Source organism: Arachis ipaensis, chromosome B5 (genome assembly GCF_059453495.1).
Source record: "Arachis ipaensis isolate K30076 ecotype BB chromosome B5, ASM5945349v1, whole genome shotgun sequence".
Lineage (NCBI taxonomy): Eukaryota > Viridiplantae > Streptophyta > Magnoliopsida > Fabales > Fabaceae > Arachis > Arachis ipaensis.
This window is the reverse complement of record NC_142440.1, coordinates 111,949,152-112,021,240: the sequence shown is the minus strand read 5'-3', so window position 1 is coordinate 112,021,240 and position 72,089 is coordinate 111,949,152. Positions and strand designations below refer to the sequence as shown.

The 72,089-nt window shown below is 35.5% G+C and overlaps 1 protein-coding gene across 9 annotated transcripts; it reads left to right on the top strand.

The window, feature by feature from the left end:
* The first annotated feature begins 30,126 nt into the window (after window positions 1-30,126).
* Window positions 30,127-44,409, top strand: LOC107643759 (choline/ethanolaminephosphotransferase 1). Of its 9 annotated transcripts, none has more exons than XM_088487769.1 (19): window positions 30,138-30,346; window positions 31,655-31,850; window positions 32,878-32,928; window positions 33,205-33,282; window positions 34,326-34,401; window positions 34,491-34,513; window positions 34,600-34,700; window positions 36,903-36,997; window positions 37,389-37,457; window positions 38,681-38,750; window positions 38,839-38,902; window positions 38,976-39,016; window positions 39,114-39,198; window positions 40,229-40,291; window positions 41,046-41,104; window positions 41,198-41,250; window positions 43,039-43,111; window positions 43,501-43,543; window positions 44,103-44,409. In XM_088487769.1, exons 3-18 carry the CDS (start codon window positions 32,896-32,898, stop codon window positions 43,520-43,522), a joined length of 1,005 nt encoding a protein of 334 aa, XP_088343895.1. In that variant the 5' UTR covers window positions 30,138-30,346; window positions 31,655-31,850; window positions 32,878-32,895; the 3' UTR covers window positions 43,523-43,543; window positions 44,103-44,409. The 9 variants fall into 9 exon arrangements, with proteins under 9 accessions (XP_088343894.1, XP_088343895.1, XP_088343898.1 ...); XM_088487772.1 differs by lacking the exon at window positions 44,103-44,409 and adding an exon at window positions 43,766-43,827; XM_088487770.1 differs by having other exon boundaries at window positions 30,141-30,346; window positions 31,652-31,850.
* The last annotated feature ends 27,680 nt before the right edge of the window (window positions 44,410-72,089 follow it).

The following is a 72,089-nucleotide window of genomic DNA, read 5'->3' as shown; positions in this document are numbered from 1 at the left end:
CTGAAAAGAAGCTAGCAAAAATAGTAACACAATGGATAATGATAGGATCACAATCCATAAATAAAAACTAATACGAAGGATAAGATCGGACAGTACCTAGCTCAGAATGGAGAAGAGTGGGATCTCCTAAGAATTTTTTGGTGTCCAGATGAGGAGGCTCCACCCAATGCTCCTCTAAAACACTCACAAAAGCCTGCTCGACCTCATCTAAACTCTCCCAGGGATACTTAAGAACTACAGGATCTTTCTGCCACCATAAAGGAAAGGTCGGCTCATCATTTTCATCCAGGAAAAAGGGGTGAGCACCCTTAACCGCTCGGACTTTAAAATAATAATTCTTAAACTCCCAAAAGGAGTCATCAAACATGGAAAAGACTTTTCTACGCTGGATAGCTCGAAAGGAGATCCAAGAAGCTTTCTTCTTGGTCGCCCCAGGTTTAGTCAGCACAAACAAAAAGAGAAAAAGAGATAGGGTAGGTCGGACACCCAGCTCTTGGCATAATAGCTGGAAAATCTTCATAAAAGCCCAAGAGTTCGGATGAAGCTGTGAAGGGGCCACATTGTAGTTCCATAAGAGTTTGGTCTCAAATTCGGTAAAAGAAAGGGTAATACCTAACTAGGTAAAAAAGGAGTCATAAGCATAGAAAAAAGGACGCTCTGCCTGAACTAAAGGAGGGAAACTAACTCTCTCCTCAGGATCAGGCGACACCAGTTCATAGTTCTTCTCATCTTCCCTACGCTCACAAATCCTATGAAATCTCCTAAGCTTCTCACAATATTCTAGGTCGGCTACAGTAACACACATCAAGACTATGGAATCTAACCAATCGGCCATACCAGCAGGGACCTTTGTGGACATCTCAACAATATTCTTACGAGAAGACATATAGCAACTACACCTACAACAAGAAAATATAAATGGTCACTACCAAACAACTCGGACAGCAATAGAAGAGGAAGAAACAATCAACAAAGCAACAAGCATGGCATCAAAAGGGTACCCCAGGATTCACACAAAGCAAAAGAAATCAGCACCAAAAGCTCAGGGGCACCCTTTGGAGGCAACAGTACAGAACACAGAAAAGGGACGTCGCAAAAAACCAAAACCCTAGACTTCTCAAACAAAGTAAACATCGGGAGGTAGTGACAGAAACCTAAACACCTACATTTCAGAAAAGCAAACAGAAAGAAGAAGATTGCTACTTTGAAGAAACAAAGGGATACAATAATCACCAAGAAAGCTTCGACCTTTTCAAAATAAGGCTCGGCAAGATCAAAACTTTGTGCAAAAAGGAAGCATGCAGTAGTAATGCGCGAAGAATGACAACAATTAAAACATATAAAAACGAGAAAAGGATGTAAAGCAAAGCACCAACCTGCAAAGGGAGAACGAGAAACAGCGACAGATGCGTAGCGAAAGCACGAACGGTCCAAACGAAAGCTTCAAAACTTCAAAGAAAGAAGAAAGCTTGGGGCAAAGTTTGGGCAAGAGGATGTTCTTTTCAGAAGAATGAAAACAAAACAGACAAAGGTTGAAGAAAGAACTGAAAAACATAAGTTTCTTTAGTTTCAAAGCAAAGGAAAAGAGGGAAAGGAAACGGAAAGATGAATAAAAGCCCAATCAATAGGCTTTAAAGATGCTCACACGTTCTCAAGAAACTAACGCCCTCGAGAGCAGTGCCGCAGTAAAGAGCAAAGGTAAAAAATGCTCTGCATTTTTAAATGGCACTTAAGAGACACTAAACTCACATAAAAAGAAACAAACCGGACGTCGCCAAAGCAAGATACTTGAGCACGACCTCCTAAAAGGGCTGAAGCTTAAAAGCACGTCCTCATGGGAAGGTCGAATCTCAAGTAGGGGCACTGTTCATACATCGGTTTGAGCTACGAGATCCGAGTTAGTCCAAGATAAATAAACCGGCCTCTTGAAAGGTTGGTCCATTACCGACCTCTTTACAAAGAGCTCGGAAGACCGCAATAGAGGCCCAAGAAGGCCCAAGAACAAAAGGACACCGCCCACCCGAAGGCGGTTGACTAAAAGATAAAGATATCCTCCCTAAAAGATAAGATAAGATAACTAGCTTATCTCAAAGGAAGATCATCAATTATTACTATAAATACACTGGAGCACCCAAGTATAACTCATACTCCAATTCTAAAAAAAACCTGCCTAAAGCCCGTACTGACTTAAGCATCGGAGTCTCTTGCAGGTACCACCTCCCTCCGGTGACAAGGACCAGTAGCGCCTCCCATCCCAACAAGTCGGACACGGCAGTTCTAGTCAAGCCAGAAGATCTCGTCCGAGATTGACCTCCCAGTTTCAGGTAACCCTCGGAACAATACCGTCTTCAAAAATTTTTTTAACTACTCCACACACTTCTTTACTCAATATATCCAAATGTTGCTGAAAAAACAACCCATTTAATCCATCTAGACCCGGAGCTTTTAAGCCACCCATACTAAAAGCTGCCTCCTTAATTTTCTCGTCACTAATCTTTGCCATTAGCTCCTCATTCATCTCTCTAGTGACTCTCCTAGGTATTTCTCTTACACACTCCTCCAATTTCTTATCCCCTACAGAGGTAAACAACTTAGAGAAGTGTCTTTCTACTAACCTCATCATATTTTCCTCTCTTTGTATCCACTGTCCTGTCTCATCTCTCAATTTCTCAATTCTATTCCTATTTCTTCTCTAAATTGTTGTTGCATGAAAGAAAGTTGTATTTTTATCACCCCATTTTAACCATTTCAGCCTTGATCTTTGTCTTCAATACTTCTCCTCTTGCTTCCAAAGCTCTAAGATTTGACTTTTTAGTTCACTCTCTCCTCTAATCTCTTTCCAACATATCAGCTTCCTGGATATGTTGTAACTCTCTTTTCTTTCATTCAATTTCTTTATCTACTCTCTTAAACTTCCTTATACTCTATTGTGTCAACTCCCTCTTGCATCTATTTCTCTTTCTTATAAATTGATTCCAATAATTTCTATTCCCGTCATCCAATTGCCAACTTCGCTTGATCACCTCTTTGCCTTCCTTATGCTCTGCCCAAAATGCCTCAAACCTGAAATCTTTTTTTATCCGACCTAGCGCCTGTGTTTCTAAAATTAATGCATAGTGATCCAAATTTATTGTCGGAGAAGCTTTTCAAATAACATTCTAATATATTTGCAGCCACTTCCAATTTACTAACACCCTACCTAGTCTTTTCCTAGTGATAAAGTTATTTCTTGGATTACTAAACCATATAAACTTACTACCTTTAAGATCAACATCCATTAATCCATTATCATCTACAAATCTTCTGAAAGTTTCTAAATAAATTCTTGGCTGTGGATGAATGCCTACCTTTTCATCTTGACTTAAAATATCGTTGAGGCCTCCCAAATAAGCTTGAGGTTCTTTCTTGTTCATATTACTTACCGTGAGCTCCTTTCATTGTTTTCTTTTCTTTCGGAAAACTGAATTTTCATACACAAAAACACCCTGCCATTTCAAACCATTATTAATAATAATACTAGATTTAATATAGTTATAATACCACTCATAAACATTAATATTAGCATTAGATTTTTATAATAAACTTAGCCCATCGGACATGCCGCGGAGTTCTACACAAAACATTAATATTCATTTTTTCTTGTCTAGCCCTAGTTTCCATTAAAAACATTATGAGTGGCTTTACTTTTTTACATAAATCATACAACTCAGAAATTATTGGGGCAGCCACTATTCCCCGACAATTCCAGCTAATGATACTCATGACTGAGGTCGGGGCATGTTAAGGCCCACCTCCTCAGCCATTTGTATTCCCTTAATATGACCAGAACCATACATAGATAATTCATACTCCACTGTGTCTAATGTAGTGTTGCTATTCTTTATTTTCTTGGGCTCCCTGTCCTCTTGCTTCTCCTTCCATTCCTCGTATGTAAGCATTGGCACCTATTTGTCCTCTCGTTTCCTTTTCAAATTCAGCTTCAATTCCAACTTCTTTGCTAGTTATGTTTCCCAATCAGCATGTTCTTCCCTTCTATCATCTTCATCTTCATCACTTGCTAATTCTGCATAATAGACGTTCTCACCCAAGTTTACGTGCTATCCCACATATTCATTTTCTCTGTCATGTGCTTCCTTTGATGTTTTCTTGAGTTTTTCTCTCCTGTTCCACTCTTCAACATTTCTTGATATTCCTTTCTCTCCTCTCTATCAACATTCACATATTTTTCCTTCTTTTTTGCTGACATAAGACTTTTTAGTTGCTGGCCTATGGTTTCTTTTACTACTTTTTTCCCTGGCCCAACTTCCAATCTTCTTTTTTGTAGTTGTTCACCTCCCCTTCTTCTATTGTATATAGTTTTAGCCGACCTCCTTCAACATTCTAAACTTGTAGATGATTTACCACAATATTGAGCCCAACCTCCTTTCTTGGCTCGTATCCACTAACTTCTTGAACCTCTTTCCCTTTTTCTCCTTTTTGGGCCTGTTTGGTATAAGCCCATTCATTGTTTTTCTCTTTTATCTTCCTAATGAGACTCTTAAATTTGTAGGCTGCTCCTAGGTCAAGCTGCATATGCTCATTTCCCAGAAAATCAGGAATTTTTGGTACTTCTCCTACCTGCTCTTCTGCATCAGCCATCTCTTCCTCTCTCCTTGTTTAGTTTTCCTAGACACTTTTCTCCCAGATTTTCTGCTGTAGAATTTGTTCAGCCATAATCTTGCTCTCCTCAGAGCTTTGTTCTTCACCACTCTCTCTTCCAAGGTTTTGTTGATCACGTGCTTGCCCCTCCCCATCTTTTCTCCATCCATGTTTTTTTAAACTTCCTCCTCCCATGGTTGGAACTGGTCGACCTTGGCTCACTCCCAATCCTGGTGAGTAATTCTTCTTGGTTGGATCCTAGCATGCCATGGTTGTTGGATTCTTACATGTTTTCTTCTCATGTCCTAATATTCTATAGTTGAAACAGTAACTGTCTGGCAGTCTCTCATACTTAAAGAAAACCCACAATGGTGCCATCTCCTCTCTATCTAGCCAGAAACCTATAGGCAAAACCTTGGTCATGTTGATGCTAACCCTGATCTTTAGATATGATCTCCTAAGAACGCCATCCATTTTTGGGTTTTCAACCTCAGCCAATACTCCCAGCATTCCTCCGATAAGAATTCATTTCTCTTTATCATGAGATCATGTGGAATGCCGTGAACTTGAATATAAAACTCCATGAAGTCATGATCAACTTCAAAAATTAATTCGCTCTCTCTCCATAGTCTGAGATTGATCAGATTTTCTCTAACATTCCAAGGACTATTTTGAATAATCTGTAATCCTCTCTTCCTGTCTTTGAAGCTGAATAACGTCTTTTTCAGACCAATATCAGTAACTGCAACTCCTTGTGGGTTTTTCCACATTTCCAGTAATGCATTCTCACATGTTTTAAAACTCGTCTCCTTATCAGTTATTATCCTTTCTGCCACATTTAAACAATCTTTCTTATACCCCAATTCTCTTGGCTTATTGAGCTTGATTGCTTACCTGCTATGCTATTCATGTTGTATGTTGCTAATTTTAATGATCACTGTATATTTTAGGTTTCACAGTGACTTTGATGGCTCAAATAGAAAGAGGATTGTGTGAGGATACTCTTTATGAGGTTTGAACAGGATGAAAATGCACTCTTTTGGAGAAGAACCTGAAGTTCTTAGAGGACTCTCCTATTGAGAGAAGAAAAGCTCCCCATTGGAGAAGAACATGAATTAAAATTTGTTCTTTCATAAAACAAATATAAATCACTTTATTTACCGAAATCAATCTTTTATTTTTTCAAGTGTACCCACATCAGGTGAGCCAAACCCGATCTACAATTAATAGCCTAAGACTGCATCGATCTACATCAAATTGCCAAACCAACCACCCGATCTGCCACCCACATTGGCTAAAGCTCCCCCGATTTTGGCCCTTCTTGCTCTTATTCATGGCACACATTAAATAATTTAATTCCATGTAAATTTCTTATATTACCCTCATTCATTAACATATTAATTCCACATGATCTTCACCTACTACATTCAAACATCATAATTATATATAATCTTTCATTCTTATCTCAATCACCAAATATTAAAACATGTCTCAAACACCATTGTTATTAGTTTACTATAACAGTAAAATGATAAAAAGATCAAAATAGATCTATTATGTTTAGTTCAACTCAACTGATTTTTATTCACATTCTAACTGAAGTGACCAGGGGTCGGGAAGGCTTTGCAACGGGTGGCATTAGAGGCGTCAGCCAGGTACATCTTGCTTTTGAAGTTGCTGAAATGGTGCCTCGGGTCAGTCATACCGTCATAGAGATTCATGTCGGGAGTTTTAAATTTTCTGGGAACTTTGGTCCGCATGATCTCTTCTATGAACAGATCTTTCCCTCCTAGGGGGCTTCCTTCCTGATCTGCTCGGTTATGTCAATTGCGAAGGTCGATTTCTAACTTCAGAAGCTTTTCTTCTAGCTCCCTTCGTCATCTTACCTCTCTCCGCAGCTCTTGTTCAGCTTCCTATTGTCGCTCAGCTTCATGTTCGAGCTGTTCTAGTCGTTCTCGTTGACCAAGGACTATGTCTAATGTAACACCCTAATTTTTAGCACCTCCTGATCGTACAAAAAGCTTAGACGTTATTTACCTCTAAACCTTTTTATTCTATACTATATTTATTTAATATCAAGTCTTCGCGAATACGACCCGAAACTTTAATTAAAAAAACGAAGATTCTTTACTTTAAATCACTTAACCACAAAGGTATATATATTCACATAGCATTAAATACATAGACTTATTTCAAGATTCACAAAAACAAATCCAACCCATCTAAAAACTAAAAACAATAAACAACGAGAAAAAAATAAATTCTAACAACTCAACTCATGAACATGATCTTCTATGCTCATGTAGCTCCACATTAAACCTTCGCACCTGTAGCTGAAAGGGGTGAAATAGGTAGTAAGAATTGGGGAGTTCTTAGTAGGTCGGAGTGTATAGTTATATTCATTTTACTTTATTCCTTAATCAACAGCAGCACACCACCGAACACAGACAAACTTCAATAAAGCATGACAAGTAATTCACTCAGAAGTCAATTAACCAGAAAACACATAGATACGTTAACAGAATTCCACAACATAGAGACATGTGCAAACAAGTATGATGCATGTCTAGTCCTATACAGGCCATGAGCTCATGTGTTGGTTTGTTGCCCGATTTCTGACACTGGTCCTGAGATAAGCGTTTCGTATCGCCGTCCTTATCTCAGCCAATGTCCCCTTCATGAGCGTTACGCATCGCCGTCCTCATGGAGGAACCTTCCTTTCGGTCTCCAAGGAGCGTTACGCATCGCCGTCCTCACTGAGCCATCCTTATAGTATCAAATGAGCGTTATGCATCGCCGTCCTTACTAGACACTTGGCACTAAGGCCCAAACAGCACTCAATTTCTTTTCAATCTTTGCTCTCTACTCTACTGCGGTAGAGATCCCTTTAATTAATACCTTCTTTTTTATCTGCTCTACTGTGGTAGAAGTTCATTATAATCTTTTCAGTCACTGCTCTCTGCTTTTCTGTGGTAGAGATCCTTTTACTTAATGCATCCTTCTCGTCACTGCTCTCTACTCTTTTGTGACAGAGATCCTTTTACTTAATACATCATTCTCTTTTTTTTTCTTTTTCTTTTCTTTTCTTTCTCATCTGTCTCTTTTATTTTCTTACATCTTTTCTTTCTCTCTTCTTTTCTTCAATCTTTTAACTCTTTATCATAATTCAACTTCACATTCTTCCCTCGCCTTCCCTAATATCTTATGAAAAAGAATCATAAAATTCTTAAATCAACTACATCCTCTAAAACTTTTAAGACTTCTTCTGTTTGCTCTTCTCTGACTTAAATATTCTAAATAAAATGATAACAATAATATAAATAAGATAATTTAAATGGTAAATAATATATATATATATATATATATATATTTTCTTAAAAATTAGTTTATAAAACCTTATTATTAAACTTTTATTAATTATTTTCTAAATCACAAATCTTTTAATATTCTATTTTTAACCTTAATATTTTATAAAATTATATTTGAACCCTCATTTATTTTATATTTATAAAAATAAGCCTAAACTTTATAAATTATCCATTTTTACTCCCGTACTTTATTTATTACCCAAAATACCCGAAAACTTATATAATTACAAATTGTACCTCGATTTTTATATATAAATACAATGTTACCCTTCAAAAATAAAGTTTAAATACTAATCTTCCTCTTATACCAAAACTGAAACCCTTAGCCCTTTCCTTTCAAAATCTTACTTGTATTTTAGTACGTTTTCGAGTTTTTTGGTTACCGATTTTTCTCAACTTTTAATTTAATATTTCAACTACCAAATCTCATCAATTTCCTCAAAATACCATATCACAACAGTTACAAAATCATTAAAACAACCACAGCTGAGCTGTTCCTCATAGCCGAACTAACAAATCACAAGCAACAACAATAATTCAACATAAACTCATTCAAACCCAAACAATAATCAATCAAATCAACTTTCACTTATCAAATTAATATTTAGTTATTATAAAGTTACCAAACCCTACCTCCGTACAGAAATCACAACAACAGAAACTCCAAAGAAGCTTTCTGATCGAGCTGCTGAAGAAGAAAACGCCAGAAATTGTCTTTGCCTTCTAGAACTCTAATTGGCCAAACTCAAGGGGAAGAGGAGTTACGTTACCGTCAACATCTACCGGACAAAAGTAACACCAACGTGTAGAAGAGGAGAATAGGAACACTTTTACCGGATTAGATTTTTATTGGAGTTACGGATCTCAAGAAAGCAAGCTCAGAACGGATGAGGTTCCATAGTTTTCTTTCTTTCTCTCTCACGGTTCTCTTTTATTTTTCTCATCCAAATGAACATTTGCATGGCTGTTTTGATAATTAATGATGAAGAATTATTGGTTAGATGACACATATGGGGTTGGTGTTGCATTATAAGACTGCTGAGTCAGCAATTCAAGTTATAAATATCCTAAACGGATAATTATTAAAGCTGGATATATTAAAACACAAGTAATAATATATATGAGTTGCTAATATAAATGACATTAGCAACATAATAATAAAAGATATACAGTGAAGCATTAGCAAAGCTACGTTCCCCGAGAAGTACCGATATTTACTCGTATCGACGGATATCGAACTCGATAATATATATATATATATATATATATATATATATATAATTTTCATTATTTATAAATTACCAAAATTATAGTTTTAATTATGTAAAATATTTCATTATAATAAAAAATATATATAAGAATCTGAATTTAATTGAACTCAAATAGTTATAAAATTACTTCAATTACTTTTAATAAAGTAATGTCTAAAAATAAGAAACTTCAATTTATGAAATGAATTATAACTTATTTATATTTATATTTTCAAAATTGTGGGTCGTTATATTTTACCCACCTTACAAAAATTTTCGCCCTCAAAAGTTGATACAAGATGAAAAAGATTCATACTAACTTCCCTTTCAAACATGTCCAAGAAAAACAAAAAGATTTGACATGTTCAGTTTTCAAACATGAGGAAAATAATATCGTGTGAAAATAATTGAAAAAGTATAGCGTGATGCAGAAGTTGTATGATAGGTTTAATGCAAATTAAATTTAGAATCCGAGGACTTATAATTTTAATAAATAAGCTCAAGTTTGAACAAAGAAATCCAAAATTCAGAAAGAAAAAGGCTGAACATCACAGATAATAGTTACAAGAATTAAAAAAGATGAGTAGAATCGAAATCAAATAGGAGTGCACAAAATACAAAATCCGTCAGAAAGAGAGTTAAATCGTACCCTAAAAAGAAGTCTGAGAAAAGGAACTTGGATAGGAACAATAAAAGAAAAGGTAGTAGAATAAGTCGAAGCAAATTCAAGCTGAATTACCAGGTTCACAAATATAGATAACCAAGGTCAATGACAATATTTTCAAAGAATTAAAGATTGATTATTGCCCTAAATCTAGCTTAAGATCAAATGGTACAAGATGCTTGAAGAAGAATATAAGCAATGTCAAGGATAAAAATTCTGAAAGGATCCATCTGCAAGCGATCTATTTCTTTTAGGCAATCTCGACTAAGAGAACAGTCTATTCTTTGTGACAACTGTATCCCGCAGAACTAACGTATTGCTTGTCACATCCAGAAATTGCTCATGGCATAAATGAACTCAAGCTTAATCAAAGGAATACAAAATAAAGGAAGATATTGAGAATTATGCATTGCGTCAAAACAAATTCAAAATTAGATCGAAGGCTAAATGATTTATGAAGAAGTGTACAAATAATGATAAAGATGGATAATCAAATCTGATTTTGAAAAGAATTGAAACAAGGGATGGAAGAGATGAAAAATAAATGAATAAACAGTACGCCTATCACGTGGCACAATAAGAGTACATGTTTTCATATAAACTAATCAAGAAAGAACATCTAACGTCTTCAAAGACTTAAGAATCATTATTATAAGAAACCAAGTTCAAAGCCAAATCAAAGAACACATAATTCATAAAGAGGAATATGAGCAATATCAAGGATGAATGTTTCAAATGTATCAAATGAATAGTTAGGATTACAATCGAGCAGAGATATGCAAGAGCGATAAAGAATGGTTGAAATATAGTTAAATCATATTCCAAAAGGAAAATCTGAAGAAAGAAATCCCAGTGCAAATGATAAAAGAGAAAAATAGAGCACTGAGTTACGTGGCATAAACAAAGGTCATACTTCGAAATGGAGTAAACCCTCAAAAGTAACTTCTAACGTCCCCAAAATCTTGTGATTCGCATTATCTATTACTTCTATTTCGTCTATGATAATCCATTAATGTTTTCATATACATGAATCATTAGTATTAAGTTGGCCAGACCTAACACCATGAGAGATACAACGGTTGACTAACAGCATTAATTAATAGACAATCATACATCTGAAACTCAAATTCTTGTCACAAGGACAAGTCCTATTGCATGACAGACACTCAGAGTATGCAGTGAAGCATAGTCAGTCCATTCCCAAGGCTCTAACAGAAATGAACTACTCTGATACCATAATGTAACACCCTAACTTTTAGCACCTCATGATCATACCAAAAGCTCAGGCATTATTTACCTTTAAACCTTTTTATTCTATACTATCTTTATTTAATATCAAGCCTTCGTGAATACGAACTGAAACTTTAATTAAGAAAACAAAGATTCTTTACTTTAAACCACTTAACCACAAAGGTATATATATTCACATAGCATTAAATACATAGACTTTTTTCAAGATTCTCAAAAACGAATCCTACCCTTCTAAAAACTAAAAATAATAAACGGCGAGGGAAAAATATATTCTAACAACTCAACTCATGAACATGATCTTCTATGCTCCTGTAGCTCCTCATTAAACCTTCGCACCTGTAGCTGAAAGGGGTGAAAATAGGGGATAAGAATTAGGGAGTTCTTAGTAAGGTCGAGGTGTATAGTTCTATTCATTTTACTTTATTCCTTAGTCAACAACAGCACACCACAGAACACAGATGAACTTCAACAAAGCATGACAAGTAATTCACTCGGAAGTCAATTAACCAGAAAATACACAGATGCGTTCGTAGAATTTCACAACATAGAGATATGTGCAAACAAGTATGATGCATGTCTGGTCCTATACAGGCCATGAGCTCATGTGTCGATTTGTTGCCCGATTTCCGACACTGGTCCTGAGATAATTGTTTTGTATCGTCGTCCCTATCTCAGCCAGCGTCCTCTCCATGAGCATTACGCATCGCCGTCCTCACTGAGCCATCCCTATAGTATCAAGTGAGCGTTACCCATCGCCGTCCTCACTAGACACTTGGCACTAATTCCTAAACAGCATTCAATTTCTTTTCAATCTTTACTCTCTACTCTACTGCGGTAGAGATCCCTTTAATATATATATTCTTAAAACTTAGTTTATAAAACCTTATTTTTAAACTTTTATTAATTACTTTCTAAATCACAAACTTTTTAATATTTTATAAAATTATATTTGAACCCTCACTTATTTTTATATTTATAAAAATAAGCCTAAACTTTTATAAAATACCCATTTTTATTCCCGTACTTTATTTATTATCCAAAATACCCAGAAACTTATATAATTACAAATTGTACCTCGATTTTTATGTACAAATAAAATGTTACCCTTCAAAAATAAAGTTTAAATACTAATCTTCCTCTTATACCAAAACTGAAACCCTTAGCCCTTTCCTTTCAAAATATTACTTCTATTTTAATCCGTTTTCATATTTTTTGGTTATCGATTTTTCTCAACTTTTAATTTAATCTTTTAACTACCAAATCTCATCAATTTCCTCAAAATACCACATCATAACAGTCCAAAAATCATTGAAACAACCACAGATGAGCATCCTCATAGCCGAACCAACAAATCACAAGCAACAACAATAATTCAACATAAACTTATTCAAACTCAAACAATAATCAACCAAATCAACATTCACTTATCAAATTCACATTTAATTATTATAAAGTTACCAAACCCTACTTCTGTATAGAAATCACAACAACAGAAACTCCGAAGAAGCTTTCTAACCGAGCTGCTGAAGAAGAAAACGCCAGAAATCGTCTTTGCCTCCTAGAACTCCAATTGACCAAACTCAAGGGAAAGAGGATTTACGTTACTATCAACTTCTACCAGACAAAAGTAATACCAACGTGTAGAGGAAGAGGATAGGAACACTTTTACTGGATTAGATTTTTTATTGGAGTTACGGATATCAAGAAATCAAGCTCGGAACGGATGAGGTTCCATAGTTTTCTTTCTTTCTCTCTTACGGTTCTCTTTTATATTTCTCATCCAAATGAACATTTGCATGCCTGTTTTGATTATTAATGATGAAGAATTATTGGTTAGATGACACATATGGGTTGGGTGTCGCATTATAAGGCTGTTGAGTTAGCAATTCAAGTTATAAATATCCTAAACGGATAATTATGAAAGCTGGATATATTAAAACACAAGTAATAATATATATGAGTTACTAATATAAATAACATTAGCAACATAATAATAAAAGATATACGGTGAAGCATTAGCAAAGCTACGTTCACCGAGAAGTACCGATATTTACTCATATCAGTGGATATCGAACTCAATAATAATATTATTAACTAAACTTTATTTTTAATTAAAAATATCAATTACTCAAATTAAAAAATATATATAATTTTCATTATTTATAAATTACTAAAATTATAGTTTTAATTATGTAAAATATTTCATCATAATAAAAATATATATATAAGAATCTGAATTTAATTGAACTCAAATAGTTATAAAATTACTTTAATTACTTTTAATAAAGTAATTTCTAAAAGTGAGGAACTCCAATTTATGAAATAAATTATAACTTATCTATATTTATATTTTCAAAAGTATGGGTCGTTACATCTAGTATCTCTATTATATGAGTGGGTTCCTCACCTTCGGGCTGGTGGATCTCTGAATGAATCCTCCTTGGCTGGGGGTTTCCCGAGGTTGCCCCTTCATGAGAGGTATGCGCTTGTTGTGGTGGAGGGATTATAATGGCGTGCCCCTCTGGTTGAGCCTCAGGTTCGGATTCAGAGGCTGTATGGCCGTCTTCATATTGGTGGTCCACCATAGTTTAAAGGTTAGATCCCAGGTCCCCGGCAACGGTGTCAGTGTTCCGAGGGTTACCTGAAAAGATGTTGATTTGGGCTTGAACGTGAGGTCCAAGTCCCTTTGAGTGGCAGCGTCCAACTTGTTGGTGCTGAGGTGCCGCCGTCCGAGTTCCTCGTAGGGAGGTGGGGGTTGGTACCTGCAAGAGACCCCGATGCTTAAGTTAGCAAGGAATTTAGACAGGTTTTCAGTAGATTAGAACGTGAATATACTTAAGGGGTGTCAATGTACTTATAGTAGAGCTGATAACCACCTTTGTTGGAGTAGTTTCATCTTTTCTGATGGATAACTGTTCCCTTTTATCTCGGGGGTGTGTTGGGATCTATCTTTTTAGTAAAGATAGAGATTGTAGACGAGATTTGGGGAGGCAGTTACTTACTTTTGGGCAGGTAAAGTTGGGCTCCTTTGTCTGTGTCCGACCTCTTTAAAGAGGTTGGGCATGTCAGGGAGGCCACCCTTTTTGGTGGGCATTTTTGTTTTATTGGGCATGGCTTTGCTTGTTGGGCCAAGGTATGAACGCATATGATGAATACCTGTCGTATTGGCCATGATATCACTTGTCAGTTCAACGGACAACCCGACACACCCTTCGAGATGTCACCTTTCTATCACGAATATATAATTGCGCCCTGGGATATAGTGCCCTAGCACGTACGCATGAGCGTTAAAAAGGCATTTCGCGTACGCGAGTACCTTCCTCATATGCGAGCATTCGAAACTAAAATGGGTCCCTACGTACACATGCCAGTGTCACGTACGCATGAATACTGACAGAGGCCCAAACTCGCCTACGCACGCACTGTCCACGTACGCATACTTTCAAATTTTCAGAAAAAGTCATTTTGCTGCAAAATTCAGTTTTTTACACCAAACTTCAAACGCGCATAGTTTTTTCATAAAAAAATCATTTTTCATCTGTTCTTCAAACGACATAAATTACACGGACCCAATTTTCATTCAAAATAAGTTTCAAAAAATTTGGGGGTCCGAAAACCAAGTTACGACTTGTTGAAGTTCGTCAAAAACAAGGTTTTACCAAAACTTGAAAAATCTCTAGTTTCAAAACACTCAAACCAAAACACAATTTTTTCTATACCAAAACACTTAGAACCAATACCAAACACTATTCAATCATTGCTTAAGAATTCAAACACCTAAATAATTGAATTTTTTCAATAATTAATCCATTTAATCCACAATTTCCAAGTTTAACAATAATTTTCCGCTTAACAATCCTTTCTCAACAATTTTCACAATTCAACCTAAATCACATTAATACTCATCAATTCTCATCAACATCAATAATCATCATCACATTTATTATACACCAACTTCATTCACATACTCATCAATATTTGTCATCAATCAATAACATCATGCGAACTCATTCAATCTCCCTTTTAACATCCTCATATCACACACATTTATAATTCTCAACAACAATTTGGCCAATTTTCTCCCCAGCATAAAACACCAAAAACCTCTTTCAAGGGCTTTTCAATCTTCCAAACTAAAATTAACAAGTCCCAGCCACAATATATCAATCTCAAGCATTCCAATCAACATACATTCTCAATCTAATACCATATAAGTTCCAAAATTAACACTTGGGCTCTTAATATTCATCTAAACACAAGAATTTAGTGATACTTTACCTTCTCCAATGAATCTTGGGGTGAAACCCACTTATCATCCAAGTTAAATTACACCTAAACAACAAAATCACAAAGAATCTCAATACCCAAAAATTATTTTTGAGTTTGACATAGGGCAGAAGAATGGAATTAGAAATTTAATTTTCTTACCCACTTTATTTAGATAAAAATGAATAGCTCAAGGAGTGCTTCGCGTGGCTGTAAACGGCATGCCAATCAGAGCTCCGGATACAAGTTATGATCAATTTGGTTTTGAAGTGAATAGTGAAATTCTTACCCCTATTCTCTTCTCACCAGCGTGCTCTCTTTCTCATTTGGATGAACAATGAGCTAAATGGCTCATTAATGATGTATATATATGTTGGGTTTGGCCTAACTTGGACCAGTCCAACTCGTTTGCATTTTTGGTTCGTTTGACTCAATTTCGGGCCAAAACCTTTAGAATAAGTATCCAGTTTTCTATTCTAAATATTTCTGCAGTTTTATTTTTCATATGCAGTACTGGATAGACTTAAGTTGGTACTGCCGGGTAAATTATTGGTACACATTTTTACATAATTTTCTGTAGAAAATTATATTTTTCCACTCGAAAAAATCTGCTGAATCTAAATCTCACCTTTAAATTTTCAATTTTATATTTCTAAATTTTTTAACCTGTTCCGAACAATTAAATTATTATTTTATTCTAATTAAACAGGTAATAAATTTTCGGTTTTTACAACTTACAAAATTAAACACTAAAACAATAGATTAAAATAGCTTTTGTATAATTAACTCTCTTTGCCTTTTGTATCTCTCAGTATAAGTTTAATTCTAGATAATAGAAAAATATGAACACGCTAAAAAACAAGGAATACAAGGACTGTTTGTATGGTCTAAAAATCTACACGAATTGGTTGCTTTCTTTCTTGATGAATCATCAATATATAGAGTTTCATGTCTCTTCTTTAATGTAGGAATAGTTTTTCGTTTGATCAAGCTAGCCGTTGGACTCTTTAGTGCACTAACTGTTGGCTTTGAAGGGTCTAACTTTCCATCTTTGTTCTTCAACATATGCATGCAGCAGCTGTCCATTACAATTAGGATATGCAGCAGCTCCTTGATTGTGATATATTTCTAGCTGTTATGATTGTCTAGAATCTTTCCAAACATAGCTTAATATCATCTTCAATGATATCCTTATTAATATAGATGCTTTACATGATTCTTACTTTTGATTGATCATCCTTAATTGATTCCTATAATGCTTATCATAAAGGTTAGGAAATAGTTAATTATATTTGTCATCATAATATACCAAATCAATTCTTGACTCAACAATCTCTCCCTTGATGACTAACACGATTAAGCTTTTAAATTACGGAGAGAGAGAGTAGAGTGACTTCCCTAAATTTTAACAAATTCTCCCTCTTTATGAGCATCCTCTAATTAATAGTGAGATCACCAAATAGTGGTATCTTATCATGTACTAAAATTGCATACATAACATAAAACAAGACAAAGGATGGTGCATATAATAGTTTAGTATAAAATGCATATACAAAAAAATAGTTAGATTAAATTTTACTTTCTCTCTCTTTTGTCATCAAAGAGGGAAATAAAGAGAGGTTCAAACATCAACAACAGCAGTGGAACGATGTTAAAAACTAGAGGTAATAATAACTGATGCAAGAATAAGAATCCCATAAAATAGAAAAGATGTTGAAATAGATATGGAAGAAATTTTAGGAAAGATTTTTCAAAAAATAAGATGGTTAATGCAGAAAATAATTTGAATAAATCATTTTTAATGTAGAAAGAAATCAATTTGAATTAAATGCAGATATCACATTATTATTCAAGAAAGATATGACGGCAACAGCTTTGATGGTTCTGCATTTTTTGGATTTTTTGCAGTAGTATTGTCTCCTGCAGAATCAGGAGATAATTCTGTTTTGTCTTCAGATATTTAGTACAATAGCATCTGCAGAATGTGGTTGTGTTTTAGGGGTTGCACCTCGTCCAAGGCTGTTTGTAACCTCTGTACCATCTGTAATATCATAAACTTTTTCAATAGCTGTGATTTTTCCTTTATTTTCATCTCTAAATGTCACAAATCCACTATCATATACACTTAGCTTAATGAAAAAGGTAGATTTTTTCGTCAACTGTCTTGAACATCCAATATCAAGATACCACATGCGTTGCTTCTTTTTGGATATAAGGCAATCCTACAATACTTTCAAGAAGTTTTAGCTATTCAAACTAGCTTGGATCCTTTGATGTTAATTCTTCTTAGTTGTCCAAGAGCATTATAATCATAAACAATATTATAAACATGTTTAACTTTTTGTAAATAAAGCATTGAGGAGAAGAATGTCTAGCTCTGTGACAATTAGAACAAGTGTTACTTCTTGCTGAAATTTTGAAATTGAAGGGAGGATGAAGGGAGGATTCTTGTTTTTAAAAGAATTGGCCTTTTGAGTTTTATGAAAAATTGGTTTGGTCCTTTTGGTTTTGGATGAGGAGGCTTTAAAGTTATTTTTCAAAATTGATTTTCTTTTCTCCACAAAACCAAGACCAGATTTAATGAAAAGAGGCCTTTGATTAGCAATTACTTTGTCCAAATTTTCAAAACCTTGAGCAAACTTTGCTAAATCAATATTTAAGTTCTTAATCCTCTCTTGTAGTTTTTCATTCTCAGCAAGAACTTCACTTCCAACAATGAATTCCTTATTTTTAAATCCTCTAGATCAGTTTTTCAAAGCTCATTTTCTTGTTTCAAAACACTGGAGGATTTGGCTTTGCTTAATTGTTCTTTGAGTTTGGCATTCTCAAATTTCAAGGCTTTATTTTCATTTCTATATTTACTATATTTTTCAAAAAGCTTTCCAAAAATTTCAGTTAAATCATTAATAACAAAATATAATTGATCAGATGAAAGTCCTCATCATAATTGATTTGATCAGCCATGAGACAAATTTGAAGTTTATGGTCGGAGTCTTGTTCCTCAATGTCATTTTTAAGATCCTCCCATGATGCCATTAGAATCTTCTTTTCTCTTTTTTTACTGTCCTCTGTCTTCTTTTGTAGACAGTCAGATCGATAATGGCCAAATTTTTTGCAGTGATAATCAATAACTTTGCTTTGGTCTCTTTTGAAGTCCCTTGAAAAAGATTCTTTTTCTTTTTCACTTTGACTCATCATTCTTCTAAGCTTTCTAGCAAAGGAGATAAGTTCATTATAAGAGAGATCAACTTTTGATTCTTCATCTTTGTAGGAGATCTTGGATTTTAGCGCAAGATCCTTTTTCTTTGGTTCATTGCGAGTTGTTTCATAAGCCAGCAGTATTCCTCTCATCTCGTCGTAGGAGATTTTTTTTCAGATTGTTCCCCTAAGTAATAGTAATACTCTTGTTTTTCCATTCTTTGGTGAGACTTTTTAGGATCTTTCTCACGCACTCTTATTCAATGTGTTTCTTCCCATAGCATCAAGATTATTCATGATTATGGAGAATCTTTCAAACATCTCATCTATGACTTCACCTTCCTTCATGAGAAATATTTTGTCTTCTTTCATAAGCTTATTAATACAAGTTTCTCGAATTTGTTCAGTTCTTCCATGAGTGAACAGCAGCTTCTCCTAGATCTCCTTCGCAGTTTTATACCTTGAGGCTTTTCTAAATTTGTCAAAGCTAATTGCACAATGCATCAAATTAATAGCTTTGGCATTTAGCTCAATTTTCATCTTGTCTTCATTATTCCATTCACTATCCTCTTTTGGAACTACACTTTCTTTCTCATTGAGTTTGGTAGGAATGTTTGGTCCATTAAAAATGATTTTTTAGCTGTTGTAATGGATTATACGAAAATTCTCATCCTTTTTTTTTCAATAGGCATAGTTAGTACTATTAAAGAATGATGACCTATTGTTGGATTGTCCTTTTGTTAAAGTGAATGCAACAATTTAGTTCGCCATGGATCGTTAACTCCAAACTGTGAAGCTTGCCTCTTGAACTACACTCTGATACCAATTGAAGGTTTCTAAGTGAATTGAGAAAGGGGTTTAAATCAATTCAACCACTTCTAGGCTATTTATACAACTTGTGCAGAACTCAGAATTCAAGAGATAATTTTAAAAAAAAATCTCCTGATTAGTATAGTAGAACAAAAATAGTTTTAATGAAGGAGATGAAAAAGAAAGAGAACACCATGATATATTATGGTTCGACTACGAAGTATAATGTGACCTACGTCCAGTCTCTACCACAACAATGGTAGAATTTTTACTATAATTAAGATTGATTACATACACCAATTCCAAGAGACTCACACTCTTGTAAACCACCTAAGCTATCCCAAGCTTAGTAAATCATCTAGGTGCTAACCTAACCTAATTAAGGAAAATCAAGTGCACTTTAATCCCAACTCACTTTGGAAATCACACTTTCAAACAATAGATTAACATGGTTTTTGTGTGATCAACTCTCTTTGCCTTTTGTATTTCTCAATATAAGTTTATTTCTAGACAATAGAAAAAGATGAACACACTCAAAAATAAGGAATACAATGGCTGTTTGTACAGTTTCAAAATCTACACAAATTGGTTGCCTTCTTTTTTGATAAATCATCAATATGTAGAGTTTCATATCTATTCTTTAATGTAGGAATTGTTTTTCTTTTGATCAAGTTAGCTGATGCAATCTTTAATGCACTAACTGTAAAGGGTGAAACTTTTCATCTTTCTTCTTTAATATATACGTGCAGCAACTGTTCAAACATTATTTAATAGTGTTGAATCTTTTCAAACATAACTTGATATCATCTTCAATGATATCCTTATTAATGTAGGTATTTTGCATGATTTTTGCTTGTGATTTATCATTCTTGATTGATTCCTATAATGCGTATCATAAAGATTAAAAAATAATTAATTATATTTATCATCATAATGTACTAAATTAATTATTGATTCAACACTACCTATATTCTACTAAAACATCAACTCATTTTGGTGTAGAAGTTTCTTATAGGTACCTCTAACTGCTATTTCAAGAGTGTACAAGGGAGTAGTTTCAGGATTTTGGTTTATATCATCAAGCTTGATTCCTATCATCTTTGTTTCAGGTATGACTTTAGAACAATACACATTTAAAATACCAATTACTTTTTATTTAAAAAAATCTCATTTTAAATTATATATGTTTATAGGTTTTCTTTTAAATAAATAAAAAATTATATATTTACCATTTTATACAATAATACATACTTAGCATTTTATGTAGGGATGTCAATGGGGTGGAGCGGGGGCGGAATTAATTCCCATCCCCGTCCCGATCCCGCCATGGTGGGATAATTGTCCCCATCCCCGTTCTCTGTGTTCCCCGTATTCCCTGTGGAGCCCCATTCCCCATCTCCTTATATTTAACATTCATATGAAAATTATAGTAAAAAATATCAAAAAAATAAAAAACAAACTACAAAATACTATTACAAACACACAAACATATCTTATCCAAGATTATAAGTCCAGAAATACAACATAGCAAATTATAGTCCATAAAATAAAATCTTAAAATACAACTTCTATTCTAAAAAAAACAATAAAATATAGTTTTTTTACATCAAGTATTCTTTGATGGTCAGCATACAGCTTCTGGCAAACATCTCCATATTCTCTGTTAAAATAACACAAACAAAAATATGTTAACATATATCATAAATAAGAATTTTACACATTAAATAAAAATTTGACATAATAAAAAAATAATTACCTAAATTCCTAAATTCCCCATATCCATCAGATAGTCCCAAGAGATTGGAATTTTTGACCCTGATTTACCTATATTATATCAATCAACAAATTACGAGAGTTAAATTTAACATGAGATTGAACTTTAATACCAGATAAAAATTTGAGTTATTAGTACTTTTACTTGAAGAGTGTATCCAATGCTGAGTGCAAATTAATGCCTCAACAAGTTCATAATAGAATTTATTGTGATGTGGATGTAAAACTCGACCACCGGTACTAAAAATGGACTCGGAGGTAACAGTAGAAATGGGAATGGCTAAACAATCTCTTGCAATCTTTTGTAAGGTTGGATATTTCACTCCAATATTTTTTCAATAGCCAAAAATGTCAAATTTTTCCAAATTTGTTTTATCTATCATAACACTCTCTTCCAAATAGAAATCCAACTCAGTTTTTGTAACTTAGTCTTCAGATGTATCTTCCATAAATTGCAAGTAAATAGAACTAAATTTTCTCTTTGAATATCCATCATCATCTCCAACATTCAAAGTAGAAGCTGAACTATCATCATTTGGAGCTCTTCTTTTAACCCTAGTCCTGAGTTGATATTTACATACTAATTCTTCCATCATTTTCTTGACCTTACTCAATTGAAACTTACTTTGAGATCTATATATTTTAGGAAAAAAAAACTTTAACAACTTCATCTTATATCTAGAGAGTAGATGGCGCAGCAAACAACACAATGAGAAGGGAAGACTGAATAATAAGGTTAGGATTTTTTAATTAGTGAAATTACTAAAAAAAACCCATATGTTAGAAATAAAGTAAGGTTATTTAAGTAATTTCAAACATTCGGAGAATTATCGGGGATGGGGCGGAAATTCCCGCTCGGGACTCCGCGCCTATCTCGAGAGAATTTTACTCTGCATCTCCATTCCTACGAAAAAAATTCTCCACCATCGGGACTCTATTCGGGACGGTCCCCGCGGAGATCCCCACTTCCTGAAAATTTTTTACACCCTTAATTTTATGTATTATTTCTCATTTTCGCTATTTTTGTAAGTGACGATAGAAACTTATATTTTTACCTTAATTTCACACATATTGTAAAGGAATTGGAATAGTTAAAAAATTGCTCAACTATTCTACATAGTTTTTACTATTCTTAATAAAAAAATATTGTATTAGGATTCAAATAAAATACTAAAGATCAAAATTAATAAAAACTAAATTTTGTAGTTTAATTTAAATTTTAGAAAATATATAATTTTATAAACTTATAAATTTAAAATAGTACAATTTTTTAAATATATTAAAAATTATCCTTTAATTTATTAATATCTAAAAAAGCTAAAATTTTTATAGAATCGTTACCAAAGATTTTGTATTAAACAAATTTGAGTAAATACCCATCCCCGTTCTCTGTGTTCCCCGTATTCCCTGTGGAGCCCCATTCCCCATCTCCTTATATTTAACATTCATATGAAAATTATAGTAAAAAATATCAAAAAAATAAAAAACAAACTACAAAATACTATTACAAACACACAAACATATCTTATCCAAGATTATAAGTCCAGAAATACAACATAGCAAATTATAGTCCATAAAATAAAATCTTAAAATACAACTTCTATTCTAAAAAAAACAATAAAATATAGTTTTTTTACATCAAGTATTCTTTGATGGTCAGCATACAGCTTCTGGCAAACATCTCCATATTCTCTGTTAAAATAACACAAACAAAAATATGTTAACATATATCATAAATAAGAATTTTACACATTAAATAAAAATTTGACATAATAAAAAAATAATTACCTAAATTCCTAAATTCCCCATATCCATCAGATAGTCCCAAGAGATTGGAATTTTTGACCCTGATTTACCTATATTATATCAATCAACAAATTACGAGAGTTAAATTTAACATGAGATTGAACTTTAATACCAGATAAAAATTTGAGTTATTAGTACTTTTACTTGAAGAGTGTATCCAATGCTGAGTGCAAATTAATGCCTCAACAAGTTCATAATAGAATTTATTGTGATGTGGATGTAAAACTCGACCACCGGTACTAAAAATGGACTCGGAGGTAACAGTAGAAATGGGAATGGCTAAACAATCTCTTGCAATCTTTTGTAAGGTTGGATATTTCACTCCAATATTTTTTCAATAGCCAAAAATGTCAAATTTTTCCAAATTTGTTTTATCTATCATAACACTCTCTTCCAAATAGAAATCCAACTCAGTTTTTGTAACTTAGTCTTCAGATGTATCTTCCATAAATTGCAAGTAAATAGAACTAAATTTTCTCTTTGAATATCCATCATCATCTCCAACATTCAAAGTAGAAGCTGAACTATCATCATTTGGAGCTCTTCTTTTAACCCTAGTCCTGAGTTGATATTTACATACTAATTCTTCCATCATTTTCTTGACCTTACTCAATTGAAACTTACTTTGAGATCTATATATTTTAGGAAAAAAAAACTTTAACAACTTCATCTTATATCTAGAGAGTAGATGGCGCAGCAAACAACACAATGAGAAGGGAAGACTGAATAATAAGGTTAGGATTTTTTAATTAGTGAAATTACTAAAAAAAACCCATATGTTAGAAATAAAGTAAGGTTATTTAAGTAATTTCAAACATTCGGAGAATTATCGGGGATGGGGCGGAAATTCCCGCTCGGGACTCCGCGCCTATCTCGAGAGAATTTTACTCTGCATCTCCATTCCTACGAAAAAAATTCTCCACCATCGGGACTCTATTCGGGACGGTCCCCGCGGAGATCCCCACTTCCTGAAAATTTTTTACACCCTTAATTTTATGTATTATTTCTCATTTTCGCTATTTTTGTAAGTGACGATAGAAACTTATATTTTTACCTTAATTTCACACATATTGTAAAGGAATTGGAATAGTTAAAAAATTGCTCAACTATTCTACATAGTTTTTACTATTCTTAATAAAAAAATATTGTATTAGGATTCAAATAAAATACTAAAGATCAAAATTAATAAAAACTAAATTTTGTAGTTTAATTTAAATTTTAGAAAATATATAATTTTATAAACTTATAAATTTAAAATAGTACAATTTTTTAAATATATTAAAAATTATCCTTTAATTTATTAATATCTAAAAAAGCTAAAATTTTTATAGAATCGTTACCAAAGATTTTGTATTAAACAAATTTGAGTAAATACCCTCTTTGGCCCTGTCCTTTTTGAAAATTGACTACACGCCCCCTAACCTTTATAAAATATCAAATCGGCCCCTATCCATATACTCCATGATACCAATTAGCTCTTCCGTTGGTTTCTCCGTTCAAAGTCGTCGAAAAACGCTGAGGTGTAACGTGCAGCCCGTGACATGGCATTGGAACATCATACGTGGAATGGTCTGTGTTCATTTGGACAATTAAGCTCCTGCACACTCAGCAAAGCGATGTCATTTTGCTTGGCATCCTTTTGCGTGTTTAGGGTGAAATCCCATTCTCCCCTTTGTGCACACTTCAGCTACCATAGATCACCTTCGTTCTCTACTCAAAATTATGAAGAAAACCTAAGAGAACGAAACGTTTCCCTCCAAGCAAGCTGACAGAGACTTCCAATAGGGAGATGTTAACGGTGCTGCAGACGGAGGAACTGACAGTGCTACTAAGGTTAGTGTCGCTATCTGATCTTGCAGCTTCGTTAGCTTGTGTTGCTCCAAATTTTTTTTGCTGAATGTGGTTTTTGTTAATGATGATTTGGCTTAGTGATCATCCCATGCATGTTCTAAAATGTTATTCTGTTAACGATTGAGGCATGATGGAAGTAGTTAATTAAGTTCTAATTGTTGCACATTGTTGTTCTAATAGATGTCATATGAAATAGTTCATGTTTTTCATCATGGGGGTTGGTTTGAACGGGATGAAGATGGTGTATTATACTACCACAACGAAAGTGTTGAGACATTTCTTCCATTAGACATAGATTATGTTAATTTCAAGGATTTGGAGAAAATGTTCAAGGGTTTAGGGTATACAAGCTACAAACAGATGTATTGGTATGATGGCAGTGTCCCTGATTTAGAGTCTGGGTTACATGTTCTCAAAGGAGATAAGGAGATCAATGAAATGTGTGATAAAAAGATGGAAAATGTGGAGACGGATTTGCTGGTTATTTATTTTGAGCATGATGTTAGTCAACCAGTATATGGGCCAGATGTTGTTGAGGTTGATTCTTCTTCTTCCGATGACGGATATGAGACCACTGAAGACGAACCTTACAAACCCTCCCCCCTGGATTCGAATCTGATAAAAATAGTAGTGATGAGGAAGTTAATATAAAGAAGAAGAGTGCGAGGAAGAAGCAGCCTAGTGTGAGGATGAAAGAGGCAATGGATGTTGGACAAAAGTGTACTAAGAAGAAGAGTTGTGTTAGACAACAAACACCTAAACAGAAGAAGAATGTGCCACCTGGTAGATTTGATGATAAGGACATGTCTCCTAGGACCAAGAAGAAGAAGGCAAAAAGGTATGTTGGAAGAAAAAAAAACATGTTCTATCCCAACAAGAAGTAGACAATGTGCCAAACAGTGGGCCTAGTGGAGAATAAGGTAATGGGCTAGGTGAGGTTGACCCAAATGATGAGGCAAGGGATAAGCCCAATTTAGATCCAGTGGCTGGACTTGGATAAGCCATATTAATATGAGTCTGAGGCATTTAACTCTCTAATATCCAGTTCAGATGAGGAGCATAAGGCAAGATATCCTAACTTCAATGAGGATGCAGAGTATGGCGAGGTTCAGTTTCAGGTAGGACAATAATTTGAGACCATGGCAATGTTCAAGCAAGCACTTAAGGACTACTTTGTATATGAGGATAAAGAGCTTATGTATTTGAAGAATGAGCCGAATAGCATTAGAGCAAGGTGTGCTGAGGAGGGGTTGTCCATAGATGGTGTTTTGCTCTCATAATAATCAGAGTCTAAGTTTCCAAATCAAGACATTCATTGGAGAGCACAACTATGGCAGGAATTTGAGCAATAACATGGCTGATAGAGCTTGGGTGACAAGTAAATTGGTAAAAAGGTTGCTAACTCAACCTTTTATGACTCCCAAAGAGGCACTCGACCACATGAAACAGGAATATAATGTCCATATACATTACATGATGATTTACAGAGCTTTGAAAGCTGCTAGAGAGCAAACAATTGGAGAGGAGTGAGAATAATATAGAAAGCTACATGACTACTTAAATGAAATTCATAGAAGCAAGCCAGGTTTCACTGGGATGATTGACGTAATTCCTCAACCGGAGGGTCATCCACTGTTCAATAGGTTGTACATTTCACTGGATGCTTGCAAGAAAGGCTTCAAGGCGGGCTGTCGCCCTCTGATCGGACTGGATGGATGCTTCCTAAAAGGGTACTTCGGTGGTCATCTTTTGTCAGCTTTGGGGTAGGATGCCAATAATAGTTTCTTTGTAATAGCATTTGCTGTAGTTGAAGCTGAGAACACTGATTCCTGGAAATGGTTTCTTTCAATCCTGCACGATGATCTTGGTCCAGTGGCTGCCAACGGGTGGAACTTCATGTCTGATCAGCAAAAGGTAACATGCATTCCTTTGTTGTGTTTGTTTTTGTCTTATGGTTTGTGTGTTGTGCTGACTTGTTAATTCAATTTGCGACTGACTTGTTATTGCAGGGGTTGGCTAAGGCATTGCATGAGGTAATGCCACAAGCTCATCATAGAAATTATGTCCTACATATATGGAAAAACTTCATCAAGCACTTCAAGGATAAGCACACAAAAGGGCTAGTTTGGAAGGCTGCTAAGAGCACAACAATGAGAGAATTCAAAGACTGAATGGAGCTTGTGAAGAAGGTGAACAAGGATGCTTGGGAGTATCTATGGAAATTTGATCCTAGTGCATGGACCAAGGCTTACTTTAGCCATGGGCCGAAGTGTGACAATATAACCAACAACATGTGTGAAGTTTGGAATGCCAAGATTGTGGAGTACAGGGACAAACCAATTTTAACTATGTGCGAGGAGCTTTGAAGTTACATTATGCGAAAGATGGCAGGGCACAAGTATAGGTTAAGCAAATGCAAGGGTAAATTGGCTCCAGTTCAACAATTAAGGCTGGATGAATACATCATTCCTGAGAGTAACAAGTGGACGGCAGAGTGGGTTGGGGATGAAGCCAGGGTATTATTTGAAGTCCAGAGATACCAGACAAGAGTGGCTGTCAATTTGCAAAGACAAACATGTGCTTGCAATGTTTGGCAACTAACAGGTTTAATCATCTACTTATTGTCTGGCACTAATAGTTATGTGAATTCAGTAAATATTGATTCAGTAAATGTTGATTCATGTATCTATCCTACCAGGGTTGCGATGCAAGCATGCAGTAGCTGCTATATCAAGGTTTAGGAAACAACAACTGAGGCTAGAGGATTTTGCACACAAATGGCTTACGATGGAGGCCGTCTGGGCTACTTATGGGAACTCCATTAAACCAGTGAACTCTAAGGAGTTTTGGGAAGAAACCAACAGGCTGCGTCCAGAGGCACCAATAATTAAGAGACCCCCTGGGAGACCAACCAAAAAAAGGACTGTTGATGTGGTAGCTGAGTCTCAAATGCAGCAGCAAGGTCACAAGGTGAGGAAGTCATTCCAAGTAACATGCAGTAAATGTAGGCAAAAGGGACACTACCATAGGACTTGCAAAGGTGCTCCTGCAAATCCGAATTGGCAGCCAAAGCGAAAGAAGGCAAGGCAACAACAAAATGGAAACCAATCATCATAGATACCTCCAAATCAGCAGCAAGCACAGGTTAAAGGAGTTCTACATGTTTTTTTTACATTGTAGTTATTGTTATTTCCATTAATTGAGCAGTATAGTAGCTGAGATGTTATTTTTCATTTGCACAGGCCGGGGAAGGAGTTCAAACAAATATCCCCCCAGAACGTTATTGTCACACCACTTGATCCAGTGGTAGTCAACTGTCTTACATACTATAGTTACTTAAGTTTTTTTTTTTCTGTCATGGCTGAACAACTTTGCTTATCTTGTGTCTTTCATAGGCTAAAGCAAAAAGGCAAAAGAAAAAAGTCCCAAAGACCTCCAACCCTATTTCAGTCCAACAAGAGACAAGAGTTGAGATCCAATCTTCACAGTCTGCCCCACCACCAGCAGAGGTAATGTTATTTTACAGATTCATGTCTAGCAATTATCAAATTTTTTGGCCCAAGAGCATAGACACGAAATTGAGTTGTTTTCATGTGGCTTAGGGTGTGAACTTCAACACTGAACCCTCAACCCCTGCTACCCCAACTACACTCAACCACGGGCCAAATTTCAGACCCATGCAGGCAATAACTAGACCACCAGTATCTACAGTTCACCACCCTCAACAGCAGGCCACAGCCCCAATAACTCAGCAACCTATGCAGCAGGCCAAAGCCTCAATACTTCAGCCCCTTCTACAGCAAGCAACAACCCCAACCACACAACTACCAACTCAGCAACAACTTCCAACTGAAGGAGCAACTGGCTCAGGGACTGCCACAACTCCCTTCACATTTATCTCCACACCAGGCCTAAATGCACCGCACAGGTTCAAGCAAACATATAGGTTTAGGCCACCAAGACTTCAGAAATGACATAATCGTAGTGATAATTATGAATATTTTGGTGTCAAGTTTTTTGGTGTCAAGTTTTTTGGTTGTCAAGTTATAAAAAGTAATACACTTAAGACTACTGGAACATGTTTTTGTTTTGTGAATTCAGACATGTGCTGATGTTTTTGGCTGAATATGTAATAGACTTTGTACTTAGCAGTATGAATATAAATATTATGCTTTTAGCTTATATAACATTGTGCAGACTTATCATGGTTTCAGGCTTTACATTATTACAAAAAAAAAAAAAATTCACATTCAATTCATATAGAACCTGCAATTATAGAGCAAATTAACCCAACTTTTAATCTTGTCCATGCATCACTTACAGCAACACAGTATACCCTAAAACACTACAAACACAATTGCTGTTAACAGAATTAACATTGCCAGCATAAGAAATACACATGGGGATTAATACATTTTTTTGATTTTCCCTCATATTCATGCTCAATCTTGAATTCCAAGTTGCGCCGATCTATTCTCCAACACCATTATTCTTCCTTCAATATCATTGTCATCTTCATGCCCAAAACATTTAGAAATCAGTTTGTCCAACCAAACAAAATAGTTGCAGTGACGTTGCTCCGTCTGCAATTGCCATTATAGTGAATACAACTTGTTAAACCACAGAAGAAGTTGATTACATAAATGTAAGATGGATGCACACTTACGCGATAGTAGGAACAACCGAGGAAGATTCTGTCTGGGTTCTTGGCTGTCCCAGACTCTTGCATGATTGCATACGTGCCATACTAGCATTTAGAGTGCTGGAACTTGGCCTTCTTACCCTCACTTGCATTGCTACTTGAACCCACCATAGTCTTCCTCCAGACACGGCGTGCGTCAGAGGTTGAAGATTGCTCTGGATCGCTCATGCTTGAGACACTAGTGTTAGGGTTCAGAAAGGAGGGAGAATGTGATTACACGATAACGAGTAAAAGGGCTTCGGGGCAAAACGACGTCGCTTTGCTGAGTGTGCAGGGGCTTAATTGTTCAAATGAATACAGAGCATTCCATGTATGATGTTTCAACGCCATGTCACGGGTTGTACATTACACCTCAGCGTTTTTCGACAACTTTAAACGAAGAAACTAATGGAAGGACTAATTGGTATCACGGAATATATAGATAGGGGCTAATTTGATATTTTATAAAGATTAGGGGCGTGTAGTCAATTTTCAAAAAGGACAGGGGCGGAGAGGGTATTTACTAAACAAATTTTGATGTTGAAAAAGTTAAGACTAAAGTGGAGTCATGATTCTATTCTATTACACGATGATACCGTATTCCAATGTTTTTGGCAAACTTCCAAAACGTGCACGCTCTTCAGACATCCCTTTCCGCTTCTCTTTCCCCCCGCTTTCCCTCTCCACCCTGGTCTTCTCCGTTCTTCATCTCTCTCACCAGTCTAGTTCCTTCACTTAACCTCTTCTCCTAGCAAGTGGCCTCCACCACTAAGAGCTCCGATATTCCCAGGTTCCATTCTTTCCTTCTCTTACTTAAAACTAATTTGCTTCCCCTCTCTCTCTCTCTCTCTCTCTCTCTCTCTCACCTTGAAGCATACTTGATGGTGAAATAGAGGCTTCGTTGTTATCATCCAAGCTTTTATTATTTTATAAAAATATTTGTATTTTTCAGCTTGAAAAGGGTAACACCTTGTGCTTCTGCTTTTTGGATCCCAGTTGCATTCTCCCTCAAACGTTTCCCCTTTGATCTTAGCCTTTTACACTTTGCTCTCAGCAAGAACTATAACAACTCTTATATGCTAGATTTTTCGGTATTAGCATTCGAAAGAAACATTAGTAGTAGCAGTAGAGTTCATCGGAGGTTACTTATGGCGCAATTGGTTTCTTGCTTTCAAATTTTTCCTTAAATTGAACTTATAATTGATCTATTTCTACTGTGATAGTTGCTTTAAGCATTCTTTTTTCTTTTCTGTTTTCCCCTTTTTTTAATTTTATTTTTCTTCTTTTCCATTCTCTGCTGTTCTAGTTACTGGTTTGTATGTCGAGGGTACTATGGTTCAGATCGGAAAGGTTGTATAGATAATGAAAATCAATTTCCTTCATATAATTACTGTTATGATTTTTACTTCTAATAAAAGGGATCATAACTTCATAAGTGAGTTGAGATTGAGATGTGGCTTACATTAATCTGTTTGTTGATCCATTCTTTTAGCAGTCATTTATATACTTTTGTGTTAATGAAGATAAGTAGATAACAGTAAAATATTGTATTCTTTTCTATTAACAGATTATTAATATGTAAAAAACATATTGCACATTTGCACTGTACAATTTTGCCAAACCCTAAGCTGCTGATAGCTATGGGTCTCAAAGATTCAGAGACTTTTAGTTCTTTCTAATAACTTTGCCAATTGAAAATAGAAATAAGAAATCCTTGCGTTTCTTATGCGACTATGCGTTACTGTTTAAGCTCCTTGATTCCCTGTTTGTTTTGAGTATTAATTGAAAGTATCGTTTAGTTGTTTCCCGTTTATTCTGCTCCGTTTTTTTTTTGTTTGATCTGTTTGTTTCCCATACTATTTTGTAAACTATACTGCCTTTTCCCCCTGTCTCCTACATAACTTTAAATTGATTTCATTTTTCATATTATTGTAAGGGTAAATTCAATGTTCCGGCAACTTCTCATTCTTTCGCCAACGATAAACATTCAACTTGATTTTGGAGCTTGAAATTCAATCTCATTTCTCATTTATGTTCATGGGTATCTTGAAAATTCATATATATTTATTTAGTTACCATGTTGTTCAAATTTTAGCAGGTTGGACACGGCATAGCTGGCCTTTGAAGCATAATTCAAAGTTTGATAAGAAGGAATGGTTTATATTGGGGCTCATGGTGTTCAAGCTCTGCACCGATACAAATATAGTGGCGTAGATCATTCGTACCTTGCCAAATATGTACTGCAGCCCTTTTGGAGCCGCTTTGTTAATTTTTTCCCGCTGTGGATGCCGTGAGTAATTTTATATGCTTTTTACTTTGAACTAATAATTTCTCACTGTTATCACTTAAGTTATAATAAAAAAATATCTGTTCGTTTCAAGGATGATAAATCATAGTATGAACTTCATTTGACAGATTGAGTGCTGGATCTAACTATAGGAACTTTTATAAAGTATGTATAATAATAATATATCGTTGTGAATTCAACGTAACCTTATACTACAATATTTGTCTGAATAAAAATGTAGACGAAGTTAACACTAGCCATAGGATATCTCATATCTCCCAGTTTTATACAGTATTAGTGTTTAAAATTTCGGTTTTTTATAAGAATGAGTAGTTAATTATTTGATGTGTTCACTTATATGAAGTTCTTTCAAGCTTTAAAATATAAACTAACCATCATTAGAAGTTAAGAGTATTTCGTGGTAGAATATACCAAAAAGGCACTTTACCGTATCATGTATTCTGTCATTGGCCTTCTGTTTTGTAATGGATAAATAGGTTCCTTATTCCTTCTCCTGTTCTAGCAGGTTAGTGTAATAAATAATTCCTGAATGGCTGTGGTAATAGTGGTTAAATGATGACATTTGTTGGAAATCCTTCCATGACTTACGAGCTATAAACAACTTAACATCTAAGATTCAGGAAGCTCAGCTCACAGTGCTTGTAACATTTGAATATTTCACTATATAGTTGTAGCTTGTAAGCACATTTTTGTTTGAATTTTATATGTTAAGGCCATAGCCACATACGATATTTTACTGACGGAGATGACAATATTTACATTTACTATTCGGCAATGATATCATTTAGTATTTTCAGAATTTCAAGTTTCAATTCTGAGCTACACTAACTCAGTTTTTCTCTGATGAATTCACATCTCTGGGCATCTTGGCATTCTGGGATTCTTTGCAGTCCAAACATGGTGCAATTTCTGCTTCCTTCATAACTAAAGTGTTATCTGTAATTGTTATTCTTGTTGTAACAAGCTTTATCTTTGCAGTTTGCACTGATAATGTGTTTGTTCTTTGGCTGCAGATCACTCTTACAGGATTTATGTTCTTGCTACTGTCTGCATTGCTTGGCTATGTAAGTGGAACTGAGTTAACTAGCTTGATTCCTTTATCTGTCCAAATGGCTAAGTCAAATACTGGTATTTATATTATGAGCCCAAATTCCGAAACTAATAAGCCCAATTAGGCAAATCTTGATGAATCCTGCCATTGCATAGGCGTTAAAGCCATGCAACAGTAATCTAGAAATATTCTCACTATTCTCTATCAAAGCTTTTAAGAGTTTGGATTGGAACATTGAATGGTTATTTCCTAGGTCCATTATGCTTAAGTTTATTTATTAATTATTCAGATATACTCACTTCAATTGGATACAGCTCCACCGAGATGGGTTAATTTTGCGCATGGCCTGCTTCTTTTTCTATACCAGGTATGGTTGTCCTCTTATTTGTTCATTTCTTTGCCCTTTTGATTATTCTACTCGGTTTTAATGCTGGTCACCCTTGTTTTGCCATCTTGATCATGAACAAACACATTAAGTTTTATATATGATCACAAATCTACACTCATTTCATGCGTGTAATATTTGCTTTCTAGATTGTCATGGCTGTGGTATTGTTTCATAATTTTACTTTTTGTCTGATTCCAGTTATAAGCTGAAGCTGTTTATATTTGTGATTGATTGTATTATCAGCATTTTTTGATATTAGAATCATGTTTGTCAATTGATGTCCCTCTTATTTGATACAACGTTGTAGAAAAAATGAATATATACTTCTCTCTTTCCTACAAGGACTTTCTACCTTTTTCTTTCCCTTTTTTATTTTTTAATTTTTGGGTTAAAGAAGAATTCCATTAAAGTGGGAAGAACAATATGACAAAATTGGGGATAATACTGTTTTTTTTTTTCCCACATAAGAAGAATTTCATTTAGAGGAGAAGGCTAATACAAATTGGGGATACGGGTTCCTCTTTACAAAAGCAAAACAAAACAACACTTTTCTATAAAGCATAGCTTTTCAATCTCTCAACATGTCTTAGAGGGAAAATCCTCTATAAAGACCATGAGCTTTACACCATATACATGCTAGGGATCTAATCCTACCCCATAAAACATGATTGTCAGAAAACTTGTCATATAAGGTGCATGAACACTGGGGATAATACTTCCCCTATACAAAAGCAAGCAAAAAATGATCTATCTATGAAACATCGCTTTCTGATCTCTCAACATGTCTCTGAGAGGATATCCCGTATAAACATGAACTTTAAACTAAACAGATGGCTGGGTGTTTAATCCTAATAAATTATATAAACTAGGTTACACATTTCATGTGTAGTTTATCCTAATAAATAAGTGGATATTGTCTTTCCAAAAAATGTGAAGTACTATTGTAATTTATCTATGGAAGACAAGGTAATTAATTCTCTTATCGTAGATTATTGCTGATAATTTGATATGTATATGCTTAGACATTTGATGCTGTTGATGGGAAGCAAGCTAGACGAACAAATTCTTCAAGCCCATTAGGGGAGCTGTTTGATCATGGTAATTTTTCTGCACTTTGGTTTTATCCCATTTCTTTTTCATAATGCACATATGTTAGTTACTAACAAAGGCACACTACTTCATTTCAGGGTGCGATGCACTTGCTTGCACAGTATGTGTCTTTTAGCTTTTGCTATTATTTCTAAACCATTAACTAAAAGAAACATTAAGAAATCATCTGTGTCAACTGCTTTTCAGTTTGAAGCATTGGCTTTTGGGAGCACAGCCATGTGTGGAAGAAGTACTTTCTGGTTCTGGTTGATATCTGCAATTACATTTTATGGTGCAACCTGGGAGCAGTAAGTTTATTATGTTTTATGCTTTACTTTGGACACATAAAAGTATAAAAACCCTCCTCTCTTTCTTGAATTAACGTATAGTAATTTTATTTCATTCACATGCATTACTATAGATCATCTTTCACTTTGTTAATACTTGTTCTTCAATATTTATATCTACATAAATATTCTCTTCTTGAGTTAAGTGTTGAGGAGGTAGGTTAACTGTTAACATGGAAAATTAAAATGTCGGCATGCCAAAACATCACATGTCAACATTTAACCTGCCATGTTATTACTTAATGAAGCACACTAACTGCAGGGACCAAAATAGACAACCTTTAAATTTATTGTGCCAAAGCCAATTTATTTTTATTTTTTTTAGGACTAAAACCTGAAAACAGCTATTTCGTAGAGACCAAAATTTTATTTAATCCCTAAATTTATGTAAATTTCGAATTCATATAAATTTATATTTTTGAACCACTGGCCCCGTTGTTTCTTTTTTAGTTTGCTTTCTAGTATGATGTATGTTGTTTCCCGTAATTAGAATAAATTTTTTCTCAAGAAAATCATATAAATTCTTTACATGTTCTATAAAGCATAAATATATTTTAATTTTAATTTTAATTTAAGAGAATATTATTCATAACAGCCATAAATAATTATTATTGTCAAATTATTCATATATTTAGATGAAGTACCTAATTGAAGAAATCTGAATGATTTAAAAAGTCACTACCATGACTTAAAAACTTACCAGTCATTTAGATTGTATGATACTAAAAATAATTTACAACACTATTTTATAAATTTACGTGAAATTAGAAAGCTAATGTAATTATATTAAGAATTTAATTTTGATATGGTAAAGTAGTTTTACACTAACTCATAGTTTAATATACATCCATTCATGTAATGTTATATTAGAAAAATAACTAGTTTTTGCAAAAAAAAAATGTGTGAATAGTCTTCCAAAAGAATGGATGTGGTTGGTTTACACTGTCAGTACATCGAAATTAAACTCTTATATTAGTTAGCATTTCTTTTGAAACTTCACACTGATTTTGTATTCATTTATGTTTTTGTCTAAATTATTTAGTGCACCATAGTGCCACTTGTGAAATATGTAGTATGTTATTTGTTTTGTATAATGATATTATGTGGCATTAATCTTTATTCCTTCTTGTAATAATGTTGCAAAATTTTATAATTATATAATATTCAAGTAAAATAAAAAAGAATAATATTCATGCAGAGATAAGTAGTGAAGATTGAAGACTGATATTAATTAAATGAGATAAGCTAGAGTAGTAAATAGTAAAGAAATAACAATCTTGCTCTACATTAAAAAATTGAATCAGGAAAGACAAAAAAGAGGGTTTGTTCAAGCAAAAATGTGGAGGTTCTCACTCCTATATAATATATGAGAAGCATGAAATAGAAACTCATTGATATTATACGTTGCATCTAATGGAGTATGAATTAGAGGCTGGTTTGAATTGAGTTAGATTAATTGGTGAAACCTTCATTTTGCATTTCTTTGCAAGCTGTTTGAAAATGATTCTGCGAGTGTTAAATGTAATTGTTAGATGAATTCACCAATTAGGCGACGTGTCGTGTACTGGTTTCACAATTCATCTATGTATTGGAACGCCATGGATAGCGAACTAATTACTTATGGGTCACAAATAGAGATAATAATGATGCTAGTTTGCATGCAAGACTCATAGGATAATTGATGCACAGTGAAAGATAACTTGGAAGATGATGTTTGGGCTTTGGATTTAGAAAAAGATAAAACAAAAACAAATTTACAAGAAACTAAAAAGAGGTAGGTTTAGTAATCTATGATGGTATTTCACATGGTCCTGAACGTACGCGCACTGAAATTGTACCAAATAGGTATACCCCCGCGTACCATATCTGACAGGTGGCGTACCCCGTATCGTGTACCTGTTTTCATGGGAATGTATTGCGATCTGGATAATTACTTTAATCGTAGGGGGAAAAAATAGTTGATCTGGCCTTTTTTAAAGTCCCCCCCCTCTCTCTCTTTCCTGAAGCTACTGTCACCAGCTCTGGAAAAGTACTAAAACAACTTTACCTAATTATCTTAATTTTTTAAGTGCATCTTGGAGTAATTTTTGATTGAGTCTTATATGTTGTTTTCTGGTTTATACTATTGTATTGATTTTCTTTTAACCTTTGTCTTGGATGCAGCTTTTTCACCAATACACTTATACTGCCAGTTGTAAATGGACCTACAGAGGGTCTTATGCTGATATATGTTGCTCACTTCTTTACTGCTTTTGTTGGTATGCCTTATCCTTGATTTTGATATACTTTTATTTATCATTGGGTAAAATATATCTTTTGTTCCTAACGTTTGCGATTTTTTTCAAAAATACCCATAATGTTTAATTCTATTTAATTTTGTTCCTAACGTTTTTTTATTTGTGTCAAAATTATCCCTAGAAGTTTTCAATTTTGTCCCTAACATTTTACATGGAGTTAACGTCTAGGGATAATTTTGACAAAAATCGAAAACGTTAGGGACAAAATTGAATGCAACTAAACGTTAGGGATATTTTTAAAAGAAATCGCAAACTTTAGGGACAAAAAGTATACTTTACCCTTTATCATTATTATTGTTATTGCTTTTACAACATCCAAATGAATGATGTTGTGATCATTATTTATATATAGGTTCTGAGTGGTGGGCTCAGCAGTTTGGAAAGTCTTTCCCATTTTTGAACTGGTTGCCTTTTGTTGAGGGTAAGCTATTCTTCAATATCAGATATTATTTTTATATCAGTGACCTAAAAGGTTTGGTGTTGTATTATTCAAGCTATTGGTGATCTATCAAAATAGAGCCTTACCAATTCGTAAAGAGCACCTTATAAAAAGGTTTTTTTTGTTATTTATATTTCAGAAGGCCTCACATGTATTTGGAGCCAGCTTTATGTACATGCTAAGGTGTCTATTCTATGATATTAGTTTTGTTAGAAATGAAGAGAATATCCTATAATGTCTCTATCATGTAGCTCAGCATATCAAAGAATATCTTGTAGTATTAGTTTGATATCTACCATCTCATCATTATTTCCTTATCTGATTAGATTAGGACTTTACTATTATTTTAAGTAGAGGTGAGGGTTCCTTTCTTGTAAGACACCACAACATAACCATATCAATATATTTCATATTATTTTGTGGTGTTTATTTTCTCATTTCCTCCTATCTAAAACCATTCTCAACAAATTTTGACACAACATAATCATATCAATATATTTCATATTATTTTATAGTGTTTATTTTCTCATTTCCTCCTATCTAAAACCGGTCTCAACAAATTTTACTGTCTCCTGATTTTAATCAACTTGTTATTTAAGTCTTTGCTTATGTTCTTGTCAGTTTAGGTGGTTGCCGATGTTGTCTCTGAACTTGTGATCTGGGCATATATAGGCACAGAAAACACATTCAGTTTGAGTTAGCCATGGTAGGGAAATCCTCTATGTCAAGAACAAAATCTTCAGAGTTGTCTAAATTTTTGCACTTTTATCTTGTTTTATTATCTTTTGGGAGGGTAAAGACCTTTGCTATAGTAGTCTCATTTGTAATGTCTAGAATACCAATTTTTTCATGTTTCTTCTTACACTGCCTTATAGTTTCAGTTACATCTTTAAAATTTCGGATTTCTTGTCATGTTTTCTAGACTAGTGGGAATTCCTGCGGTGGTTAGGATAATCTTGTCAAATATTTAGAAACTGATCATATTAATCTTATTAAGAGTAGTTATATTCCCATCTGCTGTACTTATCCCATAAACTGGAATGAAGCAAATTATGTGTAGCACAAATAAGCAGGATGGATACCATTTGGTTTTCCAGTTTAAGCCCGGCTTCACGGCCTTTGGATAGTGTATTAAAGTTCATCATTGTGTGGGTTCTTTCTTGATAAATAATTGCCCGGTTTATATTGTGCTTTCTGGATTTCAGGGATCACAACGTATAAAGTGGTATTGTTTTTGATGATAGCTTTTGGTGTTATACCAACAGTCACATTCAAGTACGTATAAACTGAATCACATACCCTATGATACTACCATAAAGCTCCCTCTTCTCAATACGCTCAACATCTTTTGGTTCCAATGCAGTGTTTGTAATGTTCATAAGGTTGTGAAGGCAAGAAACGGAAGCATGCCACTTGCATTGGCGATGGTAATATGTTCTCCTGTTTGATATTCTTTCTTTGAATCAGGTTTCCTCATTGACGTGTTTTCTTTATGGGCAGCTTTATCCATTTGTGGTGCTTGTGGGAGGAGTTCTTATCTGGTATAACTCAAACATGGACTATTTTTGTTACCAGTTTTATTTGTAAGAAATGTATACACTGCAAACATATCATCACACTTGGCTGATTTCTGTTCAGGGATTATTTGTCTCCATCGGACATCATAAGGAGCTATCCACATTTAGTGATTATAGGAACAGGACTAACTTTTGGATATCTTGTGGTGAGCTATCTGTGTTTTCAAATTTGATAAATGGTTGTTTATCTCCCTTTTATGACAAACTACTCTTTTGTTGTTATCTATATTTCCGGTGTCCATTTTAGCTCGTTACTAGTCATTAGTATTACTACTCTTAGCGAACTGGAGGATGAACCAATTTGCATAGGACTAGATGGCTGTCAGAATATTAATGGAAAGCCACAATTTTTTATTTTAACTAAATATGCTGAATTTGAAATTCCTTAAAGGATGCTCTTTGTTATGCTTTTGAGAATGTCTTAGATCACTTCGGTTATGTATTGAGCAATTGATAAAGGATTGTTTGTATTGGTGCTGGATTGCAGATCAGGAATCTGACACAAACACATGCTCTAATATGTACTAAATTTATGTTCTATCATTCTTCTGGTATCTATCTCGGGCATATAGTACCTAAAAATAAGCTGTCTTTCATGTTCTTGGTTTGCTGTGGGGTTCTCAACACTGCAAGTTTCAAATTTTTGTTTATTTGTGTACACTAGCCGCACAGTGTAAAACATTCTTTATTGAAACTTGGTTTTATCAATGGGTTTCTGTAATTTTTTTGTCTAAGGTTACTCCATACTGGTTGCCATTAGCATATTATTAGTGTAAGTTTGTCAATATGTTAACTTAAGTGCCTTTACCATCCATGTTATTTATTAAAATAAATTTTATCATATTTATATGCAAGCTGAAGAGCATAGTTGCATTTTCTACCAGTAGTTATGAACTGTGTGATATGGCCAAATCTGACATAATACACAAATTCATCGAAATCTTTTTAATAGTGTTAGCTGGAAAGGCAAGAGTGTAAACCAGACAATGGAAATTGTATTTGAAGTTTTTCTATTTTCTATTTTTTTTAATAGTATCAGTGCGCCCATGGTAATTTCAGTTTCTCTCTGGTCTTCTATATTTTCTCACTGACTCAACTTAATATATCTGCTTCCTTGTGTTGCTGTTCTTCCTCTTTAAATCTGACTTTTCACTGAGGAGTGCTTAATTTTTGCAGGGAAGGATGATTTTGTCCCACTTATGTGATGAACCCAAAGGCTTGAAAACTGGAATGTGCATGGTATTGAGGCTGTTTATTTGGATTTACATCCTTACTAACTCTCTTAATATACTTGATTTTACAACATATTTGGCTAGTATCTCTAGTTCTAAAACCGCAAACACTGCATATTGACATACAACCTTTTTTTTTTTTAAAACATTTTAAGCAATTAAACTTTCATTTGTTAATGTCTTAACTGCAAGTTCACTTATATTCAGGAGTTTGAAGTAAAAGCAACTAAGATTCTTAGATATCGTCTAATGTCTTTTATGTTGTGTCTCAGTCCTTGGTTACAAAGTTAGGGCTGTTTGCCTGTTTGAAATAAATTGCATCCGGATATTAACTGTTATAGTATGTTTCGAGGGAGTTGCCGACAAAACTGGAGTGTTCTATTTATGAAATGGGAGGATATGATAAATGAGAATAATTTAGATAGGTCCATAAGTTATTCCTACAAATGGCTAGATGCTTCCCCTAATAAATGAGAGTTTTCCTTGGTGCATTGAGTATGAGAAATTGATAAAATTACTTTGAAAACATGAAACTTATTCATACACTTCTCAATATAATTTTTAATTGATAAATTTTAGTTTATCTATCACATCTTAGTTGATATGGTACAAGATAGAGATTCATCAGTGATACCGAATCCATTGATGGTGGGATGACAAAGAACGATGTTATCTAAATTAAATATTTAGCTGATTTCATTGAAGTGTTTCCTGGCTGAGTCTCTTTGATACTTAATGGAAGCATTATTTGCCTTGTACAGTCGCTCCTGTATCTCCCATTCGCCATTGCTAATGCACTTGCATCACGGCTAAATGATGGGTATGCGATATGATTGAGTTGTTAAATGTACATTATGTGTTTTTATGAGTTTCTCTGGTTTCTTCTTACAGAAATCCGTTGATATTTTCACAGGGCTCCTCTAGTGGATGAGAGATTTGTTCTTCTTGGTTACTGTGCATTTTCAGGTATACCTACCCCTTTTTTTTCAGCAACAAAAGATGAAATGTAATTTGGAAGTATAAAGGAAGAAGTACAAGAGAGAGGCTAAATATATCTGCCCTAAAACCAATAGCCTAATATACGAGAGAGACAAAATAAAAGGGGAAAGAAAAGAAAAAACATGATATCAAATCTTGCCAGTGAATATATCCAAACCCTAAAAAATAAGTAGGCGGCCTCTAAATGGGGGTGTTCAAATCCAAATCGATCTAAATTAAATCGCTTATCCAATTCAAACAAACCGAAAACTGATTAAACCGCATTAATTTGGATTTGATTGGATTCTATTTTTGGCAAGCCGCACGGTCTAGGGGTGGCAACACTACCCGAACCCGCGGGTACCCACCCTGCCCTTACCCGTTCGGGGCGGGTAATTACTCGCTCCCGCACCGGGATGGGTTTTAACGGGACGGGTTATTGGGCTGGGCGGGTCGGGTCGGGTTTAGGTTAAACCCGCCCCGGTATATATAATATATATATAAATATATATATTTTTAATATATAAAATATGTAACATATATAAAATAATTAGTAAAATGATTAATAATATTATATTATATTTAAATTTTTACTTTAATTTATGTTATGTATGTAAATGGTGGTTATATAATTTTTAAAATTTAATTTTATTTGTTGGATTTAATAATTATAGGGGCGGGTCGGGTACCCGCAGAGGCGGGTTAGGGTTTAACATTTTACTACCCGCGGGTAGGGGCGGGGCGAGTTTGATGCGGGTTTTTGTAGGGCAGGGCGGGGTCGGATAGAGCAAAAACCCGCCCCTACCTGCCCCGTTGCCACCCCTACGCACGGATTGGATCGCATTTCGGATCTACGTCTCAAAACCGATCCAATCGAATCCAAATTGCACAATGTGTTATAATGTTATTATTTTATTATTATATATTATGTTCAATTTGTTATAGATTTTTATGTTATTCATGTATTATTATTATTTAGTGAATATTATGTGAATTCAAAATGAGATTTATTTATTTATTTAGTTATTTATTTTAACTAATATATAATTTTATTTCTTTTGTTATGTTATTTTTGGTTTTTTTAACATATTGTTGAAATTTATTTAAAATTTGATGTTGAGATTTGTCATATATATATTTTTAATTTACAAAACCGCAAATTCAATTCAATCCAAACCCTTGAAATTGGATCGGATTCTCTAAAAAAAATCATCAAATCTAAACCATACCGCAAGTGAAATTAGTGTTCGGATCGAATGAAATTTTGACTTAAAACTGATCCAAACTGCACCGCAAACACCCCTATTTGTAAGTTGGCTAAGGAGGCCACTTTATTGTGTATCACAGACAAGCTTGATTATCATTTAAGCATTCATCTCCCTAAAATTATAAAATTATACATTTATAAAATGGAGAGTGTGGATTCGATTCCCATCAACTTCATTATACAAGTATAATATATCAAGGGTGCAGGTAGGATTAGGCCTAAACCCCCACCTGACCGGCTGACCCTACCTGTAGCTCAACCCGTTCTGCTCTCTCACCTACCCGAACAGGTTGGGTACCTGCGGAAATAAGGTTATGTGGAAGAGCCTAGGCGTCTTTCCTCCGTTTCTAAACTCTGGAACTAGAATAGACAATTTCACCGAATAGTTTGAACAGATCCAGCTATCACTAAGAGTACCTTATTGCTTGTCGGATCTGCATAACATGTTTCACACCCCAAAAAAACTCAAATTTTTCTCTGATGATTGGATTCTGCTAATGTTAATACAGGAACACTTTACTTGCATTTTGCTACATCTGTCATCCATGAGATTACGGATGCCCTGGGAATATATTGTTTCAGGTAAATTTTGGCATTTCTCTCCCTTTCTTCACTTCCAGTCCACCTGATGGACATAGAGAAAATCGGTTTGTGTATGCTATTATCATAGTTACATGGGCCACAATACGTTCTAGTATGAGAATGGGTATGCAATATGCCATATGTAAAATATTTTATGTGGAAAATATACAATTCCGGTACATAGATGAATTGGTACACGGTATGCTTAGTGAATTCATAGAATTGGCTATTATACATTCCACTTAATATTTTAAATAAATCAATGTATATTTTTGTTGAACCTGAAATGGTATTTATCTCGACTGTGGTCAGTTATAACATGATATAATTTTCTCTATGCTGAGAACCTGCTTTTGATATTGACCGTCTTGATTGTTGTTCAATTGCAGGATAACTAGGAAGGAAGCTTAAGTTACTGAATATATCGTTTAGGTATGTGCTTTTTCTATGTCATAACCACTTTTCCCCCCTTCTTTCGGGACACGTTCTTTGTTTAATACACTCTTGCAATATCGATCCAACGTATTTTTGCATTGTTAATTTCCTTTCTCTATGTTTCTGAGTCACTGTTTTTGTCACTTCAGCTTGCAAGTATACTTGCATGGCTTTGGTCAGTAAGAATTTTGCTATAGACTAACATTGTCCTTTTAACAGTTTAACTACATATATTGATTTTCATTGATGAGGAGGTTGAATGGAAACTTGAGTGTTTCAAACTCTTCAATTTTCAATTATTTATTTTTTATGCCTATCAAAAATTCAACATGTATTGCATCATAAGTATATGAATTGCAATGTGCATCTGATATGGTTATGTGACAACGGATAACTAAATTTATACCCATTTATAAATAGTGTTACACAAATAGATTAGAGGTTGCAGACTTTGCTGAGTGCTGACATGCCTTTGTCGAATGCTAATTTCAGTTCAGCTTAGTAATTTCCTTTTGTTGGGCATGGCCCTTTTTTTTTTTTTTTGCTGTAACGGTAGGTTTGGGTGAAATTTTGAGTATCCAGCAAATAGCAATTGAGCCGGTCGACATTTATTTGGAATATGGCTATTCCCATGCCCGCAAATAGAAAGAGTTTCTTTTTCGTATTAAAAAAATAAAAATGAATTTTCAGTCTATTGAAAGGTCCAAAATGGGCCGTTAAGTTGTGGATATAATTTTATGTTATTTCTTAGAGTCGTGACATAGTGTGCAAAGCTTCTTAAGGAGTTGTAAAATGTAATTTTAATTACCGAAAATGTTAAAAATAGTTTTAGTATTAAACCCTATAGTAATGTTTTATTAAAATGAAGTTGTGTTTGTTTGTTTGATTTTTTTTTTTGAATGAAATAGCATAATTGATGTTTGCTCGAAAAAGTAATAATTTGAAGAGTGTAAGAGTTGGAATTGTCTGTTCCTATTCTTGAGCTCTTGATTAGGTTGTTTTCAAGAGCCAATGAAGAAAACAAACTCTAACCTAGACTTGGTTGTTATCCTTTGAAACTCGATTTGACATGTGTTTTGATGAAATAGGCTCGAACTTATGAGGAAAGAGTTGCGTGAATCTGGAGAATGATCTTATTGTTTAAGAGGATATGTGTTGCTTAAATTTAACATTTATTTGAATAGGTGGTGTTTGTTAAAAGAAAAACCATCTTGCAATAAAATAAGGATAAAAGTCAAATCAATAATCGAAGAGTTAGTCGTAGTAGGCTTTTATCATACTTTTGCGAACCGGTTGAAGAAATTAGGATTTGACGACTTGTGAATGAATGGTGGAGAACCACTAACCGGAAAGGAGGAATGGGAATGGAAGAAGCAATAAGTTGAAAAGGAAACTTAAGGCTAGGTCTTGTATCCTCCACGTACCACGTCAGCAACATAAATTGGTAAAGCAATGGTGTTGGATCAATTGTATCCTTAGCATTAGCAGCCTCCGGAAAAGTTGAGTTGGTAGTAGCTTTTGTTGAATCACATCCATTAGTTACTTTCACGGAAGGTTTCTTGTTACATATCACTTCAAGTAAATTTTGGAGCAATCACTTATACAGTCCAACGCTTTTATCTAACACCAGTTCCAACCTTATTATTGTCTGCTTATGATTGTTTGAAGCCAAAAAAATACCAACTGTCTTTTGTATTTATTTTTCTTGTAAGTATAATCAAAAGCAAGAACATTCTCAAAGTATTGGTAATCAAATTTTACTATGACCGTTAGCCCAAAACATATTTGCCAATATATTATCATCAATCAAATTGTATCTCGCGATGCACATAGCATCCGCACCTACTTTTCGCTCCGAATATACTATTGTTGCAATATAAACTCCATCCACAATCTTAGCACGCTTAGTCTTGTCAATATAATTGTTTGTATCCGTCTTACTAAATCCCATCAAAGAATACTCACATGCTTGCCTAACCATATACCCTAAGATCTTAGATGTTGGAACACCATGCACGTGTATACCATCAACATGTGTCTTTGTTGAATATGTCATTTCTCTAAAATTCAGTATCATATGGACCATCCCCGCTAGAGTTAAATCATGGTTGTGCTCCAGAATAACTTCCTAACTATTCATACCCTAGCCCAGAGATAGAAGTCAGGGTCTAAATAAACTAGCCCAATTATACAAGACTCAAAGAATTCGGTAGATTAAGGTAGGTCAATCAGCCTGACCTACATGGGACACAAATTACTCAACCCATGCTAGATCCGACTTGCATAACAAGTAAGTTTGTTAAAACTACTACTTTAGATGTGTTTCTTTTTAGTAACAACATGAGATAACTCCCATATATCAAGGTAGAAACCACCCAATGCTACAAAGTAGGGATACTCAGGACAAGTCGTCACCTTCCTCTATAAATACCTAATCAAATTCAGGTATTTTCAAGTCCAATTCACTAAAGCATGCCTAAAATCTTTGCTAACTTAAGCATCGAATCTTTTGCATGTACCACCTTCCATCCTCATTCAAAGACCTCGGACGGCTTTGCCTCGTTGGAAAAGACGTTAGAACCCTAACATAAAGGAGTTTGGACCTCAGGTCTATGCCTAAATCATATTAGTTTCAGGTAATCCTCAAAACATTGGCGCCATTGTTGGGGAATTGGAATTCAACAACAAACCATGGCGGAAGTTCACCCATAAGATGGACACATTGCATCCGATTTAGAATCCCATTGTGGGGGACATCCTAATAACAATCGAGCACTCTTTATACGCGAACATTCAAAAAGAGGTAAGGATACTACAGAGGACAGAGATAAAGGCGACTTAGGAGGACGAAGGATAGGTTCTCAAATTCACATTCCTGAAGGATCAAGAAACAGGGATGTAACGAAAATCATGGGATTGGTCCATGGTCATCAAGGTTGTTTAAAAGAACTAAAGATTGAGTTAGAGTGATAATGCGAATCTGAACAACTGTTGCGGAGAGAGATATGAAGCCGTATAGATCTTGAAGAAAAATTGAAGAGGTTGCAATTCAACCTTAAGGGTAAAAAATCCTGGACTGACCTGATGCAACCTCTTTAGGAAGCGATTACCCATTCTCAGAGGAAATCATGCAGGCTAAAGTTTAGGAGTTTTAGAAACCCAAATATGGATCTCTACAATGCCATTTTAGACCCATGACATCATCTAAGCAATTTTAAAAGTCGTATGTACTTGCTAGATATGTCTGATGCAACGATGTGCAAAACATTTTCGACTACATTAACCAATGCCGCAATGAAGTGGTTTGACAGCCTCCCGCCCAGATTGATTACCTATTTTGATAACTTAGCCAAAAGCTTCCTCACACTTTTCTCAATTTAGAAATACAAGACCAAACACGCTTCAAACCTCTTGGTTATCAAACAAGAGGTCGGAGAGTTTCTTAGAGCCTACATGAAAAGTTTTAACAAAGCGTGTTTAGAAATCCAAAATCTACTCATTGAAGCAGCTATCATGGGATTCGTCAATGGTCTCAAGGTGGGTCCTTTCTCACAGTCAATATCAAAGAGGCACCCGACCTTTTTGTATGAAGTACAGGAACGGGCTGAAAAATATATCAATATGGAAAAAACTACTTAGATAAGAAAGCCTGCACCAGGACACGACAACCAATATCAGCCCTGAAATAATGAAAAAGATTAGAAGAAAAAAGGAGGAGATAACTCGAACATGCCTCGAAGGTATCCTCCTATACTCTGTTGCGAGTTTCCTTGGTAGATGTCTGCAGAAAAATATGTCACACTGAAAAGATCCCACCTCCAAGGCTAATTTGAAGTAAGAAAGGGGGAAATTGGTCAGAATATTACGAATACCATAAAATTTATGGTCACTCTATTAGTGATTGTTATTTTTTGAAGAATGTGATAGAAAAATTTTTCAAAGAAGGGCGATTGGACAAATACATTGTCGGAAGGTCAACGAAGCTAACAAAAAAAAAATAGAGGAGGAAAATAGAGAAAAGAAAGAACAACCAGCAAGAACACTTGAGAGACACATTCATGTGATCGTTGGTGGGTTTGTAGGAGAAGAAATAACCAAGTCCTCCTGTAAGAGACATCTGAAGGAAGTTTATCAAGTTAGAGAGAATGAAGAAAAGTCCGATTTGCCCATAATAACCTTCACGGAGGAAGATGCAAAAGGTGTGATCCTTGGTCATGAGGGGTTGGTCCACAATTAACGAAAATTGAAATAGCAAGAAATTAAAGAAGCAAGCAATAACTAAATATCAAAAGAAATTAAATTAGGAGCAATTAACGTGAGTAACTCAAGAATGAAAGCTAATTCAAATTCTAAAAGATCTTTGCAAGGGTTAAGGATTAAGGATCACTGTCCTTGTCACTAACCATAATATCATAACTACAAAGAGCAAATTCAATTAATCAATCTCTACAAATTGAGAAAAGTCAATTAGGGTTAATTAATCATAATCTACAAGTCTTAACTAACTTACTAATTGAAATGACTAAAAGATTAGTGTGGAAATAAAACTAATTAACATATCTAAATTATCAATAAATTTGGACATTAGTAACTCAAGATCATCCAAGTTTTCAACCCAAGCCAAGAATGTAAAATTTACTCTATAACTAAGTGAGACATTTTATCAAACACTTGCAAGGCATAAACACAAAACTTCATATATTGCAAGAAATATTAAAAACTATGACTACCCATTACAAGAGTTGAATGATAACAATAAAATTAAGCAATAATAAAGCATAAAACATCAAATTCATAAATAAAAAACATAGATCTAACTAGAATCATAAACTAAATAACATAATAAGAAACTAACAAGAAAGTGCTAATGAACTAAAACAATAGAACAAGAAATGCAAATAAAACTAAATTAAAACAAGATTAAAAATTAAAACTAGAGAGAAATTGTTAAGAAATTAACTAAATCTATCCTAATTTTGGAGAAAGGGAAGAACTTTTCTCTCTAGAAACCTAAAAATATAATCCTAAAACTAACACTAAACTCTCTTTTGCTTTCCTCCTTCATATTTTCTCTTTAAATACTAAAAAAATTATGAAGTTTGGATCCTTTTGGAGGCCCAAAATATGAGCTACGTTCAACATTAATGGTGTCATGTAAGGCTTAATTTGCGACGCAAAAAATGGTGGTGTACGCGATTCATAATGTCCACTATAAACATATACATATAATTTTGAATCTCTAGATGTTAGCTTTCAAATGCCATTGGAACCGCTTCATTTGGACTCATATAGCTCAAGTTATGATCAAATTAGTATGAAGAGGTCAAGATTAACAGCATCCGAAACATTCTTAGCACTAATATTTGGTTGCGAATTACACCTATGATCATTGAGAATTGGAGAAAGTATTCAACATAAAAGTTGTAGATCTTGAGTTCTTATTTCAAATGACTCTAAGTTTGCTCCATCGAATCTCTATAGCTCTTTGAGATGTCTTTTCCTTAAACAATGTTGTGTATATCAACACGAAAACCCAAACAAAAACTTCTCATGGGTACCAGTTGGATATCAAATGAATTAAGCTTAAAATCAAAGGTAAAATCTATTCAAATTATCAATTATCAAAATTGGAAGAGAATTTGAAACCAATTGAAATTGCATGAAAAGTAAAAGAAAAATTATTAAAATCCAAGTAATAGTTATCTTGCTGGACTTAGTCAGGCAAATAGAAAAGAAAGTTGTTGTTGTAGGCGCATAAAACAAGGAAATAAAGAAAGTAGTAAAGAATCGATGTAAAACAATAATGAGAAAACAGTTAAAGCTTTGGAGATGTTTATCCTTCCGGATTAGTACTTCTTATTGACTATATTAACAATGAATGATTCATTATATGGTAAAGCTGTAAGTGATTAACGCCAGGGTCAGTGGTCAATTAATCTCCTCTAATCCATATCAAACGCCAGGGTCAGTGGTCATTTAATCTGAACGAGAATGAAGCTCACGCAATTCAATCTCTCTTGATCCTAATTAAAGTGCCACAGACAAGGTTAGATCTTTCGGATCGGAGAATGAAGCTCAGTATTCTAGCCTTAGCACCACAAAAACCTCAATTACCCAGAACTAACCAGATTTTATGTCACATATCCCAATTAACCCAGATAACTTGTTGGTCTAGGAGATGTATTCTCAAGCTGTAGTTCAATACTATCCGGTCAAGGACTCGCAAGAACTCATGTAGAAAAAAGGGTCATACTTCCGTTCTACCCTAGATTCATTTAGATGAAGAATGACAATACATCATAGAATAGAATCAAACATATATTAAAATAGAGAAGTAATAATATTAATCCATGGGAATAAGCAGAGCTCCTAACATTAACCTAGGAGGTTCAGTTACTCATGCTTTACAAAGAAAACAAAGAAGGTGTAAAGTAATGTGTCTGACTCTCCTCCCTGGAGGCGTGATCCTTAGGAGGAAGGAAGTCTCTTATTTATAGTAAAAACTTCTAAGACTAAAGCTAAAAGATATTATTTTTAATTAAAAATTAAAAAATAAAATAAGAAAAGCCTAAGGAGTGCTAAAATCCACTTTGGGGCCCACTTGGTGAGTCTTTGGATAAAGATTGGCGTTCAACTTGGGTTCTGGATGTTGAACTTCGCTAATCCTACTCGCTGGCTGGCGTTGAACGCCAGTTTTAGGTGTTCAACTTGGGAGGTTGGTCTTTCTTGGGCGTTGAACTCCAAATGTGGACGTTCAACGCCAGTTTTGGCAATCGTTCTGGAAGAGAAGTGAAAGAGCATAACCGTCGGCTAAGAATTTCTTCTTGGTTAGAGGAAATAACTTCGTTGTATAGTTTCCAACCGACAAGCAATGCTCAATCAAAGTTTTAAATGTTTGGTTGTCACAAGTACAAACCCCAATGAAAATTAACCAAAGTATTTAAATCTCGGGTCGTCTCACAAGGAATTGCAATGAAGTGCTCAATTATTGGCTATGAAGATGCAAGGGGGTTTGATTGGTAAAAGGGCAAGAAAATAAATGGCAAGAAAAGTAAAGCAAACAATTAAAGAAAGCAAATAATAAAGAGAGACATTCATGGCAAGGATTGAGAATATAGGCTTTCTATCCTAGTCATACAATGATTAACAAGAATTCATCCTATTTAGTCATCTCCAACATGGAAGAAGGTAAAATGTTAGCTTCACACGAGAGAACGTCAAATGAGACTAGTTAATCATATTACAATAATTAGCAAGAGCTAATCCTATTTCGTCATCCCCAACATCAGAAGAAAGTCAAATAGGACTAGTTAATCTCAATCCAAAAGTCTTAATAAACTTACTAATTGAATTAGCAAGAGATTAGAGTCAATGGAAATAATATTAACTAATCACTCTAGATCACCAACATGAGTTGGGTATTCATGATTCAAGATCACCTAATTTCTCTTACCAAGCCAAGAATGCTCAAAAATCTACTCTCACATCCAGCCAAGCATTTTGTCAAACACTTAGAAGGCATAAAAGAAAAGCATAATAAATGTGCAAGAATAATAAAATCTAACAACTACCAATTGCAAGAAATTAACTATAACTACTCAAATTAACAATGAAGGAACATAAAACATCAATTGCATTAAAGGAAATCCAAATCCAACAATAATGTTCATATACTAAAAAGAGGCACAAAAGGAGAAATTAACAAGGAAACTAAGAGAATTAAACTACTAGAGCATGAAAATGTAAAGAAAACAATATGAGAACAAGAAATTGAACCTAGATCTAAGATGGAAATAAGCCTAAGAACGCTAATTCTAGAGAGAAGAAGGAGTTTCTCTCTTTAGAAAACTAACCTACATGATGCTAACCTAAAACTAATTGCTCCCCCTTTGCCCAAGTTTGAATTCTGCATGAAATACCCTCAGAAACGAGTTGGATTTGGGCCTGGGAAGCTCAGAAATTGCTCCCAGCGAATTCACTTTAATGAGGTCACGTGATCAGTGTCACGCGTGTGCGTGGTGACGCGTGCGCGTCGCTGGCCAAAATTCCTCCGCACGCTTACGCGTGGGTGACGCGTGCGCGTGACCTTTGATTCTCCAAATGCTCATTTTTTCATGAATTCTCCACTTTGCATGCTTTCCTCTTCACTTATTCCATCCAATACTTGCCTTATGAACCTGAAATCACTCAACAAACACATCAAGGCATCGAATGGAATTAAAGTGAATTAAAATCACCAATTTAAGGGCCTAAAAAGCATATTTTTACACTTAAGCACAAATTAAGGGAGAATTACAAAAACCATGCTATTTCATTGAATAAATGTGAGATAAGTTGATAAAATCCCCTAAATTAAGTACAAGATAAACCACAAAATTGGGGTCTATCAAACTTTTCCACACTTAAACTAAGCATGTCCTCATGCTAAACTCAAGAAAGAAACAAAGGGTATCAACATTTATTCAATGCAAACTATCTAAATTCAACCTATCTAAATGCAACTACTTGGTTAAAATAAATCAATTTCCCAAGAAAGCATATATGAACACAAGGGCTAAAGCAATAGCAATCAAATCAAACCCACAATTGAATTGAGTTATTAAAAAGAATGTACAAACTTGCAAGAAAAGAGATGATCATGGGTGAAAACATGTAATTCAGCAATCGAACCTTCACCGGATGTTTATCCGCTCTAGTCACTTGATGACATGTCATCATGTCATGTTTTTCTATGCTTTTTCTTTGTTTTTTTAATAGGTTTTATGCACTTTCTTGAGCCATAAGTAAGCCAATTGGGTAGAATTTCATGTTTCCTTTGATTCAATCAATCATGGATAAATTGATGCATTTTCATGAGATTTTGTGCTATAATTGTCATATATTATGAAAGAAAAACAATCTCATGATTTTGAGCATAGCTTTGATACTTTTGATTGATTGATGATAGGTGAAAAAGCTTTGAAGAAGGTTGAAGAAAAGAAGATGGCAAGGGCAAGAAGGAGGACTCACTTTTGAGCTAAAGTTTGCCTCAAACTTAAGCTCAAACGTGAGGAAAAGCAAAATTTCACCCAGGGAGGCCAGAAGCTTGCGCCAACGTTTGCCTCAAACTTTGAGTCAAACGTTGGCGCCACAACAAGCACACCCAGGGAGCAAAAAGCTGGTGCCAACGTTTGACTCAAAGCTTGCGCCAACGTTTGCCTCAAACTTTGAGTCAAACGTTGGCGCCATTTGAGTATGAAGAGGAGTCCCTGATTGAAGGTTAAATGGAGCCACATTTGCGCCAACGTTTGCCTCAAACGTTGGGCCAAACGTTGGCCAAGAAGCATGCAAGGGAGGATCCACGTTTGGCTCAAAGTTTGACCTCAAACTTTGGCTCAAACGTGGATGACAGCAAAGGGAGGCTAGCTGATATGAAAAACTTGAGTCAAAGTTTACCTCAAACTTTGATTCAAGCTTTAATGGTTCATGGCCCGGTTCACAAGTGGGTTTCTCTCCAACTTCAAGAGCAATCAACAGAAGCTATCTTCAACCCAATTCCATCAAGGCCAAAAGCCCAATTGACATCACTCAAAGGCACAAGAAACAATTTGATTAGGAATTTCATTTTCTTTGTAATTTGCTTTCAATTTCATTTTCATTTGTCATGTTTGTAAAAGCCTATAAAAAGGCATCATTTTCATTTTAGAAAGGAGGTTGGCTCCAATAGGGAGTTTTGCACTCTTTAGTTTTCATTTTGCTCTCTCTTTTAATTTTCATTTCTGTTTTGAATCTTGGGTAAAGAATTGAAGAACTTCTGTTTCAATCTTACCTTGAGATCTTTTGTTTGCTTTCTGCATAATTCTAGAATTTAAATTTCAATTCTGTTTACTGCTTCCAACTCTCCTTTTTTCTGCAATTTACTTTTCCATTTTCAATTTGCAATTCTTGTTGGATCAAGGAAGGACTTGAGATCTAGACTTGCTTTCTAGTCTCCTCCACCCCTGAGATCCTCAACATCCTTTTAATTGCTGCAATTTAGCATCAGTCATTTTCTGTTTTTAATCTTTCAAGCATTTTTACTTTCTGTTGCATTGCTTCCGATTTACATTTCCTGCAAATTTACATTTTCTGCACTTACTCTAAGTTACTGGTTTACTGCTTCTCTTTAATTTCCAGCACCCTAGCCCCTTTACTTTTCATGCAATTTACATTTCTTGCAATTTAAGTTTCAGCTATTTTACTTTTTTGTTCTTTAAGTTACATGCAATTTTACTTTCTGCATCTTTAAGATTCATTGCAATTTACTTTCTGTTGGCTACATTTCACACAATTCACTCAATGTTAGCTTGACTAAACTAATCACCCACTAAAGTCACTTGATCAATCAATCCCTGTGGGATCGACCTCACTCTAAGTGAGTTTTACTACTTGATGCGACCCGGTATACTTGCCGGTTAGTTTTAGGTGTTTTGGAAATTCATTTTTCTACAAAAACACCATCATCACTCAAGTGTATAGGGTTGATTCACTCAATTCTCCCCTAATCATACTTTTCAAGATTTGTTTTTCATCTAACAATCAACAATTATTTCATACATGCATACAAATATCATGAGGACTTTTCCATAGGTTGTAATGGGGTTAGGGTCAAGGTAGGATGCATATGGGTAAGTGGACTAGAGTTTGAATCTTTGATTAGCCTAAACTTTCCACCTAACCTATATAGCAACCTATACAATTCTAAACAAATCTAACTACCCATTCTTCACTTTTTCACACACTCATGCATTCTCTTTTCGATCACCACACATATGCATTGACTTTTATTGAACTTTACTTTGGGGCATTTTGTCCCCTTCTTATTGCTTTTTTTTCTTTCTTTTTCTATTTTTTTAATATATATTTTTTTCTTTTTTTTTCAAACTAAAATATACACAAAAGCATCAATGCATATGGTTTAAACATAATTAATACATGAGTATGTACCAAATTCTCATGATTTTCAACAAAATCACAAAATACACTTTTATCTCTACCCCATGTTTTCAACTCTCCCAAAATCAAATGATAAACACTCTCACTAGCCTAAGCTAATCAAAGATCCAAACAAGGGACATTTATTATTTTTCACTTTAAGGCTTGTAATGTGCTAAAATAAAAACAAATGGGTTAAGCATAGGCTCAAAATTGGCTAACAATGGAAGATAAAAGGTAGGGTGATAAACACCATTTTTAGGGTTTATCTTGTACTTAATTTAGTGGATTTTGTCAACTATTCTCACATTTATTCATACAATTTGCATGGTTTTAAGATTTCTTCCTAATTTTATGCTATGAATGAAAACATGCTTCCAAGGCCTTAAAATCACTAATTTTTAATCCTCTCTTATTACCATTCGATGCCATGATTTGTTTGTTAAGTGATTTCAGAGATTATAAGGTAGGAATTGCTTGGAGGATAGAAAGGAAGCATGCAAAAGTGGAAGGAACACAAGAAAATGAAGATTTGAGAAGCTGATGCCGACGCGCACGCATGGACGACGCGTGCGCGTGACCGCACCAAACTCCAAGCGACGCGTACGCGTGACATGACGCGTACGCGTGACCATTGCATCTTCAAAGCCACGCGTCGGCTCTCTCCTCTCTCTAGATTAGGGTTCTTAGTTTTATTCCTTTTTAGATCTAGATCTCTTTCTCCTTCAATTTAGTTTTCTTTTACTTTTATTTGTTCTAGTACTTTACTTCTCTTGTTAATTCCTTTATTTTGTTAATTTTAGTTTATGAACTCTCTTGTTGATTTTCATTTTCTTTCAATGCAATTTATGATTTCTATGTCTTTTGATGTTTACCTTAATTTCTATTGTTGGTTTTTTACTTTGATTAGTTGTAGCTTCCTTTAATTCTTGCAATTGATGATATTTACTTTTATTGCCCTCTATGTGTTTGATGAAATGTTTCCACTAGTTTTAGAGTAGTTTTCTTTACTCTTGGCCTAGGCTAAGGGAATTGAGTGACCTTGAGTTATTGGGTCTTATTGAATTGGTGATTTGAGAACCCTATGTGGTCAATTTTTTGTCCATTGACACTAACCTACTATTAAGCTAATTAATAGCTAGGTTGGGACTTATGGTTGATGTTGATCAAGCCTATTTAACGTACTTAATGCTTTGAGGTAGATATTGTACTTACTTCAAGCATAGAAGTAAACTTAATGGGTTGGTCCCTCATAATTATCAATATATAGTTTGTAGACAAGGATGGTGATCTCAATTCCTATGTCTAGCCAAGAGTCCTTCCTTCTTTTTATTAATTCTTGTTATTTACATTTCTTGTTCCTTATTACAAAAATCCCAAAACATCCTTTCGTAGCCAATAATAAAGCACTTAATTGTAATTCCTAGGGAGAACGACCCGGGATTAATACTCTCGGTTATTTTATTGGGGTTGAACTAGTGACAACCATATTAAATTTGATTTGAGGATTCATTGTTGGTTTAGAACTATACTTGCAACGCAACTATTTTTTTGTGAAATTCTTTACCGACAATAATCCTCTTTCATAAGGCTATTTGGGTAAGTGAGCTATTTGAAACAATGGCCTCAATCATATAAGTGCATTCATACACAAATAATGGACATAAAGAATCAAACAAATCAAAGATTACAATCATAGAAAGAGAATAGTGCACACAAGAATGAAAATAAGTGGTCATATGATGTAACCACACAATTAGGCTCAAATCTCACATGCTTGTGTTCTTAGCTCAAAAACATGATCCACAATATATAATTCAAGCAAGTTCTAAAATTTTTTTTTCAATCAATTGGGGTACCCTATAGACAAAATCCTTGAAAAATTTCATTATTTTGACTAAGCTTATTATATATAGATGCAAAACAAGAAAATACAACTAGAAATTCTAAAAAGACCTACGAATGAAATACAAAAGTGTTGAGATTAGAAATTTGTCACCCAAAAACGCTGATTGGTCGGACGACCTCCCCACACTTAAAAATTTGCATCGTCCTCGGTGCATTCAAAGATAAGCAAAGGGGTACGGCGACTCTCCGGGTTGCCACCTTTAGCTGGTGGATCAACCGGCTGTTGCGTGTTCTTTCTTCCGCTTCCATTTTTGCTTATGGTGCATCAGTCATGAAAAATAGAAAATAACATCGTAAGATGAGAAAATACAAAAGCAAGGAAGCGTAAATTGTTGGAATAAGGCAAATCACTAGAATGAAGTGAGTGAATTAGTGTGACATTGATGAAAAATAGGTGTGTGGGTTCTAAGTTTGTGCGCGGTTGGTGCACGAAATTGTGATGTCCAGGCTCAAACTATTCCTGGCACGTGAGCAACTTGGTACGCGTAATCGTGATTACACATTCATAATTTGTCACAACTTCGATACAACTAACCAGCAAGTGCACTGGGTCGTCCAAGTAATACCTTACGTGAGTAAGGGTCGAATCCCACGGAGATTGTTGGTATGAAGCAAGCTATGGTCACCTTGTAAATCTCAGTCAGGCAGATATAAATAGATAATGGTGTTTTCGAATAATAATTAATAAGATAGGGATAGAGGTACTTATGTAAATCATTGGTAGAAATTTCAGATAATCGAATGGAGATACTTTCGTTCCTCTGAACCTCTGCTTTTCTGCTATCTTCATCCAATCAGTCTTACTCCTTTCCATGGCTGGCTTTATGCAAGGGCATCACCGTTGTCAGTGGCTACATCCCCTCCTCTCAGTGAATAATATGCTCACGCACCCTGTCACGGCACGGCTATTCATCTGTCGGTTCTCGATCATGCTGGAATAGGATTCACCCTCCTTTTGCGTCTGTCACTAACGCCCAGCACTCGCGAGTTTGAAGCTCGTCACAGTCATTTAATCATTGAATCCTACTCAGAATACCACAGACAAGGTTTAGACTTTCCGGATTCTCTTGAATGCCGCCATCATTCTAGCTTACGCCACGAAGATTCCGGTTAGGAGATCTAAGAGATATTCATTCTAGCTTAATTCATGTAGAACAGAAGTGTTTGTCAGGCACGCGTTCATAAGGGAGAAGGATGATGAGCGTCACACATAATCATCACCTTCATCACGTTCTTGGGTGCGAGTGGATATCTTAGAAGCGAAATAAGATGAATTGAATAGAAAACAGTAGTACTTTGCATTAATCTTTGAGGAACAGCAGAGCTCCACACCTTAATCTATGGAGTGTAGAAACTCTACCGTATGAAAATACATAAGTGAAGGTCCAGGCATGGCCGAGATGGCCAGCCCCCATGGTCTAAGAACTATGCGTTCCAAGATGTCTAATACAATAGTAAGAGGTCCTATTTATAATAAACTAGTCACTAGGGTTTACATGAGTAAGTAATTGATGCGTAAATCCACTTTCGGGGCCCACTTGGTGTGTGTTTGGGCTGAGCTTAAGTGTAGCACGTGCAGAGGCCATTTGTGGAGTTGAACGCCAGTTTCTGTGCCAGTTTGGGCGTTCAACTCTGGTTTTGGATCCTTTTCTGGCGCTGGACGCCAGATTTGGGCAGAAGGCTGGCGTTGAACGCCAGTTTACGTCATCTATTCTTGGCCAAAGTATGGACTATTATATATTTCTGGAAAGCCCTGGATGTCTACTTTCCAACGCAATTGAAAGCGCGCCATTTCGAATTCTGTAGCTCCAGAAAATCCACTTTGAGTGCAGGGAGGTCAGAATCCAACAGCATCAGCAGTCCTTCTTCAACCTCTGAATCTGATTTCTGCTCAAGTCCCTCAATTTCAGCCAGAAAATACCTGAAATCACAGAAAAACACACAAACTCATAGTAAAGTCCAGAAATGTGAATTTAACATAAAAACTAATGAAAACATCCCTAAAAGTAACTAGATCCTACTAAAAACATACTAAAAACAATGCCAAAAAGCGTATAAATTATCTGCTCATCACAACACCAAACTTAAATTGTTGCTTGTCCCCAAGCAACTAAAAATCAAATAGGATAAAAAGAAGAGAATATACTATAAATTCCAAACTATCAATGAAACATAGCTCCAATCAAATGAGCGGGACTTATAGCTTTTTGCCTCTTGAATAGTTTTGGCATCTCACTTTATCCATTGAAGTTTAGAATGATTGGCATCTATAGGAACTTCAGATTTTGAATAGTGTTATTGACTCTCCTAGTTCAGTATGATGATTCTTGAACACAGCTTCTTTATGAGTCTTGGCCGTGGCCCTAAGCACTTTGTTTTCCAGTATTACCACCGGATACATAAATGCCACAGACACATAATTGGGTGAACCTTTTCAGATTGTGACTCCGCTTTGCTAAAGTCCCCAATTAGAGGTGTCCAGGGTTCTTAAGCACACTCTTTGTTTTTTTTTGCTTTGGACCTTGACTTTAACCGCTCAGTCTCAAGTTTTCACTTGACACCTACACGCCACAAGCACATGGTTAGGGACAGCTTGGTTTAGCCGCTTAGACCAGGATTTTATTCCTTTAGGCCCTGCTATCCACTAATGCTCAAAGCCTTGGGATCCTTTTTATTTGCCCTTGCCTTTTGGTTTTAAGGGTTATTGGCTTTTTCTGCTTGCTTTTTCTTTTTCTTTCTAATTTTTTTTCGCCTATTTTTTCTCTTTCTCTTTTTTTTTTTTCTGCAAGCTTTGTTTTTTTTTTTTTGCTGCTTTTTCTTGCTTCAAGAATCATTTTTATGATTTTTCAGATTATCAAATAACATGTCTCCTAGTCATCATTCTTTCAAGAGCCAACATATTTAACATTCTTAAACAACAACTTCAAAAGACATATGCACTGTTCAAGCATTCATTCAGAAGACAAGAAGCATTGTCACCACGTCAATATAATTAAGCTAAGTTCAAGGATAAATTCGAAACTCATGTACTTCTTGTTCTTTTGAATTAAAACATTTTTCATTTAAGAGAGGTGATGGATTCATAGGACATTCATAACTTTAAGACAAAGTTACTACTATGTAATGAAGACACAAACATAGATAAGCACATAACATAGAAAACGAAAAACAGAAGAAATAAGAACAAGGAATGAATCCACCTTAGTGATGGTGGCGTTTCCTTCTTGAGGAACCAATGATGTCCTTGAGCTCTTTTATGTCTCTTCCTTGTCTTTGTTGCTCCTCCCTCATTGCTTTTTGATCTTCTCTTATTTCATGGAGCATGATGGAGTGCTCTTGATGTTCCACCCTTAGTTGTCCCATATTGGAACTCAATTCTCCTAGGGAGGTGTTGATTTGCTCCCAATAGTTTTGTGGAGGAAAGTGCATTTGAGGCATTTCCGGAATCTCATGGTGATGAGCTTCTTGCGCCTCTTGAGCTCCATGACTGGGCTCTCTTGCTTGCTCCATTTTTTTCTTAATGATGGGCTTGTCCTCTTTGATGAGGATATCTCCCTCTATGTCAATCCCAGCTGAATTGCATAGGTGGCAAATGAGGTGAGGAAAGGCTAACCTTGCCATAGTGGAGGACTTGTCAGCCACCTTGTAGAGTTCTTGAGGTATAATCTCATGAACTTCCACCTCTTCTCCAATCATAATGCTATGGATCATGATGGCCCGGTCTATAGTAACTTCAGACCGGTTGCTAGTGGGGATGATTGAGCATTGAATAAACTCCAACCATCCTCTAGCTATAGGCTTGAGGTCCAATCTTCTTAGTTGAACCGGCTTGCCTTTGGAGTCAATCTTCCATTGAGCTCCTTCTACACATATGTCCATAAGGACTTGGTCCAACCTTTGATCGAAGTTGACTCTCCTTGTGAAGGGGCGTGCGTTCTCTTCCATGTATGGCAAGTTGAATGCCAACCTCACATTTTCCGGACTAAAATCTAAGTATTTCCCCCGAACCATTGTAACATAGTTCTTTGGATCCGGGTTCTTACTTTGATCATGGTTCTTGGTGATCCATGCATTGGCATAGAATTCTTGAACCATTAGGATGCCGACTTGTTGGATGGGATTTGTTAGAACTTCCCAACTTCTTCTTTGAATTTCATGTCGGATCTCCGGATACTCATTTCTTTTGAGTTTAAAAGGGACCTCAGGGATCACCTTCTTCTTGGCCACAACATCATAGAAGTGGTCTTGATGGGCTTTGGAGATGAACCTTTCCATCTCCCATGACTCGGATGTGGAAGCTTTTGTCTTCCCTTTCCCTCTTCTAGAGGATTCTCCGGTCTTAGATGCCATCAATGGTAATGGAAAAACAAAAAAAGCTATGCTTTTACCACACCAAACTTAGAATATTGCTCGCCCTCGAGCAATAAACAAAAGAATAGAAGAAGAAGAAGAAGAAATATGGAGAGGGAGAGGGAGATGTGGTTTCGGCCAAGAGGGGTGTAGAGGGGTGTGTTATGTGAATTTGATGAAGAATGGAGGGCTTTATATAGGGAAGGGAGGGGGGTTAAGGTTCGGCCATATGGGTGGGTTTGGGTGGGAAATTGGTTTTGAATTTTGAAGGTAGGTGGAGTTTATGAGGTAGGTTTATGGGGAAGAGTGGATGGATGTGAGTGGTGAAGGTTTAGTGGGGAAGAGAGATTGAGGTGATTGGTGAGGGGTTTTTAGGGAAGAGTGTTTGTGGGGTTGTGTGAAAGAGAGTGGTGAGAAGAAGTGAGTGGAGGTAGGTGGGGATCCTGTGGGGTCCACAGATCCTGAGTGGATCCTGTGGGGTCCACAGATCCTGGGGTGTTCAAGGATTTACATCCCTGCACCCATTAGGCATGTAAAAATGCCTTTGTACCCAACTCTGGGCGTTCAGCGCCAGGTTGGTGGCCATTTTGGGCGTTCAACGCCCATTTGTGTGCCATTTCTGGCGTTGAACGCCAGAACCATGCCTGTTCTGGCGTTCAGCGCCCAGAAGCTGCCCATATTGGGCGTTCAGCGCCAGAACCATGCTCTGTTCTGGCGCTGAACGCCAGACAGATGCTCCTCCAGGGTGTGATTTTTCTTCTGCTGTTTTTGATTCCGTTTTCAATTTTTATATTTATTTTGTGACTCCACATGATCATGAACCTAAGAAAACATGAAAAACAATAAAAATAAGAATTAGATAAACATTGGGTTGCCTCCCAATAAGCGCTTCTTTAATGTCAATAGCTTGACAGTGGGCTCTCGTGGAGCCTCACAGATGTGCAGAGCTTTGTTGAGACTCTCCAACACCAAACTTAGAGTTTGGATATGGGAGTTCAACACCAAACTTAGAGTTTGGTTGTGGCCTCCCAACACCAAACTTAGAGTTTGACTGTGGGGGCTTGGGTTGACTCTACTTTGAGAGAAGCTTTTCATGCTTCCTCTTCATGGTTGCAGAGGGAGATCCTTGAGTTTTAAACACAAGGGAGTCCTCATTCCATTGAAGGACTATTTCACCTCTGTCAACATCAATCACAGCTCTTGCTGTGGCCAGGAAAGGTCTTCCTAGGATGATGGATTCATCCTCTTCCTTTCCAGTATCCAGGACTATGAAATCAGTAGGTATGTAAAGGCCCTCAACCTTTACTAATACATCTTCTACTTGTCCATAAGCCTGTTTTCTTGAGCTGTCTGCCATCTCTAGTGAGATTTTAGTAGCTTGCACCCCATAGATTCCCAGTTTCTCTATTACAGAGAGGGGCATGAGGTTTATTCCTGAACCAAGGTCACACAGAGCCTTAAAGATCGTGGTGCCTATGGTACAGGGTATTATGAACTTTCTAGGATCCTGTCTCTTCTGAGGCAATGTCAGTTGATCCAGATCACTTAGTTCACTGATGAACAAGGGAAGTTCAACTTCCCAAGTATCAATGCCAAATAATTTGGCATTCAGCTTCATGATTACACCAAGAAACTTGGCAGTTTGCTCTTCAGTAACATCCTCATTCTCTTCTGAAGAGGAATACTCATCAGAGCTCATGAAGGGTATAAGGAGGTTCAATGGAATCTCTATGGTCTCTAGATGAGCCTCAGAGTCCTTTGGTTCCCCAGAGGGAAGCTCCTTATTGATTACTGGACGTCCCTGGAGGTCTTCCTCCTTGGGATTCACGTCCTCTCCTCTCCTCACAGGTTCGGCCATGGCGCTTATGTCAATGGCCTTGCATTCTCCTTTTGGGTTCTCTTCTGTATTGCTTGGGAGAATACTAGGAGGGATTTCAGTGATCCTTTTTCTCAGCTGGCCCACTTGTGCTTCCAGATTTCTAATGGAAGACCTTATTTCATTCATGAAACTTACAGTGGCCTTAGATAGATCAGAGACTAAATTTGCTAAATTAGAAATATTTTGTTCAGAGTTCTCTCTCTGTTGCTGAGTTGATGGTGGAAAAGGCTTGCTATTGCTAAACCTGTTTCTTCCACCATTATTAAAGCCGTGTTGGGGCTTTTGATCCTTCCATGAGAAATTTGGATGATTTCTCCATGTTGAGTTATAGGTGTTTCCATAAGGTTCACCTAAGTAATTTACCTCTGCTATTGCAGGGTTCTCAGGATCATAGGCTTCTTCTTCAGAAGATGCCTCTTGAGTACTGTTGGATGCAGCTTGCATTCCATGCAGACTCTGAGAAATCATATTGACTTGCTGAGTCAATATTTTGTTCTGAGCCAATATGGCATTCAGAGTATCAACTTCAAGAACTCCCTTCTTCATAGGCATCCCATTACTCACAGGATTCCTTTCAGAAGTGTACATGAACTGGTTATTAGCAACCATGTCAATGAGTTCTTGAGCTTCTGCAGGCGTTTTCTTTAGGTGAATGGATCCACCTGCAGAAGTATCCAATGACATCTTAGATAACTCAGACAGACCATCATAGAATATATCCAGGATGGTCCATTCTGAAAGCATGTCAGAGGGACACTTTTTGGTCAACTGTTTGTATCTTTCCCAAGCTTCATAGAGGGATTCACCTTCTTTCTGCCTGAAGGTTTGAACATCAGCTCTAAGCTTGCTCAGCTTTTGAGGAGGAAAGTACTTGGCTAAGAAAGCCGTGACCAGCTTATCCCAAGAGTTCAGGCTGTCTTTAGGTTGAGAATCCAACCATAATCTAGCTCTGTCTCTTACAGCAAAAGGGAAAAGCATGAGCCTGTAGACTTCAGGATCTACTCCATTAGTCTTAACAGTATCACATATCTGCAAGAATTCTGTTAAGAAATGAAAAGGATCTTCAGATGGAAGTCCATCAAACTTGCAGTTCTGCTGCATCAGAGAGACTAATTGAGGTTTCAGCTCAAAGTTGTTTGCTCCAATTGCAGGAATGGAGATGCTTCTTCCATGTAAATTGGAATTAGGTGCAGTAAAGTCACCAAGCATTCTCCTTGCATTGTTGTTGGGTTCGGCTGCCATCTCCTTTACCTGTTCGAAATTTTCAATTATGTTGTCTCTGGATTGTTGTAATTTAGCTTCTCTTAATTTTCTCTTCAGAGTCCTTTCAGGTTCTGGATCAGCTTCAACAAGAATGCCTTTTTCTCTGTCCCTTCTCATAAGAAAGAGAAGAGAACAAAAAAAGAAGAGGAATCCTCTATGTCACAGTAAAGAGGTTCCTTATTGTTAGTGGAAGAAAAGAGGGGGAGATAAAGAATGTAATGTAATGGAAGAAACACAACTGTGAGGATGGTTGAGATGTGAGATGAGATGTTAGTAAATGAATGAATAAATAGAATAAGATGGGAGAGGGAGAATTTTCGAAAAATATTTTTGAAAAAGAGTTAGTGATTTTCGAAAATGGTTTTTGAAAAGTGTTAGTAATTTTCGAAAAATTTTTGAAATCAAAAATAAAAATAATTAGTTAATTAAAAAGAAATTTTTGAAAAAGGGGGAAGATATTTTTGAAAATTAGAGAGAGAGAGAGTTAGTTAGGTAGTTTTGAAAAAGTTAAGAAACAAACAAAAAGTTTGTTAGTTAGTTGAAACAAATTTTGAAAAGATAAGAAGTTAGAAAGTTAGATAAGATATTTTGAAAAGATATTTTTGAAAAAGATAAGATGAGAAGATATTTTTGAAAAGATATGATAGAAATTAGTTTTTGAAAAAGATTTGATTTTTTAAAATCTCAATTAATGACTTGATTCATAAGAAATCACAAGATATGATTCTAGAACTTAAAGTTTGAATCTTTCTTAACAAGCAAGTAACAAACTTCAAATTTTTGAATCAAAACATTAATTGATTATGTTATTTTCAAAAATTTGATATAAAAATAAGAAAAAGATTTTTGAAAAATATTTTTGGAATTTTCGAAAATAACTAAGAATTTTGAAAAAGATTTGATTTTTGAAAAAGATTTTGAAAAAGATAAGATTTTCAAATTGAAAATTTGGTTTGACTTATGAGAAACAATTTGATTTTTAAAAATTTTTGAAAAAGTCAACTCAAATTTTCGAATTTGATGAGAGAAAAAGGGAAAGATATATTTTTTTGAATTTTTTATTTTTTATGAAAAACATGAAAATTATGCAATGCATGAAATTTTTAGATCAAAACAATGAATGCATGCAAGAATGCTATGAATGTCAAGATGAACACCAAGAACACTTTGAATGTCATGATGAACATCAAGAACATATTTTTGAAAAATTTTTAGTGCAAAGAAAACATGCAAGACACCAAACTTAGAATTCTTTAATGCTTAGACACTAAGAATTCAAGAATGCATATGATAAACATGAAAAGACACAAAACAAAAAATCATCAAGATCAAACAAGAAGACTTACCAAGAACAACTTGAAGATCATGAAGAACACCATGAATGCATGATAATTTCGAAAAATGCAAGATGCATATGCAAGTGACACCAAACTTATGATATGACTCAAGACTCAAACAAGAAACAGAAAAATATTTTTGATTTTTTTGATTTTCTAAATTTTTTTGGATTTTTTTGAAAATTATATGAAAAAGAAAAAATAAGGATTCCAAAATTTTTAACATGAATTCCAGGAATCTTGCATTCTTAGTCTAAAGCTTCAGTCCAGGAATTAGACATGGCTCACTAGCCAGCCAAGCTTTCAATGAAAGCTCCGGTCCAAAACACTAGACATGGCCAATGGCCAGCCAAGCTTCAGCATGTAATTCAGACATGACATGCCTGACATACCCTACAGTCGTGTAACAACTGATGGTTGGAAGCCTCAGTCCAAAGGAATTTAGACATGGCTTTACAGCTAGCCAGGTTTCACATGCTTCATGAAACACTAGAATTCATTCTTAAAAATTTTGAATAAAATTTTTGAAAACATTTTTATATTTTTTTTTCGAAAACAGATGAGAAAATTTTTGAAATATTTTTGAAAAATTTTTGAAAATAAAATAAAAAGAAAATTACCTAATCTGAGCAACAAGATGAACCGTTGTTTGTCCAAACTCAAACAATCCCCGGCAACGGCGCCAAAAACTTGGTGCACGAAATTGTGATGTCCAGGCTCAAACTATTCCTGGCACGTGAGCAACTTGGTACGCGTAATCGTGATTACACATTCATAATTTGTCACAACTTCGATACAACTAACCAGCAAGTGCACTGGGTCGTCCAAGTAATACCTTACGTGAGTAAGGGTCGAATCCCACGGAGATTGTTGGTATGAAGCAAGCTATGGTCACCTTGTAAATCTCAGTCAGGCAGATATAAATGGATAATGGTGTTTTCGAATAATAATTAATAAGATAGGGATAGAGGTACTTATGTAAATCATTGGTAGGAATTTCAGATAATCGAATGGAGATACTTTCGTTCCTCTGAACCTCTGCTTTTCTGCTATCTTCATCCAATCAGTCTTACTCCTTTCCATGGCTGGCTTTATGCAAGGGCATCACCATTGTCAGTGGCTACATCCCCTCCTCTCAGTGAATAATATGCTCACGCACCCTGTCACGGCACGGCTATTCATCTGTCGGTTCTCGATCATGCTGGAATAGGATTCACCCTCCTTTTGCGTCTGTCACTAACGCCCAGCACTCGCGAGTTTGAAGCTCGTCACAGTCATTCAATCATTGAATCCTACTCAGAATACCACATACAAGGTTTAGACTTTCCGGATTCTCTTGAATGCTGCCATCATTCTAGCTTACACCACGAAAATTCCGGTTAGGAGATCTAAGAGATATTCATTCTAGCTTAATTCATGTAGAACAGAAGTGTTTGTCAGGCACGCGTTCATAAGGGAGAAGGATGATGAGCGTCACACATAATCATCACCTTCATCACGTTCTTGGGTGCGAGTGGATATCTTAGAAGCGAAATAAGATGAATTGAATAGAAAACAGTAGTACTTTGCATTAATCTTTGAGGAACAGTAGAGCTCCACACCTTAATCTATGGAGTGTAGAAACTCTACCGTATGAAAATACATAAGTGAAGGTCCAGGCATGGCCGAGATGGCCAGCCCCCATGGTCTAAGAACTATGCGTTCCAAGATGTCTAATACAATAGTAAGAGGTCCTATTTATAATAAACTAGTCACTAGGTTTACATGAGTAAGTAATTGATGCATAAATCCACTTCCGGGGCCCACTTGGTGTGTGTTTGGGCTGAGCTTAAGTGTAGCACGTGCAGAGGCCATTGTGGAGTTGAACGCCAGTTTCTGTGCCAGTTTGGGCGTTCAACTCTGGTTTTGGATCCTTTTCTGGCGCTGGACGCCAGATTTGGGCAGAAGGCTGGCGTTGAACGCCAGTTTACGTCGTCTATTCTTGGCCAAAGTATGGACTATTATATATTTCTGGAAAGCCCTGGATGTCTACTTTCCAACGCAATTAGAAGCGCGCCATTTCGAGTATTGTAGCTCCAGAAAATCCACTTTGAGTGCAGGGAGGTCAGAATCCAACAGCATCAGCAGTCCTTCTTCAACCTCTGAATCTGATTTCTGCTCAAGTCCCTCAATTTCAGCCAGAAAATACCTGAAATCACAGAAAAATACACAAACTCATAGTAAAGTCCAGAAATGTGAATTTAACATAAAAACTAATGAAAACATCCCTAAAAGTAACTAGATCCTACTAAAAACATACTAAAAACAATGCCAAAAAGCGTATAAATTATCCGCTCATCAGCGGTTCAGAACACACACACTAGCGTAAAAAGTTATGTCACAATTACACAAAAGAAAGCATATACTTCACTCATTCTAGTGTGCTTGAAATACTTTAAAAGACTTGTAGGTTAAGATACAAACAAGTAGTGAAGAAGCATACAAGTATTCAAGCAACAATCAAGTAATTGTGAAATTGGATAATGCATGTGCATTGATTGATGTGCAAGGAAACTTAGTGAACAAAATGAAATATAGAGCTCACACATCAAACAATGACACATATTGAAGTTATTGCAACACCTAAGAGACATAGAAATGGAACACATGAGTGCTATGGAACTTAGAAAAAAGAAGATAGAAGTGGAAATCAATCACATAGCAAGCATGGTCCACAAAGCTTAGAAAGCTCAAAAATATGTCACTAGGTAAGCTTTTGATCCAATTTCACAATTCCAAAATTTCAATGCATGAAATAGGTGATGCGAATAAAGATCAATCATAAATAAGCATCACCTAACAAAAAATGCATTGACAGTACACAAATTGCCTAATCATAATGAAATACTTTAAATCACATGGTGGCCAAAACATGTAATTCAAAAGATTTAGAAGGCTTGAAGGCAATGTCACATGTACTTGGTATTCACAAATGTTGAGCATGAAAAGTTCAAAACCAAGTAACAATTTTTAACCTCAACAAAGAAGTCCAACAATGAATATTAACAATATTGATGTTAAGTTAACATCCTATCAGTAATCAGCAGCAATAGATAGCAAACAAGGTCACTAATCCAACATGTATCATGAAAAATAGAAAATTAAATGGGAATTAAACTAACCAAATGACCAACTAACTAAACTAACTAATGATTGATGGTGTATGGTAGTGTTGGATGATGGTTGAAGGGTGGAAAGAAAAGGGGAGAAGAAAAAAGAAGGAAAAAAATGGAAAGAAGAGAAGAAAAGAGGGGTGGTGAAACAGGGCAATCCATGCGTACGCTTCGTGTAACGCGTAAGCGTAGAGGGGTGCAATGGGTGCGACGTGTACGAGTGGGTCACGCGTACGTGTGATGGGTTATTCAGAGGGGTGACGCGTACGCGTGGGTGGATTTTGTGCTAAAAGTATAATTCCAGCCCAAAACTCGCACAACTCTCTGGAATTTGTATGGGAGGTGAAAATTTTGGATCCACGCGTACGCATGGCATGGTGCTCTGTTTTTCAAAATTTTTCCAAGTTCTTGCACCAAACCAAGCATTCCAAACCTCCATACAGCTACCAAAACACCATGAAACCTTATTAAACCTACTAGACTCCCAAATAAACTCAACTAACTAAACAAAACATAAAATTAAACCTATTTTACCAATATGTACAAAAGAGAAAAAATGAAAAGATGTTACCATGGTGGGGTGTCTCCTACCTAGCACTTTTATTTATTTACCTTAAGTTGGACTTATGAGGAGCTCTTCATCAAGGTGGCTTGTGCTTGAATCCATCCTTGAACATCCACCAACACTTGGAATTCCAATAAGCTCCATCATTCAAGATTGATATCTCCAAGCTTTGATGGAGTTCTTCACAAACTATGAGTTCCCAAAGTTGATCCTCCTCTAGTAATCAGGGATCCCATACTTTGTTTTCACACCCGTCTTCAAGTTGATCATAGTAATTTCCTCCGGGTGGTAAGAAAAGCGAATTCTCACTAAGGTACTAGACTATCCTCCGAGACCCATTCAATTGATAACTACACCAATCCATGCTCCTAAATTTTGAGCTTCCAACCATAATGAGCCTAGATTTACAACGCCAACCACTAAACATCCTCCTCTTACGCTTAATTCCAAAGCGACCTAAGTTGGCCATCCGTTTCAAGCAAACCAAATTCAAGTGGGATAATAAAGCTAAGAGTTAGAAGTTTTACCCACTCAAATGAAGAATTAGATGGCAACTTAGGTGGAGGAGTCCCCAATGATCTTGACAAAGCATGTTCCACTCCCGTCCATCCTCTTCTAGAGGCTTCCACCACTTGACAAGGTGCTTCAAGCTCTACCTCTTGCCAAGCTTCCTCAAGTTCACATTTTTCTTCACCAAATTCTTCTAGCTCTTCCCCATCACTCAAATCATAAAAGGAGGTTGAGTGAAATCTACCTCATCATCAATTCCAAGTCCAATGGGGAGGGATTCATCAAGCTCAAAAGGATCATATGTTGATGCGAAAACATCATAGATAGGGGAACTTGGTGCTTGCCCCACTCCTTCCAATTTTTCAATCATATTGTGCCTTAGAGGTTGTGCACTATTCTCCTCAACACCAATTTTAAACTCGATGGAAGAAGTCTCTTCAACTCTAGATTCCTCCTTGCACTCAACATCTCCTAAATCTTCAACCACTACTTCCTCTTGTTCAATAATCTCTACCTCCTCCTCTTGTTGCACTTCTTGCTTTAACTCCTCCTCTTCACCTTGAAGCTTCAAGTCCATTCCCTCACTAAGCTCCTTGAGTGCTTCTCCACATTCAACAATGGGAGTGCCTTGATCGTATAGGCTTAGACGGGATGAGACCATGTTGCTAACGGCTTCCGCCACGGTAGCAATCTTGGCTTCTATCTCCTTGAATTCTTTTTCCGTCTCCTCTTGTTGCCTTAGGATACGAGATCTAAGATCTCTTTGTTCTAATATGAGGGCATAGAGACCTTCGTCCATTAGGGGCGGTGGTGGGAGAGAGGATTCATTGTTTGATGGAAGGGTATTGTAGTTGGAAGGTGGTTCATATTGGTGAAAGTCTTGAGGTAGTGTATATGGAATTTAGGGTTCATGGGAGTATTGGTGTTAGAATGGTGGTGGCTCTAGATATGGTTTATATAGTGGTTGGTATGGTGGATATGGATTGGGGTCATATGGAGGTGAATGGTCGTATGAGGCTTGTGAGCATGATTGACAACAATATTGAGGGCTTGGTTCATAATTGTGTACCTTATGGGTTAGATTGGAGGAGGGTGTTGCCATGAAGGTTGACCATAAGCATGTGGCTCCCTCCTAAATTGATATCCATTCCCACAATGTGGTTCCTCATTGAAGCTTTGATTCCCTACAACATAATTGTAGCCAAACTCATAGCCAAAGGGATGAGAATTCATAGTGAAAGAGAAAACAAAAACAAAAGCTAACAAGAAACAAAGAAAGCAAAGTTCTAAAACTAACAACAATTAACAAAGAAGCAAAAGGCAAACATATTAACATATTCACAATATATACAATAGCCAATAACATAGCACCATTACAATTCCCCGGCAACGTCGCCAAAAACTTGAAAGAGCATAACCGTCAGCTAAGAATTTCTTCTCGGTTAGGGGAAATAACTTCGTTGCAAGTATAGTTTCCAACCGACAAGCAATGCTCAATCAAAGTTTTAAATGTTTGGTTGTCACAAGTACAAACCCCAATGAAAATTAACTGAAGTATTTAAACCTCGGGTCGTCTTACAAGGAATTGCAATGAAGTGCTCAATTATTGGCTATGAAGATGCAAGGGGGTTTGATTGGTAAAAGGGCAAGAAAATAAATGGCAAGAAAAGTAAAGCAAACAATTAAAGAAAGCAAATAATAAAGAGAGACATTCATGGCAATGATTGAGAATATTTGCTTTCTATCCTAGTCATACAATGATTAACAAGAATTCATCCTATTTAGTCATCTCCAACATGGGAGAAGGTAAAATGTTAACTTTACATGAGAGAACGTTAAATAAGACTAGTTAATCATATCACAATAATTAACAAGAGCTAATCCTATTTCATCATCTCCAACATCGGAAGAAAGTCAAATAGGACTAGTTAATCTCAATCCAAAAGTCCTAATCAACTTACTAATTGAATTAGCAAGAGATTAGAGTCAATGGAAATAATATTAACTAATCACTCTAGTTCACCAACATGAGTTGGGTATTCATGACTCAAGATCACCTAATTTCTCTTACCAAGCCAAGAATGCTCAAAAATCTACTCTCACATCCAACCAACCATTTTGTCAAACACTTGGAAGGCATAAAAGGAAAGCATAATAAATTTGCAAGAATAATAAAATCTAACAACTTCTAATTTCAAGAAAGTAACTATAACTACTCAAATTAACAATGAAGGAACATAAAACATCAATTGCATTAAAGAAAATCCAAATCCAAGAATAGTGTTCATATACTAAAAAGAGGCACAAAAGGGGAAATTAACAAGGAAACTAAGAGAACTAAACTACTAGAGCATGAAAATGTAAAGAAAACAATATGAGAACAAGAAATTGAACCTAGATCTAAGATGGAAATAAGCCTAAGAACCCTAATTCTAGAGAGAAGAAGGAGTTTCTCGCTCTAGAAAACTAACCTACATGATGCTAACCTAAAACTAATTGTTCTCCCTTTGCCCAAGCTTGAATTCTGCATGAAATATCCTCAGAAACGAGTTGGATTTGGGCCTGAGAAGCTCAGAAATTGCCCCTAGCGAATTCACTTTAATGAGGTCACGTGATCAGCGTCACG

What these genes read in the sequence shown, in the direction of transcription:
- LOC107643759 (XM_088487766.1), top strand. Translation starts at nt 32,708, where the DNA reads ATGAATTCACATCTCTGGGCATCTTGGCATTCTGGGATTCTTTGCAGT. An exon ending in TATGGTGCAACCTGGGAGCA is followed by an intron (nt 34,701 to 36,902) that starts GTAAGTTTATTA and finishes TCTTGGATGCAG; the next exon opens with CTTTTTCACCAATACACTTA. An exon ending in TGCCACTTGCATTGGCGATG is followed by an intron (nt 38,903 to 38,975) that starts GTAATATGTTCT and finishes CTTTATGGGCAG; the next exon opens with CTTTATCCATTTGTGGTGCT.